This window comes from Brassica napus, chromosome C2 (genome assembly GCF_020379485.1).
Source record: "Brassica napus cultivar Da-Ae chromosome C2, Da-Ae, whole genome shotgun sequence".
NCBI classification, from domain to species: domain Eukaryota; kingdom Viridiplantae; phylum Streptophyta; class Magnoliopsida; order Brassicales; family Brassicaceae; genus Brassica; species Brassica napus.
The window spans coordinates 51,613,666-51,677,860 of NC_063445.1; the positions used below are offsets into that span (position 1 = coordinate 51,613,666).

The following is a 64,195-nucleotide window of genomic DNA, read 5'->3' on the forward strand; positions in this document are numbered from 1 at the left end:
TGGGTATTGGTTCTGTCAACGATGTTCCGAGAGCGACATCGTCTTATGGTCAGCGACGGGATGATGAAGTCACGGAGCTGCGTAGAGAGTCCGCTCAGCTGCGTAACGAGTTGACCGCGACAAAATCTCGTATGGGTGGAGTCGAGGGCTTCTTGGACGTTATTGCGGCCACAAATCCGGAATGGGAGTCCATGTTGAGGAACATGCGACAACAACATCCCATTCAAGGCGAGTCATCCGACGTACATAACGAGGCGGATGTTACGAGGAGGAGTGATGAATTCTACCGGGCGATGAACGACCCTTAGTTTTTTTTTTGGTTGTTGTATTATATAAATTCAAAACTTATTTATATATAAAATATTTTCATATTGATTTATTTTTATTTTGAATTTTAATTTATTATTAAATTAAATAATTTTAATTATTTTTTAATTATATTTTTAAATTCGGTAAAATAATAAAAACGAAGTAAATTCGTAGCCAATGTACGACCTCTTTACGTGGAAACCTTACGAGGAAATGACGAGAAACATTTAACGAGTATTTTACGAGGAACCATTTACGAGGAAATAACGAGGAAAAGTTTACGACCATTTTACGAGGAAATCATTTCGTGGTTGTTACGTGTATTTTGCGAGGAAACTCTTTCAAGGTATTTACGTGTAGATTACGAGGAACTATTTTCGAGGTATTTACGAGGAATTATAGCGACGTCCTTACATGGAATATTGACGTGGTCTTTACGACGAATCGCCCTACTTCGTCTTTACGACGAAATATATTCCTCGCTAAGTTACGACGAATTAGCGAGGAAATATGTGTTACGACAGACGTGTAACGAGCAAACGTGTTTCCTCGCTAATTCGTCGTAAAGCCTCTTTTACGACGAAATAACGAGGAAAACCGCCCTCGTTAAGATTATGTTTTCTTGTAGTGTCGACAGCTTTTCGGGCAGCTTCTTGACGTTGCGCAAATAAAACAGCTTTCGGCCCTTGTGGAATCAAAATAGATTGGATAAAAGTTGTCCATTTTGGATAAATACCATCAGTGAGATAGTAAGCCAAATGGTACTCTCTTCCGTTGACCGAGAAATTCACTTGCGGGGCTTGACCATTTATTATGTCATCAAAAACATGTGAGCGATCAAGTACATTAATATCATTTAAGGTACCTGGAGGTCCAAAAAACGCATGTCATATCCAAAGATCATATGAAGCAACCGCCTCTAAAACGATTGTAGGTTTTCTCGAACCACGAGAATATTGGCCTTTCCAAGCGGTGGGACAATTCTTCCACTCCCAATACATACAATCGATGCTTCCTATCATCCTGGGAAATCCACGAAGCTCTCCAATTTAAAGTAGACGTTGAAGATCAGCCGGTGTTGGTCTTCTTAGGTACTCGTCGCCAAACACATTTATTATGGTGTCGACAAAATTTTCCACATATAATCGAGCAGTGGTTGCACCGAGCCTGAGGTACTCGTCGACCACATCAAGCGCAGAAACATAGGCCAACACACGAATAGCTGTTGTACACTTTTGAAGTGGAGAGAGACCAAGCCTTCCGAGACCGTCTCTCTTTTGTCGAAAGAATGGAACTTCATTGGAGAGTCGATCAACAATTTTCATGAACAATTGCTTGTTCATTCTAAACCGTCGTCGGAAAACATTTTCAGAATATGTTGGACTATCACTGAAATAATCATTCCATAAACGCATATCGCCTTCTTCGCGATTTCTTTCGATAAACACTCGTTTTTTTCTTGTCCTCCTTTCATCTTCTTCATTGATAACCATATTCTCGAATGTAAATATTGATTGAATGTTTTATCGAACGAATCTTCTAAATTATTATCTGAAGAAGATGCCATAAAATAGAATTGTTTTAGAAAATATGGCGAGAATAGAAAATGGGATTGTTTTAGAAAATATGGAGATGAGAGGAAATGAGATTGTTTTATAAATAAGGAGATGAGAGGAAACGGAATTGTTTTAGAAATAAGGAGAGAGGACCGTGAGATTGAGAGACATGAAAGGAGAGAGATGAGATAGCTAGAGATGAGAGGAGCGAGATGAGATTGAGAGAGATGAAAGGAGAGAGATGAGATTAATATGGTGAGATATGAGAGTAGAATATGAGACTATATACACTTGGATGCATTGCTGTTCAGTCAAAATTAAAAATCATGACTTGAAGACAAAACATTAACACTTTGACACAACTAGAGGACAGTACCTCACCACTCTCGTAACAACTACAAGACAAGCTACATCAACGCTCGTGACATCTACAACAACTAGAAGACAAAGAAACAACAACTAAAGTCGTGACATCTCTCAACGCTCGTGACATCTCCACTCTCTCATGTTCTGAACTTGGCTCCGCCGTAGGTTCTTTGCGTACTCTCTCACCTGCAATAACAAGAACATGTTAAACTCTTGAACATAACCGCATTAATAAGCACAAGAACAATAGCAAGAACAAGTCACATAACTACATTTAGATGCCCATTTTAAGAAAAATAACAAGAAACATAACCATAAACAGAACAAGAATCATAACAAGAAACATAACGATAAACACAGGAAGAGGCATAACAAGAAACATAAGCAGAGTTTTAGCCGACTAACTAGCTAGACATCAAGTAGACATCAAGTCAGTGATGAGTTTCTTCTTGAGGGCCTCTTCATACTCAGCTAGAGGTTCATGCTTCCCAATAAGACTGTCAAGCAAACTCATCTTAGACAACCGCTCCTTCATCAACAAATCATGCTGTTTGATTGTCCACATACTCTGAAACGCATTCAGAGAATTCACCTATACCACCTTCTTCTTAGAACTCGCCTTTGCGGCCTTAACACCCGCGGGGCGTTTGTTCTCAGTTGCTTGAGAGGCTGATGAGTCTCCACCGTCATCACACTTCCTCTTCTTCGAACTTGGACGTTTAGCAGTGGCAATGGCGCACCACTTCTGGTCGTTGCACAGCTCCTTCCATGCGTGGTCAAGCATGAATCTCTTCTGGTGATTGTTGTAGAAGATTTGATGTGCTAGCTTGAGAACATCATTCTCGTTTTGGCCACTACTTTTCTCCCTAGTAGCAGCCTTATACGCTCCACAGAATTTAGACACAAGGTCGTTGATCTTGTGCCAACGCTGCTTGCAGTGGGTCGGCTCTCTCTGTTCGCAGCCAGCATCAGTCCCTTGGCTCTCTCTGCTTTCCTCAAAGTAGGCAGCAATTCTTGACCAAAAGGCGCCTGATCTTTGCTCGTTCCCAACCACTGGGTCTTTGCTCGTGTTTAACCACGAGCTGATGAGCAAAATATCATCCTTTGGAGTTCATTTCCGTCGCTCTCTTCGCTCTGTAGCCGTCTCTCCATCAAAGTTAGAGGCTTCGGTACCAAATAAACATTGAAATGGAAGTTGTGATGAAGATAGTTCAACACTATCTTCATTGTTTCCAAAGGAAAGAGTTTGTTGACTATTTAATAGTTCAACAAACTTTGAGCTTGAAGCAGATGGATAGGAATCCATACGAAGGAAGAGAGATAGAAAAGAAGGAGCTGAGATTATTATAGAATGAATAGGAAGAGAAGAGAAGAACACGGTTTTGGAATGAATTGAACAAAGAAGAGAAGCCAAGATTTTTATAGAATGAATAGAAGAAGAAACGCATTGATAGCCAACCATAACCGAGTTGACATATTTCTAACACCAACAAACACAAGACCATTCATTTCTATCTAACCACAAACCAATAAACAGCTATTTATTACCTAACCTAACACATGATTACCATTCAATTCATTTCACAGAAGTGATAGCAATCAAGGACAATCGCAACATATTTCTAATACCACAAACCGCTATAGCAAGCAAGAGATTGCAATGCTTTATCCAATTCAAACAGAGCAAAGACAATGGTATTATCATACTCTCCAATTCAAACAGAGCAAAGACGTTTTTAAAAAGCAACAATAATGAAGAAATTAAACAGAGAACAATGGTATTATCCAACTCTCTAATTCAGTTCAAGCCACAATTAAATCCTACTCTACAATTCAAACAGAGCAAAGACGTTTTTAAAAAGCAACTATAATGAAGAAATTAAACAGAGCACAATGGTATTATCCAACTCTCTAATTCAGTTCAAGACACAACTAAATCCAACAGCGAGCGCAACCAAACTCACAAACAACCATCGAATATAAACAATGGTTTATCCTATTCAACAGACCAAATAGATTGATTTTATCTGATTCAAAAGATCAAAGACAAAGGTTTTACCTTTTACAAACGATCATGGGGGTGAAGTCTGAGAGATAGGACGGCTCTCTCTGGATCGTGCCTCTTGATCAAACCATCTGAAGACACAAAGACAGAAAAAATTACAACAAGTCAGTCGATTGAGCTTCTCTAGATTCAGGATGAAATACAACAATCTAAAGACATGCATGAATGAAATATTAAAACAGAGAGACATATGAACTCATTTTTGCCTTTCGATTCGCCGACGGTCACCGTTTGGCGACGCCTCCGACCGCAACCACGAGAGACATCTCGCTGTTTTCCTGGGTCGACGATAGCAACTGTTCGAGGGGACACCATTTTCCGTCGTCGACATGAGCCACTGAGAAACCCGCCGTTGGTTGAGTCGGGCCACTGAGAAGAAGAGATATCGCATTTTCGTCTCCGGAGAGGAGAGAATGAAAACCGAAAGAAAAAAATGAAAAAAGAACGTGATGTCTCGTGAGACAACCCACCCTCTCTCCAGTAATATTAAACCACGTGGCTCAAGGGACGGTGCCTTCGCTTCCTTAATTAAGGGACGCCTCTTCCTAATAAATGGATTTTCCATTTAATTAAAATTATATTAATGCTAAAATCCCTCGTTAAGGGATTGCAATAAACATGGTCTTAGTGGATAGAAAGCCTAGAATCGGGTAAGTATGATAGACACACAATAATGGTGGCATTTAACCCTGTGAAAGGTTGTTCTCTATTTGTTCTTATGTTTTCAACGTCATTTTCCATTATCTAATAAAAAGAGTTTCATATTCTTTTAAGAAATTACTTGTGGGGCAAAAACTCTTATCACTAAGTGTTATCTTACGCCGTAGTTTTCAATCAAGTTGGTTTACACAAACACAAGCGCATCACGACTACTGTATTGATTCTTTTTAGTCTTGTTATTTTCTTGTGTAGGCGCTGAAGTAAAGTCATACCCAAATGTTCTTGTATATATTGGTATACATTAAATAAACTACATCACTATATATAAAACTAGAGTTGAGCGTATCATTTTTAATATACAGACAAAATATTCTAAATATAAATATAGTACACTTTTTTGAACACATAAATATAGTACACATAATCTCTGAAAACAAAACGTTATAAGAAATCATTATTAATTATTATTATTCTTATTTTCTCGTCTCATGTCATGTGTTTCTTTTTGATGATTTTTAGTTTCAAATTTTCAAATAGGACACTATTTTATTAGACTAGATTAATTGTAAATGAGGTAAGTAGATTTTATATTATGACTTGTGGAAGATGCATGCGTCCATCGTAGACCAACGGCCTAAAACCATGTCATTTGGTATTTGATGAATCAGAACATAAACAATTAGTTTTGCTGCTTTGCGTGATAATGATATACTCATATACCTTATATTATTATAAACCACCCTTTACCACAAGTCCACATCTGTAAGCTAGGAAAGCGATAAATTTTTAATAACATGAGAGAGGTAAAGAGTAAACAACGATTTATTGACTAATCAGGCTGATCAATGAACTTCAACTTCTTGACATTTCTTGACAAAATTCAATTTGGGCCAGGGTAAAATTCATGTACGTATGTGTCAGAAATTCAGAATGTTATTGTTACATGTCTGCTTCACATCATTCACAAGTGCGCTTAAGTACACACATTTGCCTGAAAATCTAACTTTCACCCACTCACACTATTAGCACTTTCTTCCTTTTCTTCCCAAAAGAAAAAAAACAAAACAACTCTGTTTCTCATCTTTACATCTCTCGTTTCCAAAAAAAAACTTCTTCGAATCTCCAAATAGAAAATAAATAACAGAGTGAGGAAGAGAGAAGAGACGAGAGAGTAGAGATGACGCGAAAATATTTTCAGAGAGAGGTGTTGCCGGTGACGGCGCTGGTAACAATGGAATGTGCCAACGTGGCCTTAAACACTCTGTTCAAGGCAGCCACTTTACAAGGCATGGGGTTCCATGTCTTCATCGTTTACTCTTATGGTCTCGCTGCTCTTCTTCTCCTTCCTTCTCTTTTCTTCTCCTACAGGTTAGATTACAGTTTCTTTCTCTCCTTACTCGTTTGATCCGATCTTTACCAGTTTGAGCTGAAGTTTTCATGTTTTTTTTTAAATAGATTGATGGGTTCTTGTTAATTTGTCAGATCAAGAACGCTTCCACCGATGAATTTCTCAATTCTCTACAAAGTCGTGCTTCTTGGGTTAATTGGGTAAAGTATCATTTTTGCTATATTTTTCTTTATTAAAAGCAATTAGAAATTATTTGCATGAGAGTTCCTCAAATTCTCAGATTTTTCTTTATGCTAAGAGAGGACACTTGGCTAAAAGTTGCTCCCAAAAGCTGCAACTGTTCTGCAAAAATCTAACCCTATTTTTTTAATATTTATTTTCCTTTATTATGAATTATTTTTTTTATTTTTGAGGTGTTATTTTCATGATCATAACTTCGTAATAACCGGATTCTTTTTGTTATGACTGGATAGTTATTATAAGAGTAAATATTTAGTCCAAACTTTAAAGTATTCTAGATTTTTCTAAATTTTTACCAATCCAGTGAAACATAATTTTCTCATGTTTACTCCACTTACTATTCTAAAAAGGAAATTGCACACTCATGTTTACTCTTGAGTTTTGTTAATACATTTGCTCCATTTTACTTTTCTCTTACTTCTTTTTAATCAATTTATTTTCCATCACTTTTCACCTAAATATGTTACTCTATTTTACTCTAAAATCGAACCCTTTATTACATAGTTATATAGATAAATTAAATATTCTTAATTAATATAGATGCTGTTAGAACATAATGGGGAAATACAAGGACATGTACTAATTTTAGCAAACTGTACTGCAAAATCTACCCCATTTTCTTTTGTTTTTCCTTTTTTAATAATTTATTTTTATCTATTTTTTAAAAAGGGGATGCTTTCATCTTCGTTATAATCGAAATCTAATAGTACTATTTTGTTATATAAATAAGTTAATAAAAATGGTGTTAAAATAATATAGATGCTGCTCAAACATAATGGGCTACACAGGCATTAACTATAGCTCTCCAACACTTGCTTCTGCAATCAGCAACCTCACTCCTGCGTTTACCTTCTTGCTGGCCATCCTTTTCAGGTTTATTATCCTCTTATATATTCTTTTTACACTGTGTTCAAAAAAAAAAAAAAAAAAAAAAAAAAAAAAAAAAAAAAAAAAAAAAAAAAAAAAAAAATATTCTTTTTACACTATCAATTCCCTAAAATACCCTCGGCCCATGAAGCATATTTGGGCATTGAGTTCAGCCCATGAGGCATCATTTGTTGAATTATTTGGAGTTTGGTATTAGGATGGAGAGTGTATCTTTCAAGAGAACAAGTAGTGTGGCTAAAATGTTAGGAACCATAGTCTCCATTGGAGGAGCATTTATTGTGACTCTTTACAATGGTCCTGTGGTGATCAATATGTCACCACCGTCCATTTCTCTGAGATCGCAATCTCCAAACCACGATTGGATCATTGGTGCGGCTTTTCTTGCCGTCGAGTATTTCATGGTTCCGTTGTGGTATATTGTTCAGGTCTGACTTTAATCAAACTATATTTTCATATATATATATATATATATATAATTTCACCTCTCTATATATGGTAATTGTTTTATGCATGTTATGATCCTAATATTTCTCTTTGTAGACTCAAATCATGAGAGAGTATCCATCCGAGTTCACCGTTGTTTGCTATTATAGCTTTGGAGTGAGCTTTTGGACCGGGCTGGTCACGTTGTTCACTGAAGGGAGTGACTTGAGTGCATGGAAGATAAAACCAAATATAGCTTTAGTATCAATCGTTTGCTCGGTGAGAATATAACTATGGGTTGATGTGTGTTCCTCGACACTATGAGTATACAATAAATTTTTGTTTATGTTTATATGTTTAGGGATTGTTTGGATCTTGCATAAACAATACAATCCACACGTGGGCGTTGCGGATCAAGGGACCTTTATTCGTTGCAATGTTCAAGCCTCTGTCCATTGCCATTGCCGTCGCAATGGGCGTGATATTCCTCCGGGATTCTCTTTACATCGGCAGGTGAATAAAACTCACACTTGAAAACAATGTACATATAAATCCAGTCTAGTAGTTAGATTGTGCTCACTTGGCTATTGAGGAATATATACATAGTAACTAGTGAATCGAATAGTTTGATAAGCCTAACCACTTAAGTTCAGACCAATCTTTTCTGCTTTAGTTAACTATTTTGTTTCCATTTGCGGACTGTCTGGTGAATGTTTTTGATCTCAGCTTGATAGGGGCAACGGTAATAACGATCGGGTTTTACACGGTGATGTGGGGCAAAGCTAAGGAAATGGCCTTAGTCGAAGATAACAACAAGGCTAACAACGAGGATGCTAACGAAGCTGACCTTGATTCTCCATCAGGTTCACGGAAGGCTCCTCTCTTGGAAAGTTACAAGAACGATGAGCATGTATAAGTATCATCAACCAGTTAATACAGCTCTCTATATTTGTGTGTGTATGAAAATTTGATATGTAAAAGTCTTTTAATTTATTTGACGATACAAATGTGATCTTTAATTTTAGGAATCAAGTTTCTTCTAATCACAATTATATAATCTAGTGTACGCATAACAAATCAATGAATTTTAGATGACAAACAAAATAATTATGTACAATTCAATAGTGTATGTTTGGCAGAAGAATGACTTTTGTTCAATTTAGCTGGAAATTGTTAAAAATGATTTGGATTCGCGTAATCATTGTCCTTTCAGATACCTTTTTAATATTGAAATTGACTTTTAAATGTTTTAATGTAAAAGAATAATTCTCCATTTTAAAATGAGATTAAACCTAAAGCATAAACGAAACTCCTACACCACCATTTTCTTGGTACGTTTCAAATATCTAGTCACTACAAGAAAGCACGCCTGTTGCAAGAGAAATTTGCGGAGGAAATATTTCCTCGCAAATTCGCAAGGGAATTGCGACGAAAAAAATTTTCCTCGCAAAACGCTCGCAAATTTACGTCAAAATATTTTCCTCGCAAAATTGCAACCAATTTGCGAGATTTTTCCGCAAACTCACGCAAAACCGTCGCAAATTTGCGATAGAATCTGTAGTCGCAAATCCGTTACAAATTTGCAAGGAATTTGCGTGTGAATTGCAATACCATATACGTTCGTTGCAATTCCGTCGCAAAAAAAAACAGATAGGTTGGTGATACACGTTTTTAATTTTGTGTAACTAATTTATGAAAGACATTTAATATCGCAAAAAACGGATAGGTTGGTGATACACGTTTTTTCTAAGTGTAACTAATATTTGCAAGGGAAAAATCTCTCTCGCTAATCCCTTGCAAAGGGGAATGGCATCGCAATTCCGTTGCAATTCCGTTGCAATATCCGTCGCAATTCCCTTGCAAGTGTCTTGCAAATATTTTTCATATGTCTATATATAGCAGCTGTGAGAAGTGAGCGACCATTGGAAAAAAAAAACGAAAGAAAAAAGAAAAATAAAAGAAAAATAAAATAACAAAAAGTTGAGATAAATATATTGCCGTGAGTTGTGAGTAAGAAAAAAATAGAAAGTTGAGAGAAAAATGGCGTCCGGACATGAAATATACGCGCTACGGGCTTGGATGTACAATCATAAAGATCCGGAGACTGGTGAAGTAACGAAAGAGTATCGTGCTGGACTACGAGGATTCTTACAACAGGCAACCAACCAACCATTCGCAAGGGAACATGGTAAAATCTTTTGTCCCTGTAGAAAATGCAAGAACGAGCCATATTTAGAAATAGATACTGTGAAGAGGCATTTATATAATAGAGAATTTAGACCAAACTACTACATATGGTTTTTGCATGGGGAAGGTGCATCAAGTAGTAGTACGGGTCAGGGATTTGAACTGCCAAATTATAATGCGAGTGATGGATATGAGCAAAATATGTTTGGAAATAATGCGGAGGATGGGTATGAGCAAAATATGTTTGGAAACAATGCGGGGGATGGGTATGAGCAACAGGGAAATAGGTATCATGATATGGTTACAGATGCATTGCATGAAGCTGCTATTCCTGATAGTAGTAGGGAAGAACCTAACATTGACGCACAACGATTTTATAATATGTTAGACGCTGCCAATGAACCCATCTACGAAGGATGTAGAGAAGGGCTTTCTAGATTATCACTAGCATCTAGGATGATGACCATTAAAAGTGATCATAATCTAAATGAGAAGTGCATGGATTCGTGGGCTCAACTCATTAATGAGTATTTACCAGAAGGTAATTTTGCTGCGGATAATTTCTATGAAATTCAGAAGCTAGTTGCCGGTCTTGGTCTACCGTCTGAAATGATTGATTTATGCGTTGACAACTGCATGATTTACTGGAAAGATGATGAAAAACTGACGGAGTGTCGATTTTGTCAAAAGCCAAGATATCAAGAAACCCAAGGAAGGAATCCTGTGCCGTACAAACGTATGTGGTACTTACCGATCACAGATAGATTGAAGCGTTTATACCACTCAGAAAGGACAGCCGCGTCGATGAGATGGCATGCCCAACATTCGGTGAAAGATGGCGAGATTACACATCCCTCAGATGCAAAGGCATGGAAACGCTTTCAGACCGTATATTCCGACTTTGCGAGTGAGTTTAGAAACGTTTATCTTGGCTTATGCACGGATGGATTTAGTCCATTTGGTATGTCTGGAAGGCAATACTCTTTATGGCATGTCATCTTGACGCCATACAATCTCCCTCCGGAGATGTGCATGCAAAGAGAATTTTTGTTCTTGAGTATTCTAGTGCCTGGTCCAAAACATCCAAAGCGAGCACTTGATGTATTTTTGCAACCTTTGATCCATGAGCTGAAGATGTTGTGGCATTATAGCATGCAGACATGGGATCACTCGCAGCAACAGAACTTTAATATGCGTGCAGTGCTTATGTGGACCATTAGTGACTTCCCCGCATATGGAATGTTATCGGGTTGGACCACACATGGAAGATTATCATGTCCATATTGTATGGATAGGACAGATGCTTTTCAGCTGAAAAATGGGAGGAAGTCATGTTGGTTTGATTGTCACCGTAGGTTTCTTCCGCCGCAACATACATATCGTAAGAACAAGAAATTGTTTAGGAAAAACAAGGTAGTGCATGTTCCTCCCCCAGTAATGCAATCAGGAGCATCTTTGTTAGAGCAGATTGATTATTACGGTGCTAAGGAAACATGTAAAGTTGGAGGAAATTGGCACACTCCACCTAACATGCCAGACGGGTATACGGCATCTCATAATTGGCATAAGAAGAGCATATTTTGGGAACTTCCATATTGGAAGGATCATCTCTTAAGGCACAACCTTGATGTGATGCACATAGAGAAGAATGTTTTTGAGAATATCATGAACACTCTTTTGGATGTGAAGGGAAAGAGTAAAGATAATTTGAAATCGAGGTTGGATTTGCCAGAGTTATGTGCAAGACCAGAGCTGCATGTGACAAGAGAAGGAAAATTACCAGTTCCAAATTTTAGATTGCCTGGGGTGGCGAAGCAAAAGTTGTTTGACTGGGTAAATTCTGATGTAAAGTTTCCAGATGGATATGTGTCAAAATTCTCAAGATGCATCGAGCAAGGAAAAAAATTTTCTGGTATGAAGAGTCACGACTGTCACGTTTTCATGCAGCGGCTCCTACCGTTCGCAATGACAGAGCTATTAGCAAAACATGTCCATGAAGCAATAGCCGGTAATAAAAGTGACTTTTAAAATTATATATAAATTTATTGTCTTTGTTAATTGTAATAATATTTTTGTTTGATGATGAATTTGTAGGAGTTGGAGCATTTTTTAGGGATTTATGCACTCGGACATTGACTGAGGATGGGATCGAGTTGTTAGCCAAGAATATTCCGGTTTTGCTTTGCAATCTGGAAAAAGTCTTCCCCCCATCTTTTTTTGACGTAATGGAACATCTCATGATTCATCTACCTTTTGAAGCAGCTCTTGGGGGCCCTGTGCAATTTCGATGGATGTATGTATTTGAGAGATTCATGGGATATCTCAAAAAGTTTGCCAAAAATCTGGCCAAAGTCGAGGGCTCGATAGTTGCAGGAAGTTTGACGGTGGAAACTTCGCACTTTACATCCTACTACTTTAGCCCAACCGTTAGAACGAAGAAGACCGCTCCTAGACGATATGACGACGGAGGAGTTGCGCCTTCATATCTTGTTACAGACGTTCCTGACATATTTTGTCAAATTGGAAGACTTGCTGGCAAAGTGAGAGAAGTTTGGTGGGAAGATCATGCACATGCTCATGCGGCTCACATTTATATTATTTCGAAACATTGACTACTTGCAGGAATTTGAAAGGTACTCATACAAATTGAACATATATAAATTTTATTGATTACTTTGGTTTTATATTTACATATATTCCTAACAAATAACATTTCTTATATGCAGCATATTCAACTTACAAATTCGAGAACACTATCCTAATTTAGAAGAAAAGGATTATGAGCAGTTGAACGAACGAGATTATCCTGGGTGGTTAGAATACTATGTACGTACAATCTTTAGACTTTTAAAAATTAAAATGACTTATTTTAATGTTTATATATTTTGAGCAGGTGAAAAATGGATGTCATGACAAACCAATTCCGCGATGGTTGTATGAATTTGTTGACAAACCGGTTTCTAAGATCACTACTGCTCCAATGTACTTCACTCGTGGATACACTTTTCATACGTACACACACGGTTCGAAGAGATCAACCACAAATTTTGGAATCCAACTCCAAGGTGAAACTGACTTCTACGGTGTATTGCAACAGATCATAGAAGTCACTTACCCGGGAACCATCAACTTAAAATGCGTAAATTTAAGTGTGATTGGTATGATCTAACGAGTGGCCGAGGGGTCCAAAAAAATAACCTTGGGGTCACTGATGTCAATGCAAATAGACGTTATACAAAATTCGAACCATATTGCCTTGCATCACAAGCAGATCAAGTGTGTTTTCTTTCATATCCAAGGATTAGAGAAAGGCGTGAAAGGTGGTTATCAGTGATTAAAGTGAATCCGCGAGGGCGTATAATCGTCGGAGAAATTGCCGATGTCGCTATGCAAGCCGAAAGAGTTGCTGAAATGTCCGTCCCAACCGAATCGACTGAGAATATCGTACACATCGATCCAGATAACCAAGAAGCAGAAGTCATTGTTGATGATTCCACCGAAGGGTCTGTTTCAGAAGAAGACGAGTTTAATGCTGAAACTGACGAAGATGAAATCACAAATGATGAGGCTGAAAATAGAGACAATGAAAAATGTATCTGAAAACGAGTCTTATTAGACAAAATTTCACATTTATGCTGTATTGTCTTGTATTTGAATTTTTTTTTTTTTTTAAATATAACAAAATGCGACGGAATTGCGACGGATTTGCATGATTCGCTCGCAACTCCCTCACAAATTTGCGACGGATTTGCAAGGCGATCCTCGCAATTCCGTCGCAACTCTTCGACACTAGCCAAAACCCTAAACGAATCCTTAAAACACATTCGTTGCAATTCGCTCGCAAATTTGCAAGGGATTTGCAAGGGATTTGCGTCGGAGATTAGGTTAATATATAAGGACAGTTAACCCTTCTTCTCAATTAATCTCTGTCGTCAAAGGAAAAAAAAGAATCGAAAGCTCTCCGATCCCTCCTCTCTGCGTCTCCTCTCCGTGCTCTCTCTCCCCGCAGCCTGACGTCTCCTGTCAAGTCTCGCCGGATTCTCCCGCCTCTCCTCTCCGCCGTATCTCTCTCTCTGTGCCTCTCATTTCGCAGCCGACGTCTCAGTCTTGCCGGACTCTCCCGCCTCTCCTCTCTGCCGTATCTCCCTCTCTGTGCCTGTCCTCTCCGATGTCTCAGTCTCGCCGGATTTCATTCTCTCCACTCTCTCCTCGCCGATCCACTTCGATCTAGGTCTCCTCGCCGGATCTCCTTCTCTCAACCCGTCCCTCGTCGGATCTCTCTCCTCACGGCCGCCCTCATCTGCCGTCATACTCGCCGGACTTCCACCCTCATTATCTCGAACCGGCTCTGTTTCTTTGAAAGGTTACAAATTTTGGTTTATGTTTAAATTTAATTATCAGTTTAGGTTTTGATTATCAGTTTAGGTTTTGATTATCAGTTTAGGTTATCGATTTGTGATGATTCCGTGTTTGGTTAGGGTTTTAACTATTTAGGTTTGGTTAATTTCTTTGCAGATGTCAGGAAATGATTATAGCCGCTATCTATCTGCTGGTAGTAAGAAGAGTTCTGGTAGTACGAAGAGTTCATCCCGTCATACCAATCCGGGTAGTTCTTCTAATTCCCAGATGGCCGAGAGTTTGGTTGTTCCTAATAGCCAGACGCAAGCTTCCCCTCCAGCTCCCACCCCAGCTCCTGCAGCTCCCGCCCCAGCTCCTGCAGCTCCCGCCCCAGCTCCTGCAGCTCCCGCCCCAGACCCGGCGGCAGATTTAATGTCAATCAATTTGATTTTGGCTAGTCCGGGACATGATCGTCTTCCTCACCTCCATCCAGATCGCCCTTTAAATACGCTTTGGTAAGATTTTTAATTTTAATTCATTGCAACTAATTATAATATTTTCATATTTTTATAATATAATTCTCTCAATTGCCTTGAATTTCATGTGATAGGTTTGATGACGATGTAAGCGTTGCTGCATCGGTCCGTCAAATCTTTGAAAAAGATTTCAAAGAACCACATGCTAATTGGAAGCAAACCCCCGGGGATGTTGTGAGACGTTGGTTTGAATCCTTTGCGGTAATTCATTTAATTTTCTTGAATTTTAAAATTTGTAAAAAATTAATTTTATGTTCATGAATGTCTATTAATTTGCCTTTTTGTTGTGTCAGCAAATGTATCATTGAGATTCCGGTATAACAATCCTCGTTCGCAACTCTTTCGAGGCTAAATTGAAACTCCAATTGACTCGCCAAGTTAGTCGGTGGAAGAGTAAATGGCGGAAAAAAGGCGATGCAGCTATGCCTTTGTGGTTTGACCCAAATGTTTGGGGTGGTCTTGTTGCTTATTGGTTAGATCCAGAATCTGAAGTCCGGAGTTGTAACAGTCGGGCAGCTCGTTACTCTGACCCTGATGGACATGGACCATCTAAGCATCGTTCAGGTCAGACTTCCTTCAGGGCCCGTGCACGAGTGATTGTAAGTTCTTGTTTTTCTTATCTTAGTTAATTCAAGTTGTGATCTGAAATTGCCTATTTTATCTAAGTTGTGATCTCATTTTTATTGTTTAACTTAATCTTTTAAATTGTAGGCTGAGCAAACTGGGTGTTCTATTCCAGACTTGCTTTGGGTTCTCGAGATCACTAAACGAAACCCGGATGGTTCTTTTGTTGACGGCAAATCTCAGCAGCTCTACAATGATGTGACATCTAAACTTCAGGAGTTATCTCAGGCTGCTAGTAATGATCCCGAGAGCACTGGTTCTAGTGGCCTCTCTCCAGCGGAAAAGAACAAGATCTATTGTGAGGTAAATTATTACGGCTCTCAATCTCAATTTTTTTTAAGTCTTCTTTGATATTGATCCTTTTCTGATTTTTTATGCAGATCGCTCCCCGCAAAAAGGGACGACTGTATGGAGTGGGTTCTCTAAATAAATCTTTAGGATCTGTTCCTGCTTCGTTTGCTTCTAGCAGTACTGAAGACCCATCTTTGAAGAAGATCATCTATGAGCAAGCTCAAAAGATTGAGAGCCAGGGAAATGAAATTTCGAAGCTTTACAAGATTGTTCGTCATCTCGCTTGCAAAGACCCTACCGTGGCCGACATTCTCCAGTCTGAAGCGTCTTCTGGTTCTGGTGATGATGATGAATCTGATGCTATTTAGTTTGTTTTCTATCTCTTTCAAATGACTTGAAACTTATATGTATGTGTTTGTGTAATGACTCTTGAATTTCTTTCTATTTCAATAATATTTTCGTTAACTATTTAATTTTCTTCAGAATTTTATAAATATATAACAATTTATAAAATTTCAAATTCTGCAAGAAAAAACAAGTACTCGCAAATGACTTGCAAACTTGCAACGGAACGAGCCTCGCAATTTTGCAACGAAATAACACCCTTACAAAATTGCGACGGAACTCTTAATTGCAAATTTGCGAGGAAAACAATCCTTGCAAAATTGCGACGAAATAGTTAATTGCAAATTTGCGAGGAACAACAAAACCGTTGCAAATTTTTGCGAGGAAATCAGTTCCGTCGCAATTTTGCAAGAAACACGTTTCCGTCGCAAATTTGCAAGGAATTTATCTCCGTCGCAAATTTACAAGCGTTTTGCGAGTGATTTTCATTTGCAACGAGCGGTTTGTGAGGGAACGTGGTTTCTCGCAAAACCCTCGCAATAAGCGATTTGCAACGGAATTGCGATGCAATTTTCCCTTGCAACTGACGTGTTTTCTTGTAGTGAGTGTTTGAATGAGAAGTGGTTCTTCAAGTGGTTCTCACGTTTGGTGGAGGGACAGCAGCACAATCTCTATTCAAGAAAACAACAAATCAATTGGAGTTCCATAAAGTTGTAATAATAAAAAAATGAACCGTTTGTGTTTCATTTTTACAAAGAAAATGTAAGAACCGCCGGCGAAGCATGGAATGTCTTCTTCGGTTTGAAGTGTTCAAGAAGCAGTTCCTCTTATTTATTGTGCTTTCATTAATACTAGTATATCACCCCGTCCCTCACACGGACAGTTTTAACTGGCATTTAAATTTATCTCTAATTTTTTAAATATATTCTATTTTTAATTTTTATCAAACCTAAACATCGGATAAAATGAACACCTAAAATTAAAACAAACATCTAAAATTAGAAGTTCTGCGTTAAAACAAAACGGTTAGAAGCAATTTTTGTGCTGGTGTTTTTTCTATAGTTTATGTGTTTTAGTTTTTAAATGTAGCACTTCCAATTTTTTAGAAGTGTTAGTTTTAGTGTTATTGTATGTGTTTAAATGCATCACTTCTAGTGTTTAAATGCATCACTTTCTTTTTTTTTTGTCACGAAAATGCATCACTTTCTAATATGTATTTTTCAAATAGTTAACCTATAAGAAACAGATTTGTAAATATCCAATTTGTGTATATTAGATTCATGTATACTTACTGTTACCTCTGTCGATTAAAATTCTTTGCATATTTTCTTGTTAAAGAGCTAAACTTTGAAACATGAATATACTTGAGTATATCTTCAACCTGAATCATGCAAAAGAAGTTAGAAATTATCAAAATGAGTCCATTTCAAAAAAAATTATCAAAATGAGAAGAAAGCATGAATCCGAATAAATGCAAGTTTAGAAAAAATTACTGTATGCATTTTTTCCTTCACTCACAACAAAAAATAGATTGAAAAAAAAGAAGCGATAGGAGATAGAAGAGAGATGAAGTAGTTGCTTGCAAGTTATATAAAAGCTGAAACTGATTGAAATCATGGCATGAAAAATTTAGGGATTTAAGTTTTTGCTCAATTTTTTTAATTTTTTTAATTTTTTGCAAAATATAGAAATATGTGTTAATTTTTATTCGTTAAATAAATTGTGATTTAGTATACAGAGGATTTATAAATACTGTATTTGGAATAATTTATATTCTTAAGAATAACAGTTCTCACTTGGGTGGAGGGATAGCAACACAATCTTCCATTCAAGAAAACAACAAATCAATTGGAGTTCCATAAAGTTATAATAATTTAAAAAAATGAAGCGCTTGTATTTCATTTTTACAAAGAAAATGACGAAGCATGGAATGTCTTCGGTTTGAAGTGTTCCAAAAGCAGTTCCCCTTATTTATTGTGCTTTATTAATATTTATAAAATACTGTATTTGGAATGGATAATTTGTATTTTTAAGAATTTTATTATATTTTTAAGAATATTAATTTATTTACAGTTTTTATTTAGACACAACCAACTTTACTATTTAAAGTTTTATGATAATGAAAGTTTTAATTTATAAATTTTATATCTCGTTATTTAATACTCCTATAATTTTAAATTCATATGATATTTAGCATATAATATTATAAAATATTAAAATATGCAAATAATATACATGTTAAAATAAAATATATTAATATACATGTTTAAATCGCTTGATTCACTAGTGCTTCATTTGATCCGTCTGACTCGTTTTATTTTCACTTTTTCTAATATTTAATTTTAAAATTTAAAATAATAATAAATATGTTTAAAATAGTTTTCTATTATATTTTGAATAAAATTTTATATATTTCATTTCTAAAGTATATTTAAAATAGCTTTTAAATTATGAAAATAAATAGTATATTAAATTTTATATAAATTAAATTTTTGCAGTACTTACTATTTAAATATATGTTTTGAACAGATAGATCCGCTTGATCCATACTTGGACAGCTCTATATATTTGAACCACTTTTGTTCCGTTCAATCTGTTTGATCCGTTCGATCCGGAACGTCTAATCTGCTTTCTCCATTCGGAGCTTAGAAATAACATTTAAAAGTATAAAACCGACACTTATGGACCACAAAACGACATTTCGTTTTTTCAATCATAGCATAAAGAGAAAAATAGAGGAATAATAAATCACAGCTCTCATTCAACCACTAAGAATTTATCATTTCCAATAATGGCCGGAGCCGTAAGTCTTTGGAGGAGAGAGGCCGTGTTCTTGACGGCCATGCTTGCGTCCGAAACTGGTATCGTAGGAATGAATACTCTGTTCAAAGCTGCGACTTCAAAGGGACTCAACTCTTACGCTTTCCTAGGCTATTCTTATCTTCTTGGTTCCCTTCTACTTCTTCCTTCACATATCTTCTCCAACAGGTTTCTAATAATCCAATCTATTTGGTAGTTCGTAACCATTTATTTGTTGGTTTCATTTGATTCTGTACGTATTTCTAACAGGTCAAGATCACTTCCTCCATTAAGTTTCTCAATACTTTCTAAGATGGGACTTCTTGGACTATTAGGGTAAATCCATCTATATAATTCTTCATACAATTATGAATATGGAACTATCTTCCACTTAAGTGTTGCTAATATAATTTTTTTTTTTTCATAGTTCAATGTATGTGATCACAGGGTATATAGGCGTTAAATACAGCAACCCAACCTTAGCTTCAGCTATTAGCAATATCACTCCTGCTCTTACCTTTATCCTAGCCATTATCTTCAGGTTTTTCTTTCTCTTTTCCCTAATCATAGAGTTTTTTTGTCAGCTAATCATGGAGTTTTGCAGTTGATTTCTGATTATTTTTAAGAATAAAAATATATTTCATCATCATATCGTGTTAATGAGTCAAAAATAGTAATGATTGTTTTAGGCTAATTGGTGTAAACTGTGATAAGCAACTTAAAACTGATTTTTAATTCAAATCAACTAAATGTAATTTTCCTTAATGATTTTTTCAGTTCGACAACTTCATATTCTTAAAGTCAACTCATGGTGGTTAAGCTTACTTTACTATCAATACACTTAACTGTTACAAAAAGAAATGAAATTTTATTGTATCGCGGGAATTTAAATAAAGCAAAATTTTATACCCGTATGAAGAAGATAACACTGATATAGAAAGAGATTTTATTATAATGGAGAAGTGAGAAGGGATTGTGTTTTTGATATATTACAATCGATCGAAATGATCGATTTATATAGAAGTGAAAAAGTTGAAGTTACTGTGCGTGCATAGTGATGTTGGCTCCACATAATAAACATATACACGTAAATTTCAATATTCGGTGCGTTGTTTATTGACATTTACTTATCCACGTTTATAACACTCCCCCTTGGAGACCAATGTCACTATCGCTTCTTGCTTAACGTCTATGTTACCTCGTTAAAAACCTTTCTAGGAAAACCCAATGGGAAAAACCATAGTAAGGTAAAAAGAGTACAACTACGTAAGCTCCCCCTCGAATGAGTAGTCATAGATCCTTCTGATGACGCATTCCAATGTTACGAACATGTTTTCTGAATACCGAAGTCGGAAGTGATTTTGTGAAGAGGTCAGCTGCATTGTCGCATGATTGGACATATCTTACTTCAATCTCTTTCTTCTTCACGAGCTCTTGAGTGTATGAGAAGAACTTCGGATGAATATGCTTCGTTCTATCGCTTTTAATATATCCGTCCTTTGTTTGAGCAACACATGCTGCATTATCTTCATATAGAATAGTTGGCTCCGTATTTTTGCCAATCCCACTGCTTGAACAGATGTGTCGGCTTATTGATCTTAGTCATACACATTCTCTACTTGCTTCATGGAGTGCAATGATCTCAGCATGATTTGAAGAAGTAGCCACGAGCGTTTGTTTCTGAGAACGCCAAGATATAGCAGTGCCTCCGACCGTGAAAACGTATCCTGTTTGCGATCGGGCTTTGTGTGGATCTGAAAGATATCTTGCATCTGCAAAACCAATCATTTGACCTTTTGAACTTGTAGGATAAAACAAGCCTAAATCAATGGTCCCTTGGAGGTAACGAAAAACATGTTTAATCCCGTTCCAATGTCTTCGAGTTGGAGATGAGCTGAATCTTGCCAAAAGATTCACAGCAAATGATATATCAGGCCGTGTACAATTTACAAGGTACATCAGCGCTCCAATTGCACTTAGATATGGTACTTCCGGACCAAGTATCTCTTCTTTCTCCTCAGGTGGTCGAAATGGATCACTTTCAATATTAAGTGACCTAACGACCATTGGGGTGCTAAGAGGAGTTGATTTATCCATGTTAAATCGTTTCAACACTCTTTTAGTGTATGTGGATTGATGCACAAATATACCATTTTGTGAATGTTCTATTTGTAGGCCAAGACAATACTGTGTCTGTCCAAGATCTTTCATCTCAAATTCTCCTTTGAGATAGTCTGATGCCTTTTGTATTTCCTTTTGAGTTCCGATAATGTTAAGATCATCAACATATACCGCGATTATTACAAATCCGGATATTTTTTTCTTGATGAAAACACATGGGCATATACGGTCATTCACATATCCTTCTTTTATTAAATGATCACTGAGACGGTTATACCACATACGTCCAGATTGCTTTAACCCATATAATGATCTTTGCAAATTTATTGCACATAACTCTTTAGGTATGGAACTTAATGCTTCTGGCATTTTAAATCCATCAGGGACTTTCATGTAGATATCAGTATCTAATGATCCATATAGATAAGCTGTAACAACATCCATGAGACGCATTTCTAGATTTTTATCAGCTGCTAGACTCATCAGGAATCTAAACGTAATGGCATCCATAACTGGAGAATACGTTTCTTCATAATCGATTCCAGGTCTTTGAGAAAAACCTTGAGCCACTAGACGAGCTTTGTATCTCGTAACCTCATTTTTCTCATTTTGTTTTCGAACGAAAACCCATTTGTACCCAACTGGTCTCACATCTGCAGGTGTAAGCACAATAGATCCAAATACTTCTTGTTTATTAAGCGAATCAAGTTCGGCTTGTATTGCATCTTTCCATTGTTCCCAATCATGTCTCTTTTGACATTCATAGACAGATTTTGGTTCTGGATCATCGACTTCTTCATTTATTTCACTTGACACAATATATGAGAAAGCATCATTAAGATCATTTTGTTCATTTCTATTCCATATCCTTTTATTATGGATGTAGTTGATAGAAATTTCATGATTACTTTCCGACTCATGATGCTCAACTTTCTCCGTATCCTCATTATTTGTTTCTTCCAAAATACTTTCTGCTATTTTGGATGTGTTATTTATCTTGACATCCTTTTGTTTTCTAGGATTTTTATTCTTAGAACCAGCAGGTCTACTACGCTGCAGGCGTGTTTTAGACTCTCGTGTATCGTCCGCTTTTCCTTGCTCATTTGATATTTTAATACAAGCAGGAGCATTCACGACTGGTATATGAGATTTAGTTACCGTCTTGGTATCCGCAAATGCTTCAGGTAGCTGATTAGCTATACTCTGTAAATGCATGATTCGTCGAACTTCTAGTTCAGACTCTTTAGTAGGAGGGTCAAGATATAGTAATGAAGGTACACTCCATTTGATGTCATTTTCTACATTTTTGTTTTCTCCCCCTAGAACTGGGAATACTTTCTCATCAAAATAACAATCGGCGAAACATGCTGTAAAAACGTCAACAGTCTGTGGTTCTAGATATCGTATAATTGATGGAGAATCACAACCAATATATATTCCCAATCTTCTTTGTGGTCCCATCTTTGTACGTTGTGGTGGTGCTACAGGCACATATACCGCACAACCAAAGATTCTAAAGTGGGAAATGTTTGGTTCTCGACCAAACGCTAACTGTAGTGGGGAATACTTATGGTATGCACTCGGTCTGATCCGAATGAGTGCTTATGCATGCAAAATGGCATGACCCCATACAGAGGTTGGAAGTTTTGATCTCATGATCAATGGTCTTGCAATCAATTGCAGACGCCTAATTAAAGATTCAGCCAAACCATTTTGCGTATGAACATGAGCAACCGAATGTTCAACTTCAATTCCCATTACCATACAATAGTCATTGAATGCTTGGGATGTGAATTCACCAGCGTTGTTTAGTCTAACTCTTTTAATAGTATAATCAGGAAACTGTGCTCGCAGTTTGATTATCTGAGTTAGAAATCTCGCAAATGCCACATTTCGAGATGATAATAGACAAACGTGTGACCATCTACTGGATGCGTCAATTAATACCATAAAATAGTGGAATGGTCCACATATATCGCCTTCAATTCTTTCAAGGAACTTTGGTGATTCTTTATCGATTTTGGTTGGCGATGGCCTTACGATCAATTTTCCTAGAGAACATGCAACGCATGTCATTTTATTCCCTTGAGAAATCTCCTGGATTTTCAGTGAATGACCATGTGAACTTTCTATGATTTTACGCATCATTGTAGTGTCTGGATGGCCAAGGCGATCATGCCATAATGTGAACTCTTCTGGGTTCCGTTTTACTACAAGATTTGATTCGATTTTATCGATATAAGTATGGTGTAGCCCCGAAGGAAGTTCTGGAAACTTTTCCAATATGTGTTTTCTGCCACATTTCTCAGAGGTTACATACATGTATTTCTTTCCATCCTCAGTTGAAGACTGAGTATCATATCCGTGAAAATATATGTCTTTAAAACTCAACAAATTCCTTTTAGAACTTGGAGAATATAGAGCATTATTTATGGAAAATTTTGTTCCATTCGGCAACGTAAAGTTTGCTTTACCAGTCCCTTCAATCACGTCTGTAGGACCTGATATTGTATTGACGACAATTCTTGTCGGTTTTATATCGGAGAAATATCTCTTTTGTCTCAGAATAGTGTGCGTTGTTCCACTATCTGGTATGCATATTTCACGAATCAGTTTCTTGGATTTTGCTTCATTAGCATTCTGATCCATTTATGAAATTGTCATAAATATTAATAAAAGAAAAACATAAAATTCATTCATATAATAATCATATAAGGAAACACACAATAATTATACATTAAGGTGATGTTAAAACATCATTATTTGCTTAAAACAGGAAATGTAAATAATTATACATGACAACATTGAAAACTATTCAATAGTTTTATTATACGCATTTTGGCTCTCTTCAGGAGTAATCTAGTCCAGCTCATTTGCGAAGTCGGAGGCATCGAGGTACGATGTCCCTTCAAAGTTTTCAGTGAGGTTCACTTCTTTAGCTTTGCCTTTCATGGATTCTTGATATAACTTACAGAGATGTGGAGGAGTACGACAGGTACAGGACCAATGTCCTTTACCTCCACATCTGTAAAACACTGTCCCACGCTTCTGGGTGGTATCCTCTTGAGTTTCTTTTCCCTTAGAAACTTGTTCGGATCTAACCCATTGTTAGATCCCTTCCATTTGGGATTGTAAGCTTTTCCACGTTTATTATTGAAGCGGCGACCATAACCTCGGTTGGTCTCGTTCCTTCTTTCTGAATTTTCTACCGCCGTAGCATTCACTTCAGGGAATGCTTTGGCTCCCGTAGGTCGGGAATTGTGGTTTTTGATTAAGAGCTCATTGTTCTTTTCAGCCAACTTGAGCGCAACCATCAATTCTGAAAATCTTGTGTACCCGCATTTTCTGTAAATTCCGGGCAAGAAGTGAAGCTGTTTGTGGAAAGTGTTATATGTTTTATTCATCATTTCTGCCTCAGAGACAGGATTACCACAATACTTCAGAAGTGCAACTATCCTCAGGACAGCGGAATTGTAATCCTCAACCTTTTGAAAATCTTGGAACCTCAGATTTTTCCACTCTTCTAGAGCGTGAGGGAGGTTGATTTGTCTCTGGTTATAGAACCTTTCTTTTAAAGTTTGCCACAGTTCAGCTGGGTCCTCAACGTTTGCATAGTCGTGCGTTAGATTTTCATCTAAATGCTTCTTCATGAAGATTATCGCTTCGGCTATATGCTCGGGTGGTGATTTGTTACCGATTACAATTGTTTCGGTTATCTTTTTCATCACCAGATATGGTTTCACGTTTGTGACCCACCCGACGTAATTTTTGCCAGTTATTTTCAGGGCCAGGAACTAGAGTTTCTCGATGTTTACCATTTGTATTTCTAAAAACACAAAATAAAATATTTTATTAGAATTTCGTAATTTTAAAACGAACCATTTATATTGATAATACATGCAATTACAAGGAGAAGCAACGCATAGAAAAGTAAACCGACATTAAGCGCAAATTCTCCAGGAGCAAATTCTCCAATAAAAAGACCATACATAGAAGCAAAAATTAAAATTGCACATAAGGCCAAAAATATGCGAATCATCTTTCTTGAAATGAAAAAAAAATCAGAGGAAAGCGATTTGATATTTTTTTTTTTTTTGAGAGAAGATGAAATGTTTTGGATGATGAAATGAAGTGAAAATGAGTTGTATTTATAGATGAAAATCACTGTTTATGATCGTTTGAGAAAGGGAAAATTTTTGAGAAATTTTCTTTGTGACCGTTGGTGTTAAATCGAGTGCACCAAAAATCAGTCTGAAAATATCGTATTAAACAGCCATATCTCAGCTACAAAATTAAAATCTATTTGATAGGAGTATGTATAAATTATTTGATTTACCAGCTTTTATACTATCTTTTGTAATTTTAACAGAAGAAAAAACGGAGAATATCTGAAGGAAATTTGTTTTTAATGCATATATTATTTAGTTTTCCTTCTTTCTTTCGATGGATACATTTATTCAGGTTCGGTAAATAATAAAATAAGTTTATATATCAGTATCGCACAATCACAATCCTACTTTGTGGTGAACAACACGCTGCTGTTCATTGGTCCCATGTACTTATTATATCTAACAAGACTGCTTGCATTATTAGACAAGATGCGTATATATCGGATTTTCTTTGGCAGCCAGCCTTTTGTTTTTTGTCCATTTGACGAAAAATACTATATGGTTTAAAATCAATTAGAATAATAAAACGTGACAGAATCATTAATTTTTAATTTATGAAAAAGAATGGAGAAAGTAAATTTCAAAGAAAGGAGCAGTGTAGCCAAAGTGATGGGGACAGTATTGTCGTTAGTAGGCGCACCTGTGGTAGTTCTCTACCACGGTCCACGTGTCTTCGTTGCATCTTCTCCGCCGTATCTACACTTCCGTCAGCTTTCTCCGTCGTTATTTTCTTCAAACTCCGACTGGATCATCGGTGGATGTCTTCTTACCATTAAAGACATCTTCGTTTCTATTTCTTTCATACTTCAGGTTCTTTTATGACTCCTTCAGTGATTGCTACATTTAAAAATGCTTTTAAGCTATAATCTAAACATATATCAACTAATGATCGGTTTAACCTATACGAAATTAATTGATTTTTTCCTATATATCAAACATCAATTCATTGCAATATTTATTATACATATATTGGGCAGGCACATATAATGACTGAATACCCAGCAGCATTTACAGTCTCCTTTTTCTATTCGATGTGTGTTTCAATCTTGACCTCGTTGACTGGACTCGTGGTCGAGAAGGACAATCCAAGCATTTGGATCATTAGATTCGACATTACATTGATAAGCATTGTAACTATGGTACGATCTATATATAGTTTCAAATGTTAAATCAAACGTCCTTTGTTTTTGTCTTAACATAGTATTGACTTGTAAAACATTTCAGGGAATATTCACTCCAGTATACTACGTGATTCATTCATGGACAGTGCGTTACAAAGGACCTCTTTACTTAGCGATATTTAAGCCATTGTCCATTTTAATAGCGGTTGTTATGAGTGCTATTTTTCTCGGCGATTCTCTCTATCTCGGATGGTATATATATATGCATCAGTGGTCTTGATCTTCTTATTTTGGAAATAAAAAAAACAAATCTAATCATATTGTGCTTTATGTTGCAGTTTGATAGGAGGAGTTTTGATAACGTTAGGGTTTTACGCTGTAATGTGGGGGAAAGCAAACGAAGACAAGACTCGGTTGTTGACACTTTTAGAAAACGAGAAAACGCCTCTTCTGTTGAATCACAACGACGACCAAATTTAATTATTTGAAAAAAAAATTGCAAGGGAAAAAAAACATACGTAGAACTTGAAAATGGTAGTGTTAAAACTAACGGTAGGGGAAATTCTAACTTTGGCTTGTTAAGATTTTTTTTGATTGAATGTATTTTTGATAAGTGAAATTCGACTTATGTATTTTACAAAATTATTTTCTAATTATTTTAATATTATTTTCAATGTTTTATTATTATTTTCGATATTTAAAGATAAACTCTACAAAATTATATTCAGCTATGCAATGCGATGAAGAAATAAAGTGTCGAGGATGGGGAAGAGTATCATCTTGATTCGTGGGTTCCTTTATATATGTACTGTGGTGCTTGAAGTTCCTAAGCCCCGTATTGCCGATGCTTTCTCTGTTTTGAGAGATTTGAAGCTTCCGGTGAATGGTTACGCCATGGATATTGGTCTTGTTGAGTTCTCTCCCGTTCGTGAAGTCTTCTCTTTTGTTCTTGGTGATAACAATGTAGAGGCTTGATTATCATTTGTCTCGCTGTATCTGCCTCACTAAGGTTTGATGACTGTAGTTTATTCCTTTGGATTAGATATATGAATATTGACTACTGAAACAATTCATATCTGAGTACAAAAGCTTTCGAGCTTGTTCTGTCTCAGATCGATCTTAAGGACATCGTGGTTGCTGGTGGAACACTACATAAGCTTTGTAGTTCAATGGTTGCTGAAAAACTTAGCTGTTATGTTTCTGTTTCAAGTTACGTTGGATCATGGTTTTGATAGAGTTTGAGCTATCGATTCAATCACAAACGCTCTCTCAAACTCAATCACAAACTCTCCAAACACTTTATTGAATCAGTGGAACAATGCACTACACTTTGTATCAAGAACCAACTTGAGCTACGATGGCTTAACCCACTCGTAATCTCCTCAGGACTCTCGTCTCAATCCAAAATACAAAGCTGCCTTCTCCAACAGACTCTCAACTCTATTTATATGTGATCTTCATCTCAACGGCGAAGCCTCCAAATGGAAGAGCGTCTTTCTTCTTTGACTTCTCAGTCAACACTTCTCTTCTCATTTTGTGGAAATACAGCTAGACAAGCTTATCAGTTTTCTGTAAGGATAGCTCACTGGCTCCGGGGATAGATCTGAGATTTTGGGGAGGAGGATATAAACATTTCTTTTAAAAGTTTTTTTTTATATAAAGTTTCCCTAATTTGGAGGTCTACTTCTATATATATAAAAGTATATTTTTGTATGTTTATCCACAAATGGATCATCTTAATTGTCTAATTACGGCCATTAGAAACTCGTTCCACGCATCAATAGGCCCTGGCAAGCACCAGTGGACGCAGTCATTATAACCTTTCATCCATTTATTTCCCCAATGACCATTAGGATGACCATCAGGTCTCATCAGCATAACCTTAGTCACATCCAAAACCGCAAACTTCTTTCCTTTATAGTCTCCTTTTGTTACACCTTCAAGCTGTTGAATCTGAGATGTCCTGATCTTCATCTCGTTACTCTGGAGATCGATCTGGTTCTCACCAAAAGGACTGGTTCTGCTGCACGCTCCTCCAGTATCCCAAGTCCCGTTCTCGAAATGGGAAGGGGAAATAGTCCTCAGGACTGTAACTAAGTCTTCCTTGCAGTTCTTACACTCACTGATGTGCTTAAATACCGCTGAGTAAACAAGCTTAAACCCTTCGTCTGGGCTTATGTGAGTCATGTTTGGTAAGTTACAGTAGATGCAACCAAGCGTCTCGTCTCCTCTATGGATGATTATTGGTCTGAAGAACCAGTGAGCAGCCGAGACAATAGAAATGTCTGTATTTGGCAGACCCTTGGACCACCCTTCATCCATCTTGGCAAGATCTAAATCAAACAATCCAGTTCCGGTCTTGTTACTGTCTACCCTCTCTTGTCCCGCCACAAGAAACTTAGTCCAAGATGTAGATAGTGTAAAATCATGACTAGGAAAGTACCAAATCCTGTTTCTGTCTTCTCCATCCTTGTAGATATCTCTAGGAGTTTCTTCCTGCAGAAGCAAACGCTATTTTCTAACTTTCTTGTAAACCAAGCAACAGATACATCTTTAAAAAAAAAAAAGATTGAACTTCACCATTGACAACAAGCAAAGAAGAGATTCCATGTGGTTTCTTGCTACAGAATCACCAATAAAACTCATCTTCTTGCCTCTAACCATACTGAGAAACGCCTTAGGGTTAAATCTAGGAAGATCGCAGCCATCGGGTTTCCATCTCCAAAACAAGAAATATCTGTCTGATCGCCCATGTTTTATGCAGTTCTTGGAAGCAGGAATAGTGGAACAGCTTGAGTTTGTGTACAAAGATCCTCTTTTGTCTGGAACCCAATGTCCCTTGAACAAATCACAATCAGGATCTAACCAAGCCACACCAACAACAAAAACAAAAATAAAATAAGTCAATAGAATTTTCCAAAAATAGCCCAAGAACAAAAGAAAAAAATGAATATAATGTTACAAATAATATAGGAATGGTTACAAATAAAATCATGTATTCATAAGTCTAAAAGTACAAATAATCCTTGTTCCCATAACCTAAGCTCGTGGAGAAACCAAACCTCACAAAACCATATTATATATTCTCTTTTATGTGACCTTACCGATTTGAGGTTGGGTAGTGGGAACATTTTGATCGGAGATGGACCTGAAAGGACTTTGATGGTAAACCAAGAAAACGGTGAAGAAGAGACTTATACAAAGAAAAGGCAAGAGGAATGGCGATGATCTTCCCATGTTTGAAGCTATCCATCTCTGTGTTTTCTCTGAGCTTTCCCAGAAAACCGATGATGATTTCATCGTTGCATGTCGATCATCCCACGCATATGTTATCTATTTATACACATCCCACGCATATGTCATCCTCTATTCTGCTTCCTTGAACTTTAGTTTTTGGCAGTAAAAATGAAAAAGGGTTGAAAATGGCGATTTTTTAATGAAATTATGAGTATCTTTTGGTTCAAAATTATTTTGTTTTTATGTATTTGTTTGTTTTCATTATGTAATAGTAGCCGTCCGATGAAGACGTGTGGCGTGCGAGGAGGTGCTTGCTGTTGGTTTTGCATGTGAATTTGTGGTGTGGTGAGTCTTTTTCCATTTACAATTAAACCATATTTCACGGTGAGATCCTTTTTCGTCTTAGTAGAATTTTTTTAGCGCGCCTAGGTATTGTTTATGTATCTTCTTCCCCTTTGTCGACTTTTGAACTTTTTTTTTTCTTTTTTGAACACATCGTATTTTGAACTTTAATAGTATTTAAAGTTTCTTTGGGGGTAAAATGTCTAAGTCAAATGTTGCGATAAATTATTAACTTAAAACCGAGACGAATATATAATTTGAAAACATAAAACTACATATGTAAATTGTTATAATTCTCATGATATACAATATCAATAAAACATGATTTAATATATTCAAATCAAAGGGGAATTATTGAGAGATTGATTTGTGTAAAATTTGAAATTTTATAAGTTGATAGATTTCTTAAGAATTCTTTTCCCAATAACCTCTCTAAATAACTTTTGCAATATCTTGCCAAAACCTGATATTTTAATTACTGTTTGATATTAGAATCAAAATCTAAAGTTAAATTCCACATTTGGAGTATAATCTAGTTAATAGTACCAAATGTTATATAATTAACCAATATTAGAACAAGATCATGATGATAGGTAAGTCAGTATATGTATACAAACATCTAGTGATGAGATCCAGTTGAAATTTTAACGCAATTTTGTTTGTTTTTTTGGTTTTAAAATATGTAAATTTATTATTTTATACTCATATTAAAAGAAGCTAAAATTACGGTGTTACCCAATGAATTATATTTAAAATATGTAAATTTATTATTTTATACTCATATTAAAAGCAATTTAACTATCGACAGAAAAATTGAAATTAGTTTAACTGATAAAATACTATGCTATACAATTTATTCATTCAATATTAAAATAATGTCATAATGAATAAGTATACATGTTTTTAAAAAAATAAAATAAAGCGAAACAAAAAAAATGCCAAAATATTTCATATAAAGAAACATGAAAATAATATATTTAATTATGCAATTGATATTTTAACGTTTCAATAGTTAAAACTAAGAAAATGGTATTTCGTATATAAAACCTAATTATAAAAATCCATGTGTCACGTCCATTGAATTTTAACGTATTTTTTTTGGCTTTTGATTATTTTTTAACTGATTTTACGCTAGTCAACTTCTTCTTTTCTACAGCATGTGTTTCTATTAATGACATACAATTAATACAATATATGGAGGTATTTTAAATATAAAAATGCAAACAACTTACTGGACACTCAATTAATAAACTAAAACCATAGTTCATAACTTAAAACATAGTAAGTAACATGCTAAATGAGTGATATATATCCACATTAGCAAGAAAACTCATAGTGATATTTACCGGCGCTTAACCACACGCATGGATGGTCGAGTAGTACGACAAAATTAAAAAGATGTTAAACATTTCGGGTTTGGAATCCACCAAATCCAAATTTATTCTTTTGTGTGGCTAAGATATATGGATATCTGATTGCTTTACGAGCAACCGAGTTTGTTTGGCACCGTCGTAAGCAAACTTCAGAAGACTATCGATTCGGTTGTTGAGATAAGCTTGAACGAGAAGAAAGTTTGAGAAACAAGAAAGAGTCCTAATCCTACCGAGTCATAGAAAATAAGAAGTATAATATATTTAGGAGTTATCTAAATATGTTACCTATTAGGATTAGGATATATCAAGCTCTAATAAGTTGATGTCAATGTGTGACATACCTTAATAGAGTTTGGAGATTGAAAACTTGTGTTTTGAGTTATTTTCACAAGTTAATAATAAAAGAGTCATTCTTATTTACATCTTTGATCTCTATATTTTGTATCCGAGCTTAGGGTTTTTGGATTTTTCTTTCACAAAGAAAAGATTCACGAGCCATGGGAGACATTACAGTGGTAACAAGTACAAAATCGAAGGATGAGCTATACTCGGTCAAGTGTCCGATGTTGAACTCCACAAACTACACTGTATGAACAATTAGAATGAAGAATCTGCTCAAAGTTCAGAAAGTCTGGAGTATTATTGAAGAGGAGACGGATGACGATGAGAAAAATAATAGGGCGTTAGCTCTGTTATTTCAAGCAATACCCGAAGCTTTAATACTACAGGTTGGCGAGATGGACACAACGAAGAAGGTTTGGGATGCGATCAAGACGAAACACGTTGGTGCATAACGGATTAAAGAAGCTAGGTTGCAAACTTTAATGGCTGATTTTGATAGACTCAAAATGAAGGAGACAGAGAAAATAGATGACTTCGTCGGCAAGTTAACTGAGATATCATCAAAAGCTGCTTCCCTAGGAGAGGAAATCGAAGAAACTAAGCTTGTCAAGAAGTTTCTTAAGTGCCTTCCACGGAAAAAGTATAAACACATCGTCGCCTCCTTTGAACAGGTACTTGACCTAAAAAACATGAGTTTTGAGGACATCATAGGCTGCCTAAAGGCTTACGAAGAGAGAGTGGCCGAGGAAGATGAAGCACAAGAGGATCAGGGTAAGCTCATGTATTCATACGCAGAATCACAACCAGCATATAATGAAGACTACAGAGGATACATAGGACAAGGCGGACGTGGTTATCGTGGAAGAGGTTGAGGGAGATCTAATGGAGGACGAGTCCTATCTAGAATTACTTGTTTCAGGTGCGATAAGATGGGTCCTTATGCGATGTCGTGTCCAGATCGATTGTTAAAGTTACAAGAAGCTCAAAAGAATGACAAAGACGATACACAAGACGCTGACGAGCTCATGATGCACGGGGTTGTGTACCTAAACGAAGAGAAGGTTATGCCAAACAAGTACAATGAGCAGTTTGGTGACATATGGTATAAAGATAATGGAGCTAGCAACCATATGACTGGAGATCGACGTTACTTTTCAAAGATCAATGAGGCTATTACGGGCAAGGTAAAATTTGGTGATGATTCTCGCATAAATATCAAAGGGAAAGGATCCATCGAGTTCATTGATACGAACAGAGAGGCAAGGACTATGACCAAAGTTTCTTTTATTCCTGAATTGAAATCAAACATCATCAGTCTTGGACGGGCAACAGAATCAGGCTGCGATGTAAAACTAAGGGGAGAACATCTAACTATGCATGATTGATACACTAGAAATAAATCCTTGCTACTGTCAAGTTAACAGTGGTAATTGTAATATTTGAGATTCAATCCAGAGGACCAGTTTACTCTTTACTCTTATGAGTTCAATATTAAGCTGGGAAAAAGTGGGGTTTTAAAATCAATGGTGACGCAAGTAACTAAAATACCTAGAGATTCAAATTCGATTTAAATGAAAGCCGGCTTAGGGTTGTTCATCGAGTGTCAATGCAGAACCAAACCACTATTCAAGTGCAATGAGGTGCAGTCTAGAACTCGGATCACTCGGCTAAAATAATCCACTATCGTGGACTTGTTCCCTTTGCTGATCGGTCTTGAGTCCTAGGGTCTCACTTGGAACAAGACGCGATAGCAAGCCTTAGAAATCAGGTCCGATTAGTTTACTTAATACCCTAATATCTACTCTCGCTGATTAGGGATATGAAGCTCATTCAATATATGTCAATTTATCTCCTAAGCGGTTAGCTAGGTGATTAAACTAGAGATCGAACATTAAGGGATCAATTCAATGCAAGCAGTAAGAACAATATGAATGAAGAACAGTTAAAATCACTTATTTGCGTTTAGCTCATCCGATTGACACCCTAAAACCCTAAGCAAGCTTAGCCGACTACTCAATCATAAAGCAAGATGACACAGACATGATTTCTGAATAATACTGCATATAAAATAAAGTAGAAAGACAAGGGTTCAGGATGATCTTCTCGTGAAAATGAGAGATGAAGCCTTCTCCCTTACAAGTTGCTAAATCCAAAATAGTTCTCGGTCTCTTGTAAAACTAGTGTCAGAAATTAGAAATGATAGCATAGGCTTTTTATATGGAGGCGCCAGTGGTAAAGAGAAAGGAGAGAAAATCTAGGGCAAATCCCTGAAATCTTGGAGGTTTCCTTAATAGTCGGGCACCGTCAGTCGCTTGCTCTCTTTGGGAACAACCTTCGGATTGATCCGACTGGCTGTTCTGCGTTAGATATTCTAAAATGACTTCTTCCTTCATGGCACTCTCTTCTTTACTCTTTCACATACTCTAAACCTGGAATGACATAAAATAAGCACGAATTAGGACTGAGAATTAACTCAAAGAACACATATAATGGTATTAAAAACACCATATATCAATGATCGAGACGACAAGCTACTTGTGAAAGAAGTAAGGTCGAAGAATCGACTCTACAAGGTCCGTATGGGAATAAAAGAATCTATGTGCCTCATCTCTACAACGGCCAGTGAATCTAACAGATGGCATGCTCGTTTGGGTCACGTTAACTTTGGGACGATGAAATCAATGGTGCAGCGAGAGCTCGTGCTTGGAATGCCTCATATAGACGTCGAAAGAGAGATATGTAGCTCGTGTCTCCTAGGAAAGCAAAATCGACAGGTATTCCCACAAACCACTACTTATCGATCCAGCAAGAAGCTTGAGTTAATTCACGGAGACCTTTGTGGTCCTATAACACCAAGCACGATCGGTGGAAATAGATACATCTTTGTGTTCATTGGTGACTACTCAAGGTACATGTGGACTATTTTGTTGAAAGAGAAGAGTGAGGTTTTTGAAAAATTCAAGAGATTTAAGAAACTTGTGGAGCAAGACACGATGACAAGCATAAATACGTTCAGAATAGATAGGGGAGGAGAGTTTGTGTCACGTGAGTTCAACAGCTACTGCGAGGAATCAGGTATCAAACGACATCTCACAGCTCCATACAGCCCTCAACAGAATGGAGTTGTGGAACGAAGAAACAGAACCCTAATGGAGATGACACAAAGTATTCTGAAGCACATGATGGTACCTAACTACCTCTGGGGAGAAGCAGTAAGACACTCCACCTACATTCTCAATAGAGTAGCTACGAGAAGTCTCAAGGAACGCACCCCTTATGAAGTATTTAGAGACAAGAGACCTAACATCAGTCATCTTCGAACGTTCGGCTGCATAGGATATGCTAAGACAGTAAAACCTCACCTGAAGAAGTTGGAAGACAGATTGAGCATATTAGTGCATCTCGGTATGGAACCAGTCTCTAAGGCCTACCGAATGTATGATCCGAGCTCTCAGAAGATTGTAGTTAGTCGCGATGTGGTGTTCGATGAGAGCAAGAGTTGGAACTGGAGCCAAAGCAACTCAGCACAAGATAGATCGAGTAGCTTTACGATAGCACACTCTGACTTTGGTAATCACGGCATCACTGAGTTCGAAGTCGATGAGAACGAGACCACAGCGAGAGAGCTCAAAAACAGCGAGAACAGAGAAAACAGAGAAGAGATGGCTGAAGTTGAAGACAAACACGAGAATGATAAAGAACAAGAAGAGATTGACGAGGTCTTTCTTAGAAGATCAACGAGACAGAGCAACAAACCGTCATATCTGGAGGATTACGTTTTGTATCTTGCTGAAGAAGAAGGAGAGTATCTACTCATGAGCATAAACAACGAGCCAAAGGACTATGAAGAAGCTCGAGAGTCGAAAGAATGGACACTTGCCTGCGAAGACGAGATCCATTCGATCACTAAGAATCAAACATGGACACTCGTGGAGCTTCCTCAAAGAGCCAAAGCCATAGGACTCAAGTGGGTATTTAAAGTAAAGAGAAACTCCGATGGAACAACTAACAAATACAAAGTTCATCTCGTCGCGAAAGGATATGTTCAGAGATATGGGATCGACTACGACGAAGTCTTCGCTCCTGTAGCAAGAATCGAGACAATCCGACTCCTAATCAACATTGCAGCATCAAAAGGTTGGGAAATACATCATCTCGACGTCAAGACGGCGTTTCTCCATGGAGATTTGAAGGAAACTGTCTATGTTACACAGCTAGACGGTTTCGTAGTGGAAGGATCCGAGAGCAAAGTCTATAAGCTCCACAAAGCATTATATGGTCTACGACAAGCACCTCGTGCTTGGAATGATAAATTGAATGGGATACTGAAGAAGCTTTGTTTCAAACGATGTGCGAAGGAACCGTCGGTCTCTCACAAGAAGATGGACGAGAATATGTTACGTGTTGCGGTTTATGTTGATGATTTGTTCGTTACAGAAACAAATGTGAAGATCATAAACGAGTTTAAGCGGGAGATAGCAAAAAATTTCGAGATGAGTGATCTTGGGAGGCTAACCTACTATCTTGGGATAGAAGTTATTCAACATCAAGACGGAATAACTCTAAACCAACGAAACTATGCTTTGAAGATATTGGAAGGAGCATGTATGAAAGATTGCAATTCAGTTCAAACTCCGATGGACTCCGGTATAAAGCTATCACGAGCAGAGGATGAGGAAGATATTGATGCAATGGCTTATAGGAGGAATGTTGGATGTCTTTGGTATCTCCTTCACACCAGGCCAGATTTATCTTATTGCGTGGGCGTCTTAAGTCGTTATATGCAGCGGCCAAAAGAGTCTCATGGGGCGGCAGTGAAGCAGTGTTTGAGATACCTTCAGAGCACTACGACGTACGGTCTCTCTTTCTCTTGTTTACGACCAAGCTCAACGAGATTGATAGGGTATAGCGACAGCAGCCACAACGTAGATCCTGATGGTGGTAAGAGCACTACAGGTCACGTTTTCTATCTAGGAGAGAGTCCTATAACCTGGTGTTCGCAGAAACAAGAAACGGAGTTCATGGCGGGTACTGTGGCTGCACGACAGGCCATCTGGTTGCGAGACTTACTCGGTGAGATTGATCCACTGTTGCGTGAGAAGGTCATCATCAAGATAGATAACCAGTCGACTATAGCTTTAACGAAGAATCCGATATTTCATGGTCACAGTAAGCATATTCATATGAGATACCATTTCATTAGAGAGTGTGTCGAAGACGGTCTGATTGAAGTTGAGCACGTCCCGGGTGATAGACAGAAAGCGGATATACTAACTAAAGCTCTTGGAAGAATCAAATTCAAGGACATGAGAGAGCTTATTGGAGTTCAAGAGTTGACAAAGTTTCAGTTCAAGCTTAAGGGGGAGATTGTTGAGATAAGCTTGAACAAGAAGAAAGCTTGAGAAGCAAGAAAGAGTCCTAATCCTACCGAGTCATGGAAAATAGGAAGTCGAATATATTTACGAGTTATCTAAATGTGTTATCTATTAGGATTAGGATATATCAAGCTCTATATAAGTAGATGTCAATGTGTGACATACCTTAATAGAGTTTGGAGATTGAGAACTTGTGTTTTGTTATTTTCACAAGCTAATAATAAGAGTCATTCTTATATACTAGGGGTGGGCACTTCGGTTATTTTATCGGTTCGGTTTGGGTTCGGTTCGGTTTGGGTTCGGTTCGGTTTGGCTAGTTCGGTTCTAGTATTTTTCCAACTGAAATAAACCATAGTTATTTTGGTTTGTGTTCGGTTCGGTTTATATTCTGTTCGGTTTGTATTCGGTTCGGTTGGGTTTGTTTTTTGGATCAGTTTAGTTAGGTTCTTCATAGTTAGGTTCTTCTTAATTTAATTTTTTTAAGAGAAATTATGTTTTAAAACATAAATTATGTAAACATAAACGATGTGAAGTAAATTCAATTTAAAGCGGAAACAAAAACCTTTAAAAAGTCACAAAAGTATATAAAAATTAAAATAAATGAAAGTTAACTAAAAAGAAAAAAAAACAATATCATTAGTAATGTCTTTTATATCATTATTAAAAATCTTGCAATAAATCATCTTCTATGTGACGCCGTGGAGAAGAACTTTTGTTTTTAATAAAACTTTCTTTAGGTTTTAGGTTTAGATTTAACATCCACGTTTACATATATAAGATATAAAAATATAGACTTTTCTATTTTTTAAATTCAAATATGTTAATGATTACATATTCTGTTAGAAGAATATATGTTGATGAATGAAAAATGGAAAATACGTGGTTTGGTATTAGAATTTTAGTATATTGGTGTTACTGATATTTTTAATTTAAATAATTACAAAAACACATCGGTTTTTCGGTTCGGTTCGGTTTAAAACCGAACCATTCGGGTTGGAAAAATCTTGAACCAAATGGTTTGAAATAGACTTTGGTTCGGTTTGAATCGGTTTCGGTTGGTTCGGTTGGTTCGGTTTGACTCGACACAGTTCGGTTTTTTTCTCCACCCATATTATTTACATCTTTGATCTCTATATGGGTTTGGACCCATCGAATACTCCTAAATTATCAATATATATATTTTTACCAGCTTACGCGCATTTTATACTAACTGCTAGTTTAATCTTGCACTATTTAGCTACCACACGAGACGATAAAATTAAGAATAGTAATAGTGGTAATCACGTTGGTTTTATAGCATCTAGTACAGCTGTATTGCATATATATATATATATATATGTATATATTTTAATCAAAAAATATAAATGTGTATAATTATTCCCTTTCTAAGTCAAACACGTGTTCCAAATTCAATTTTTATATTATAATTAATATTATATGATCGTTAATATTTTTGTCAATTACACTTATTATTAAATATATTTTTTTTATTCAAAATTCTATAAATCTAACGAAATTCTAACAAAATTCTATAATTTATTATAGGCGATTAATTTTGTTAACTAAATAATACTATCATGCCAAAAATTAGTTTGTTAAATGAGTTTTCTGGCAACATTATTTCACATGATAAACTTTGTAAAAAACATTAATGCATTGAATTTGTTACATAGTTTGATGTTCTAATATACATATATATGTTCGTTAATAGCTGACAAAAAATGTTCGTTAATATAACCGACACGTATTTATTTATTTTTCAAAAGAGAATCATTTAAAAAGAAAATAATTTGGATAATTATTTTATCGCAAACTATGAGAGACAATTAAATATACCATATTACAACCGATAATTCTATCGAGGATTTATGTTAAACTACATCACCATAAGCGGTCCTACAAGATGATACTCCTTACGCGATGCTGAATATTTTTTGTAAATCTTTTTTTCTAATATTCTGCCAATCCTTCTTCGGAAATTGAAAACCATACCTCCTGATATAAAAACGTTAATGAACTATTGGTTAAACCACACTAATGAAGCCTTCACAAATAAAATCACTTTTAAGTTTTATAACAAAAAATTACATATTCATTCCTTTTGCATATTTATTTCTATCCATTGAATTTAGACTTAAAATTAGGGTTGTTCAATATGGCAAAACCGAACCGTACCGAACCGAACCGAACCGAAATAGATAATATGGTTTGGATTTGGTATATACCATACAAACCGAATGGATATGATTTTTAAAAAACCGTAGGATTTGGATATGGTTCGGTATATAACCGATAAAATCGAATAAAACCGATCAAAAAATAGAAACATGTAAATATGTATATATTTTATAACAACGTATGAAAATCATAAGTTAATTTTTTTGCTAATAACTATTACCATATTTTTTACAGTAATAAAATAGTCCTGATTTGTAAAACACTTGAACTATAATTAAATAACAATTCATCGCAAACATGCTTCTTATTTTCATAGTCTTCTTTTGATATTTTTGCTTTAATTTAGCATTGACTAAATTGAAATAAAGATTATAAATTTGATGATAACAATTAGTGGAAATTCTTCACAATTTTTTTTTATCTATAAACGAATAGAGTTTCGTGTTTAATAGAAGAAACATGACTTTGATGAACGCTAAATATGAAAGAATATAATAACTTATTTTTTGTGCTTCGTGCTTCTATTTTATTTTTTGTTTTTAATTTTTATTATCAAAATTTTGCTTTGAATTTAATTATAGATTTGATTATTTTATTAGATGATAGAAACATTTTTTTATTTTTGTTCTTTTATTTAAACTTATAATAATTTTTTAATAAATGAATGTGTTGACAACAAGACTCTAAAATTCATATAATATGACCCTAAAATAAAGAATTATGTTTTTTGGTATAAAACCGAATAAACCAAAAACCGACGGTATATAAACCGAACCGAACCGAAGTAAATATGGATTTAGAATGGTAGTTATATTTTACTAACCGAAATACCGAAAAACCGAAAAAAACCGAACCGAAACCGAACCGATATCCGGATTGAACACCCCTACTTAAAATGATTCAAAAATTTTAACTAGAAATACTGGTTATAAAAATTGACAATAGGTGAAAGACATGTATAATTTACGATATTTGGTATCTATACTATTAAAAAAGAAGGAATTTTAAAAAAACTATTTATGAAAGGTTTTTGACTCTTTCATTAACTAGCAATATATTCGGTCTTACCGTAATATTTGACTAACAAGATGTAAGCTAAAATTTCTCTAACAATAATTTATTACATCACATCTTTTTGAACATGACAAAGTTATACAACAAAAAAACTTTTATTTATTAGACCATATCACACGACAATGATATACACAATATATTTTTTATACTTTATTATACTCTTTTCTAAACATACAGTATAATTTATATACTTTATTACACTCTTTTCTAACAATCTATATAGTTCCAAATATTTACAAAATTAAATTTAATACAAACACTTTAACAAACCATATGTTAAAAAATGAAACTATATATTTTACGTTAAATTATTTTTTATAGTTTAAAATAAAATTTGTTATTTAATATAAGATTAAAAATTATTAAAAAAATTTACAAATCTATACTACTAAATTTGCCAAAATCAACCAAGTAAATCTTAAGCTTCGCAAGATCAACAAATGTAACTCTTATAAAATGCACACAAAATATAATGTGAGATAGTAGATATGGGCATCGGGTCTTCGGGTTGGGTACGGATCGGTTCCTTTCGGTCTAAGTTTTTCGGATCCTAAACATTTAGGTATATAAAACTTTCTGGTTCGGATTCGGGTCGATTTCTTTGGGATCAAGGTCCATAATTCAAATACCTACAAAATACCTATAACTTTTGGGTACGTAACGGTCCAAATTGGTTTGGGGTTTTTAGGACTCGAAAAATATTCGAAGTACCCCAAAATTAAAAAAAATACTGAAACCCAAAAAATATCCGAAAACAAATAAATACCTGAAAAATATTTAAATTCTCAAAAAAACCCAAAGTTTATGATAAATATGACATGAGGAACCTAAAATACCTAAAAACATTTCTTCATACCCAAAATATTTTTTAAAATTTGAATTTTACCCGAAACTATAATCAGAAATCTGGATCCGAAACTTAAAAAAATATTCATAAAACTGAAAACACATTCGAAATACCAAATACATATCTAAAAAACTCAAATATACCTAATATACATAAAATATTTAATACTTCGAATACCCAATTGGGTCTCGGATAGAACACGGAATCGAACAGAGACCGCAAGTCGACGAAAAAATCAAATATCTACTTTGCCCTAGATCCAAACTCAAACCACAACTATATTTCTTGGTTGATTTTGGTTTGGTTTTTCGGATCCAGTAAAATATCTAAGAATATAAAGAGTTATATAATAGTGTACATACAAAATCTTATATAAACAATTTCACAAATTATATAATTTTAAACGAGTGCCCTTCTTCGATATAATGATTTTGTAACAGAATAATGTACGTCAATTCTAAAATATTGATCCACAAATTTTGTTTATAATCCAAAGAAAAATCTACGCTTTCGAACTGTGGATCAAAATGTTGTTAGTTTAATTATTTTTGTGTTGTTTAGGCGTAGGAGTCGCCTTTGTTTACGTCTGGTAAAGCGGCAATTATATGTTGTGAAATGTGAATGAAACCGAAATTTCGGTTTCACGGGCCTTGGAATATTAAATCGAACTTTCAAAATGTATCTAGTGGGGTTCATAATGCCTCTTTATTTGGCCCTACAAAGAAATCGATTGGTTCGGATCCAGCCCCAAGTTTTGAAATAAATCTATATGCATAGTGTTCTCTTATAAATTCCCTATAAATTATAACATCTCAAAGCTTCATCATAAATTATAACATCTCAAAGCTTCATCAGTTTTGATCGTTCAAGTGAAGAAAGCCACTGAAGAAACTTGTCTTTGGTTTGAGCTGAATGAATCGCAATCCAACTCTGCAGTGAGGGAGGGTTTGTGTGAGGAGAACAAAAAATGGGAACCTCCACTGCGAGACTTTGCTAAATGTACTATTTATGCAAACTGGAGGAACGCTAAGCTTCATTCGAGATCATTCGAGATCACAGTGGTAATGTTTTACACCATGCTAGGGATGCTCTCACCTTTTCCCCTAAATAGGCTGACAGCGGAACTAAGGTGCTTGGAGTGGGCGTTGCAGAGCATGAAGGATCTCGGGTATCACGAAGTAATAGTGGGCTCTGATCTTCGTGATTTGATTGAGGCCATGATGAAACCGCTGAACTGGCCAAGATATCGGATTATACTTCATCGGATCAATGCGTTATGTCCGTCCTTTGCATCAGTAGCTTTCGAAACAGAGTCTATGCAATCGAACAGAATAGCTCGAGAAATTGGAAAAAGTGTACTGCGGGATGGACGGTTTCACTCCTACCTGGCTTTGGGAGGTCCTGCTTGGTTACACCATCAGATTCTTAGAGAAGTGACGTAACGGAAGCTTTATAAGATAGAACTAGAGATCCGGTTTATTCTGAGAATAAACGGAAAACTGGGATAATCACAAAGATCTTATTTAGTCTAAGAATGCCTAAGATCAATGTTTTTTATATTCGAGAGAACTCTCAGTTTTATTAATAAATCATCAACTGAATACAAACTTAATCCTAGACGATTATATATAAGAAAACCATAAAACTCTAAAATAATAAAGATAATTATCTAAATTTAATAAAATAAACAATAAGATATTTGGAAATATTCTAAATTCTTATCTGCATCATTCTCTCCGTCACTCTCTCTGGGTTGGAGAAAATTCGTCCTCGGATCTTGTGCTTTTGGAGATATGCCTTTTCCATTATTTTCTTTGATTGGTCACCCCAAACTTGAAACACTGCGGAACAAATTTTAATATTCATCTTGATATTCATCTTGATGAATATTTCTTCAATAATAACATTCATGGCATTCTCCCACTCCCCCGTAAAGTCACACGTCTCTGTACCCATTAATCCATTGATAGAAGAGTAGCCACATGATTTCAAATATGCTTGTGATCCACGTGTTGTCCAATCATCTTCTTCACGGTTAGAATTTGATGTCTCACGTTTGATAACATCAATGAAATCTCTCGAGGCTTTTGTTGTCTTGAACGCATCTTTCGGGAACGTGAAATCAATTGGCTCGACCATCATCATGTCCTCACCATAACGATCATAAATGGCAGGACCAATAATTTCTTTGTAAGCAATTACTTCACTTTCCACGAACAAATTCTCCATGATCCAGAATCGAGTTTGATTAAGAAGCCAAAACACTAGCTCTGATATCACCTGATGAAACAATAAAATAAACAATAAGATATTTGGAAATATTCCAAATACTTATCTGCATCATTCTCTCCGTCATTAAGCATCTCTTACGTGCTCATAGATCTTTTTTAGATAGAGTGTATAAGTGTTTCTCATATGTCTCTTTGTCCTTCGAACCAGTTATGGTTGATTATTTATCAATGCAGTCGTTAAAAAAAAAAGCTTCATCAGTGGGAGTTAGATACACTAGGCATGGGCGTTCAGTGGTCCATTCGGTTTCGGTCCGGGTGATTCGGATTTTTGGTCTTATGCTCATAAGTACCATTCGGTTTTTACTAATTATCGGATCGGGTTCGGTTCGGTTCCTTCCGGGTTCGGTTCGGTTCCTTTCGGGTTCGGTTCGGATCGGATTTAACCAATGTTTAAAATCGTACAAAAATATTTTTTTTAAAAACCTCGAAAAATTGACCAAAAAATTTCAAAATATAGAAATTATTTACAAATCTAATTAAAATTAGTTAAACTATCTAAATTAACTAAAAAATATTCAAAATAACAAATAAAATAAACTACAAAAATATTTTGAATACTCTAAAATATCTAAATCACCTTAATATATATAAAAACATTAACATATTTAACTAATTTCGGATATCTTCGGATCCTAATTCGGATTTCGGTTCGGTTCGGGTTATAACCAAAGTCCAAAGTAGTAAGCTCATAAGTCCCATTCGGATATTTTTGTAAAACAGTTTGGATTCGGTTTCGGTTTTTCTGGTTCGGGTTAAAGTCGGTACTTCGGGTTGAGTTAAAAACGCTCAGGCCTAAGATACACAATGCTGTGATTGGGAAACAAATTGCTTCTACTGTGGCTACCAATCAGCGAGGCGATTGGTTGATTGAGTTTTCATACCGGTTAGAGAAGCTGGAGGATATAAGCGTTTGGTAGATGATCGTTAATTAGGGTGTCAATTCGGGCCGGTCCGGTCCAGCCTGGCCCAAACCTGCCAAGCCCGTAAATATTTGAGCCCGGCCCGGCCCGAAAATATTTTAGGCCTAGAATTCAAAGCTCACTCTGATCCTTATAGGATTATAGGACTTTTCGGACATTTTCGGACATTGTCACTTCCATGGTTTTAATACATGTGAATTTTTATTAAAAAAAATAGTTTCATTTTAAAATATAAAATGAGTTTAAACTATTATTTTTTATCAAAAATGTTTTACTTTTTCGTATGCTTTAAAAATATACTTTGTATAGTGAAAAAAACTGTGTTGTATATGAAAAAAAGAAGCTATATTTGCAAAATTTAAAATGCGACACTATAATGATCAAACAATAAAATCATTAACAACTTTTATATTTGTTTTATTAGAGTTTGGATAACAATATCAAAATAATATGTCAATATTAATAAACGTTTGGATTGCAATAACGATAATATTTAAACTAAAATATAAAATTTAGGGGTTTTCGGACCGGCCCTAACCCAAACGAGCGTAGGTCCAAAATACCCAAATCCCAAATGGGCTTAGCCTGAAATGTCCAATTTTTTTGGGCTTATAAAACTAAGCCCAAGCTCCATAATTTTTAAGGCTGGGCGGGCTTGGGCTGCGGGCTTGGGCTGCGGGCTTCGGCTGCGGGCTTCGGCGCTAATTAACATATCTATTGTTAATACAAACCTTTTTTATCTACAAGAAATTTAAGTTCACAAGAAACTTCCGTGTAAGTCGTATAGAAAAAAATAATTTTTTTGTTTTATTTTTTAATTGCAAAATTAACCTGGGACGACTTACATGGAAGTCGTCTAGGTATAACAAAATATTGATTTTTTAATTTTCTATTGGATGACATACGTGTAAGTCGTCCAGGAAAAGTCAAATTTCTGATACAATCCGGTCAAATGCAAAACTAACATGTTTTCCCTAGACGACTTACATGTAGGTCGTCTCAAGTTTTTTTTTTAACAAACAAAGATGGACGACTTCCACGTAAGTCGTCTAGGTTAAAAATCAATTGCAAAACTAACCTAAATGGACGACTTCCTAGAAGTCTGCCAGACGGCCTCCGTGGAAGTCGTCTGCGTCAATGTTTAATAAACTTTTATTTTCTCTAAAACTATAAAGAATTTTTGACATTTTCTTGTTAATCCATGTCTATTAATCAATATTTTAGCTATTGAATGAAATTTATAACTTAATTCATGATATTTATGAGGTTACCAACATTCATGTTTATTAAAATTTCTAATTGTTCTGAGAAGACTTCCGTGGAAGTCTTCTACGCTAGTTTTTGAATAACTTGTATTTTTAAGAGTATTAAGTAACTTCAAGATATGTAAAACTCATATTTTCAAAATATGTTTTCTGTCTTAGTTTTACTAAATTTGACTAAGTTTTTCTACACAAACTTGTAAAAATTGTGATATGTTTTCACTAGTTACTATTGTTTGTTTCCATCTCTTAAGTATGCACCAATGATGATTATTGCTATGAGTGGGTAAAATACTTGTTTCTTAAAATGTTGTATCAATGACTCAAGTATCATTATTGTTATATGCATCAATGATGTTTTTATCTATGAGTGAGTAGAATGGTTAAAATGATTCTTAATATGTTGTATCAATGACTTAAGTATCATTATTGTTATACGCATCAATGATGTTTTTTGCTAGAAGACTTCCCATAAGACTTCTAATGAAGGTGTTATATCTTCGAACTTATGTAATAGTTTATCTTTTGTGAATTTGACTAAGTTTTCTTGAGAATTCTTCTCCCTTAGTTGTAATAAATTTGATTAATTTTTTTGTTATTGTGTTGTGCTATTGAAGTTGTATCAATAACTTCAATTTTGCCAAGTAATTTTGGCAAGATAATATTGTGGAATGTGAACATATTTACCAAATTTTTTAGTAATATCTCTTTCAAATTTACAAAAAAAAAAATCACAACTAAAGGAGTACACATGCAAATCAAAAAACAGACCAGAAACAAAACTATTATAGATCATTCATCTACAAAGACAAGCTTAGACTCCACTTGATATGGAAGAAGACTCTCCCAGAAGACTTCTGAGAAGTCTTTTAGCGAATTAAATTTTAGAAGACTTCCGAGAAGACTTTCCATAAATCTTCCAAAGTCTGTTCTAGATCTGAAAAACCTGCATATCAAAAAATGATAAAATTGCTTAAAAACAGAGAAAATAAGTGGAAGATTATATAGATCTACTTTTATAGAACACACAAAGTACACATCCAAGTGAAAGATGAGTACCATCTTGTTAAAAACATGCAATAAAAAGATAGAATAGTGAGAAAGATATGAGACAAAAATGAAAAATTCATATAAAGTTTGGTGTTTTCAAGTCAAAGAGATTAGAATGAGTTTGGAGAGTTTTAGTTTGGGAAAACGGTAAGAACTTTACGCAATATGAAGTTACCAAATGAAGAAAAATCAGACATAAAAACTTACCAAAACGCTCAGATCTGTTATGAAAGGGAGACATGTGAGAAGACTTCGTCAGAATACTTCCAGGTAAGTCGTCCTGGAAGTCTTCTAGCGCATTCTATTTTAGACGACTAACAGGTAAGTCGTTCAAGAAGTCTTCCAGATCTGAAAAACCTGCATATCCAAATCCAGATCTGAAAAATCTGCATATCAAAAAACGTTCAAATGGCTTAAAAACAGAGAAAATGAGTGGAAGATTAGATAGATCTATCTTTATAGAACACACAAAAATACATATCTAAAATTAATAGATCTACCTTTAAATGAATGGAAGATAAGAACCATGTGATAAAAAAACCTGCAAAACAAGATAAACTAGTGAGAAAGACATGAGACAAAAATAATAAATTGATATAAAGTTTGGTGTTTATAAGTTCGAAGAGATTAGAGAGAGGTTGGAGAGTTTTAGAATGAGGAACATACCATTTTTGTTGCAGCCATTTGAGAGGAAGAGAGAGAATGTGTAAACTTTTCTCTATATATGGGGACAAAAATTTCAATAAAGTTAAATATTTTCGATTCAGAAGACTTTCAAGTAAGTCTTCACAACTTACTTGTAAGTCGCACCGAAGATTTCAATATTTTTAGCCGGCCTAAAATATTTTTAGCGGAAAACTAAAATATTTTTAGCGGGAGTTAAAAGACTTTCAGAGAAGTCTTGTAATTGCCATACGACTTACATGTTAGTCGTCTAGACCCTAAACATAACCCTTAAACTAAATTAACTAACTAAACACTTCATAAAATCAAATTAAGCTTAAAAAGTGTTTATTATACACAGAAATAAACACATATAGGTAAAATTGGTAAAATTTTAATTTTTCAAAAAAACATTTAAGCTTTCCAAAATCTAACCCTAAGAATACATACAATACTAGAACATATGTTCTCAAACCCTAAAGCCAAAGAATATCATGATTAACTACTTTCACTCATCTATGTTCAAAACTATTCAATTTTATTATATCTTAATTTATATTACTTAAAACTATTTATAATTACATGATTTTAAATTTTCACTTATCAAAATATTTTTTTAAAAATTAAAAAATTATTTTTAAGATCAACTACACCATAAGACTTCCGTGGAAGACGACTTCCAGTATTTCAGAAAACTCAGACGACTTTCCGGAGCTATATTCGTAAAAATGAGTTCTGTTTTTTTTTGTTTGGTCACAAGGGGATGACTGTAATTTCACAAGACTTTTAGGTTAGTTTTGCATTTGATCCAAGTTTAGGTATAATTTTGTATTTAAAATCAAGCTTTGAGTCATATTTGGTAAATTCCCTTTCTATTTTTACATGTCCTACTCATTTCTATTTTTGCTGGTTTTTATTTTCTACTTACCGTGACAAATAATACCAAAGAGCTGGTGGTAACTCCAAAATAAATACAAACGAGTCTCCGTATCCATTATTAGACTATTTCAACGTCCACTGAAAGTATATTATGCAAAAGTTTAGTTTTCGATATGATCATACCATTTTTGTTTTTTGGTAAAGGATATTATTATAACCATATAATTCAGCTATCTACAAGATTTGTAGATTTATTTGGCGTTTGATATATTCGCGATTTACTTCATGTCTCAACTGACACTAGAAGGAACATATTCACTCTAAGTTACTTAATTTTGGACCACACTACTACGTTAGAAACTTTGTTAATATTTCACAAAACATTTACTCAAACGAAAGTGTAACTGAAACTAATGAATCATTTAATAAATCGAGATCTGGTGCATGAGGGTCTGGGATAGAGATCATACGGGACTTTGTACATGAGAAAAATAACCATCAAAAAATAACCATTGTTATAAACCAAATGATGATCGACCATGGACCAGTCCGTACTGCAGGCCCAATCCGGGACATGATAAAGACAACCAGAGACTATGTGTTTATCTAGTATATATTCCATGTATATCTGTAACATAGTGTTTATCCTTATCCTTATCTTGTTAGGATAAACATGACCTTATGACGGTCTAATACCTTGTATATATATGGACCTTCTGGTCGACAGTAATGATAACAGAAGTATTTCTCCAACACTTCATTTACAACATGTTATCAGCACGACGTTGCTCTCATAAACCCTAACCCTAAAAACCAGAAATAAATCCGAGCAGTAAAAACCCTAATTCCCGACAAACTTCAAACAGCTCTATCCCTCAACTCCGGTGGATCCAGACGACGAGCCAGATACCAAATTAAAGCTCTTGACGAGACGAAGACAACGCCGCTAACCCCGCATCAATAGGAGTTCGAACGCCCCCCACGTTCAGCTACAATACAGGCAGAAAATTTGTTCTAGAAACCAAAATCTCTCTCAACCATATACCAGTCTCCTATTCCAACAAGCAGCAACAAAAACAATAATTCCGAGCAATCCATCACCTAACCAGGAAGATCTCTAACTGATAGATCAATCAGCCCATCAAAAGTTTTCAGGTATCATCGAAAACTCATCTAAAACCCATAAAGTATTAAATACTCCAATCCGCAGCCATGTAGCTATATTTAGCAACATGTCTCTGCAAATAAAATAAAACCAGAAACCATAAAATCTTTAAAATCTCGAACCTGAACTTGTTTTGAACCTGTTCTTAATCTGAAACTGATTTTAAAATTGTTTAAAACTTTTCCTGATGATAGTTTCACATTAGAACTGTTTAGGATTGAAAGTTAAACAATTTTTTTAAAAAAAATCTGACTGCTATATGTTGAAAGAAACCGACTGTTACTTGCTTAAACTTATCATTATTGTCATGTTTAAAGTTTTTATCTGATCTGAATCAACTAGAACTGTTAAGGACTGCATGTTACATAATTTTTTGTTTGAAAATCTGATCATGGTTTCATAAATTAATCCGAGGTTTTACCTCCTGTTCTTGTCTGAGAAATTTGTTTTCCTGATGATTGATAACGACTAGAACTTGATTAGGATTGAAAAAAATATTTTTTTAATATTTAAAATCGAAATATCAGAGATATATCTGAGAAAATATATTTATTTTTAAATCGAAAAGTATATAATAAATTGCTTGAATAAATCAAATCTTCCTGATTTATTTTTTTTAAGTCACAATAATTTCTGATTTGATTATTTTTCGAAAAAATAATAATAAATATATGGTATATTTTTCGAAAACCCTAACCTGATTTCATGATTGAATTGGTTTGCTTGATTGCATATTGTTTGCATACTAATATTGCATACTGAACATGAAATCTCGACTGTTAGGGATATAGATCATTCATAGTTTTCAAGCAATCTGATCTGAACTGAAAAAAATAATCATTATACTAAATGATCCGATCCAATGGGATGAAGAAAATATGGAACATTTTCCTGATCTTCTAAGATAGAATCCCTAAAGGCCTTGAAACCTTGTGTTTGAAATAAGAGGACCTTAAATCTGAAAAATACATTGATCTACACCTTAAACCGTATGGTTTTAAGAAAATGCATCATTTAGAAATTTTTTTTCTGGTCCGTGTGTGGCATTGATATGAAGCATGAAAATTTTCAAAAAGATTACTTGATTAAGACCTGTTTTGAATAATGATTTCAGATGTCGAGTTTCATACCCTCAGATTACAAAGCCATTGATCTCTCTTGAGATAATGATCTTGATTGGGCTATAAACACTTCAGGCGTCTTGAAGTCTAGAGGACTTGGGAAGTGCATCAAGTATGGCAATGACACCCTTGCGTGTGAAAGACACATAGCCATAATGATTATGCGACACCATCTCTGTGAGGACCTAAGAGACGAGTTTGGATATGTTAATGATCCTCATAATCTCTGGTCATTTTTGAATTCTAGATTCTGTGAGCCATTGTTGCACGAATCCAAGAAAAAATGGGAAGCTCTAAGGTTCCAGGATTATGAATCCGTGGACAATTATCACTCTGATCTTATGAGAATCACCTATAGTCTTAGACTATGTGGTGAATTGGTAACAAACGAGGATTTGTTAAACAAAACTCGTGACACATTCCATTCAGAGGAAGTGTTGTTATCACATCAGGCCAAAGGTTTCACCACCTATTATGACTTGTTCTCATATTTATTAGACATTGAGCAAAAGAAGCAGAAAAGGATGGATAACATCAGACGGTTTAATGACATCATGGAGATATATTATGAAGTACTAGACAGTGAGATGAAAATCCCTGAAGCTAATAAAGCCACATTTGATAAGAAGAGATCTGAGGAGGATTCCGAGTGGACACTCATGGACCATGAGGTCGGATTATACATTGAATAATTTTCCGACATTCTGATTTTATGTTTTCATATCTGATTTGATTTATTTGTTATTCATTTATGTTATTGAAATAATAAAAACGATTTTGTTTTTATATATTATCTTGCTTGGTCTTGCTTGATGATTCTTGATTAAATAACAAATAAAACCTTAATAAAAGGATAATCAGTCCACTGATAGTTGATTTCATGCATGGTTTAACTTTACCTTGATTGTATAGGTTTAACTTTACCTTCCTGCAATCACATAAAATCAATTGTTGGGTGTAGACTAATGAGTCAGTTCACTGATAGATTGATTTCTCGCATAGATTTAACTTCATCTTGATTGTATAGGTTCAACTTTACCTTCCTACAATCACTTGAAATCAATTAATTGGTACTGACAATGGCAAAAGACATGACATTATTCAGACCCATTGAGTTATAAAGATTTATAACATTCTATATTGAACCAGTGAGCAAAAAAAATACGATTCCTTTCAGATTTTTGAAAAATCGCCTAAAAGCATTAAGAATGCTTATACCCATATTTTCTACTGATTTATTCTATGCTAAGGATCAGTATGAAAGAGGCATAAAGCCATGGTAACCAGTATGGTTCACCACGAAATAAACACTTATGGCATGACGAGATTAGCCATCTTGATCCAAACATGATGAAAAATTAATTAAGGCACAAAAGTGATCCCATAAAATCTCACAATGTGTTATAAGTACACAAAAGGGAAAATCACTAAAATAATTAAGGCTCCACTGTCCTAAGCACTACGAAATTATGAGTATGTTCATGAGGGGGAGAGAGGACTAAAACCCACAGTCCATGATCATATCATAAATTCGGATTCCATGGTTTACAACCATAATATACACGGCTGGAAAGCTTTAAAGCTCTCACTAATGGTACATCACCCACGTCCAGCCTAAAGCTTAAGGACATTATGTATATAAATATTGATTTACATCAGGCCATACATGTAAGCATAGACATTCCCACCTCTGAATGATTAAGGGTCATAAACCAGACATATACACAAACCATCTTAAAAAAAATACGAATATTCCACCACATATATGTGTGCCATTTAAGATGGAACCTCAGATGAGGATTGGGAATATATATTAGATAAATAAGACTTCCTCCACGAAACTATAATGTATCTTGTGCCAAACATGGATGATTTAATCAAGTGGCCAAGAACACAGATTACAAAAGATAGTAATCTGATTATCCAACTTTGAAAGGAGAAAGTTATCAGGCTGATAAAGAGTAAAGAGTAAAGAGAAATATAATGGTATCAACCATAGTTGTCTTGGCAAGATCCTCAGACCAAAGATTATGATCTAGACGTTCTAAAAGAATATGATCAAAAGATATAAAAGCTAGCAGAAATATATGCCAGACACACTGACCCGAAAAGAAAAAATGACTGTCATACCAGCTTAAGCACCACGAATTAGATGTCTAAGAGACACAATCAAGTTGCTACAATGTCTATTAGAGATAGACAAATAAGTTCCAAATAATAAGGAACCTCGGAAAGTAATGAAAGGTGCTCAGAATCGTACAAATCCGAGTTCATAAGAGAAACCAGTTCAGACAGAGAAATAAGGTTGCGCAACCACACATCTAAGGTACCAGACCATGTAGTTTGGGACGCCAAACTGCAAGGTATAAAGGTCTTGGATAATAAGATCTCAAAATCTTATTAGATCATGTCTGGAACAGTATGAAACTAAAGATAAAGAGTGTTAACACCAAAGATGTATTTACATACATAAGAGCTCATAAAAGATTGTAGTACTTGGGATTTGAAGGATATAACCTGAGGATCATGAACCCACGTAGAGTACTCATAAAACCTATATAGGGACGTGGGGTGTTCAAAGAATTCAAAGTAATTATAAGACAGATGGGCGTAGTAACCATGTACATACAGAAAAGCCATCTAAGAAAGAAACCAGTGAATGGATCTTGTGAGATAAGAAATTCCGTGAGATTAAAGGACATGACCACATGGTATAGTGTGTCCATGTTCCTTCTAAATAACGTTCAAGTATAGCTTGATTACACAAGGATACTCACAAGGACCAATGAACAATTTATAAAGAGATATGCTCCTATATGGTGGATGCTACTACAGAAAATCAAGTTTGATTTTGTCTGGATATTTACTAAAGAAATAATGGTGTAGTAAGCAGCAAATGGATCACTGGATAAAGGTATCAACGTACCATAGAAATATGAGAAAGAAATTCTCATAGAACAAGCTTTGTTCCTAAGTTGTTTATGGATTGTAATATACAGCAGCTGTAAGTAATATGAAAGACTAAGTATTTACTTAGTGCAGTCAGTCCATACAGAAAATATTATAATTCCTTGTGATCATAATAAAGACCAACTGAGAGAAAAAGGTTTAATGGTTCAAAGGTTCAATAATACAAGTTATCGATTGATTAAACAGGCTATGTTTTACATATGGAAAGTCTGTAGAAAAATCATAGCCGTGTGTGTGTATGATTAAGTCAGCACGTCTAAGTGAGAACCATAAACCAGGATAGTGACCAGAAGGATGTCTGGTCGTGGCTTAATGATTATAAGCATTGCTAAAGCAAGAAAAGATCGATAACCATGTACAAAGGACATGAGTGTATGACTGCGAATTCATTGTGTGATGAGTTTCATTGCAGCAAATAATTATTGATGGTATGACCTTAGACACTCATGATTATGAACGAATATAGACAAGGTCTATAGCTCAACATGGATCGACAAAAGAAAATAAAGAATGATTGGTTACAATGGATAAAGCCATTGGCACATACGAAGAGATATAAGTCCGAATGAACGAAAGATATGAAGTAAAGTTGTTCGTATGTGTTCTGGGTCTATGACTCAATATATATTGAATGTCCACGTTTTGGGAAAGCCATATAACCAAAGAGAATCCGTGGGACATGAAAAAGGACCTGCAAGTAAAGTTTTATTGCAGATTATAAAGTCCATCCGAGCACCGTTTGAAGCACCATCAGTTCAACCAAGACATGGAGTGATCAGCAGCAAAGATGTACATCCTGACCACATCTTAATGGAGTTCCAAAAGACATACCAACGTCCAAGACTTACAAGTTCATTCAAGGAGAATCCAGCTGATCATCTTCACCAAGTCATAGGCAACTTCAACGTTCAAGAAGACTCGGATACCAGATGGGAATGCGTCTACTACAGTGATGCATTCATCTGGAGGAGTTCATGTGTTGTACTCTTTTTCCTGTCCTTGGTTTCCTATTTTGCCACATTGGTTTTGGGGTTTTTCAGGAGAGGTTTTAATGAGGCAACATTAAGCATGCAACGAACCTGTACCGGATGTGTCGATCAAGGGGGAGTGTTATAAACCAAATGATGATCTACCATGGACTAGCCCGTATTGCAGGCCCAATCCGGGACATGATAAAGACAACCAGAGACTATGTGTTTATCTAGTATATATTCCATGTATATCTGTAACATAGTGTTTATCTTTATCCTTATCTTGTTAGGATAAACATGACCTTATGACGGTCTAGTATCTTGTATATATGTATATATATGGACCTTCTGGTCGACAGTAATGATAACAGATGTATTTCCCCAACACTTCATTTACAACAACCATCAAAATCTTATTGATTAATGATCAAAAATTTAATTGAAATTTAATATATAAAATTAATATCACAAATTTAATTACATGAGATTAGTTATAATTACATTATTAATTAGATATTTAAAAAATCTGTTTTAGTTAAAATGAAATATGCATTTAGTTTTAAAATAAACGCAAAATTAATTAAATATTTAAAAGTATTGTTAAAGTGAAAAACTAAATATACATTTATTTTAAATAAATACGAAATTAATTAAATATTTATAAGAATTATTTTAATGAAAAAATGAAATATATATTATATTGTAGAAAAAGATATGGAAAGATTTTTATTCATATAAAATTTCAGAAAAAATATAGGATATCTATTTGATTTGTTTGTTTTATAATAATTCAAATATTTATACAAAAAATAATTTAAACAACTTTCTAAGAGTGGTCCAAATTAAAAAATCATACATGAATTAAGTCATGACTTTTTTTTAATATTACAGATTAGGATATAACCCGCACTGAAACGTGGATTAAAAATATATTTTAATTTTACACTGGATATGTTTTTTTGTAAAAAGTTAGAGAAATAAATTATTTAAGTTTATAAAATTAGAAAACTATCTTTATTTGTAATATTTTTACATTAAATTTTAATTATGTTGAATATGAATTTACAATTATTTTTTTCTACTATTTTACTTCAAATATTTTTGTTGACAGTTATATACTAAATATATGAATGAAATATAGAACATATGAAATCATAGTTTTGAATTTTTATGTTTTTAATCCGGATATGAATTGGTTTTTATCATACTGGGACTATTAAATTGTTTTTGGATCCGGATCTATTTTGGAATGGTTATTTTCGGTTTTAGATTTTTCAGATAGAGCAATTTTGGACCTAATTAAATACTTATAAATTTTAGGTTTGGTTTTGAATCAGATATTTCCAAATCAATTCTAGTTCAGATTTTTAGATCCTAATAAAATATGCAGACCTAATCGAATATAATTATAATTTATTACCAGCTCATGCGCGTTTTAAACCAGCTGGTAATTAAATCTGGTCAACATAGAACTATCACATAAGCATCATAAAGCAAAGAATAATATTTAGTGTATAAACACAAGTGGTAAACACGTGGGTTTTATAACTTGTATAATCCTGCCGGATGATTTGGAACTCTCGCAACCTCCTAATCTTCCAAAATCGTCGGGTATCGCCACAGGAAATCCTCCTCAAAGCAATCCTGGCAGTCAAAGAATGGGAACGTGCTCAACTTCCGCCTCATAAGACCGATAAAGCCCCATCAAACCTCCGACCTTCTTACGAGTCCCCAATCACAGCAACCCTCTGTAACACCGACGCCTCTTAGAGAGCATCTACAAAAACAGCGGGACTAGGTTGGATCTTTACCGACGAATCAGCCGTGGAAATCGAGCGAGGATCTCTCCTACAAAAGCATGTCTCTTCTCCTATCATGGCAGAAGCACTCGCCATCAGAGAAGCCCTAACACACGCAATCTCACTCAATCTCACTCACATCTGGCTCCGATCAGATTCCCAAGAGCTCGTCAGAGCAATCACAGCAAGACGTCGACCGGTGGAACTCCATGGAGTACTTTCGGACATCGATCTTCTGGTTAACGCTGTTAAAACACGTTTACAAAATGATGGTCGGTGATCACGGCTTGGACGGTGATCACGGCTTGGACGGTGGCCTTAAATGGAATTGAGTTTTGTCAACTCTTGTAGGCACCTACCAATCCTCGTAATCTCTATAAATACCAAGTCATGCCATTACCTCACATTCATCCCAAAATCAAAATCACAGAGAAAAGTGAAGAAGAAGAACTTGAGAGAGAGGAAAAAAAAGAAAAAAAAATTTCTTACGGGTATTTGGGATCGGGTTGAGAGAAAATTATTTAGAGAGTTCGGGTATTTTCTCCTATTATAACGAGAAAATTATTAATCGATTTCTCCGTTATAATTGAGAGGTTGTAACTCCTATTATTTTTCTCGTAATAAATTCTTCTACCTTGTCTGTGGTTTTTACCCTTTGGGGTTTTCCACGTTAAATCTGATGTTCCATTTACTACACTATTTCTCAAATTATTAGCTGCGACCCTGCTCTATCCGGTCCAGTTTGACAACAAGTGGTATCAGAGCATAGGTTCTGGAAGAAGCAATGGCGGCAAAAATTGAGATCGGAAAATTCAACGGCAGTAACTTTGCGCTGTGGAAGTTGAAGATGAAGGCTATCTTGAGAAAAGATGGTTGTTTAGCGGCCATTAGTGCAAGACCGGCTAAATACACAGATGATGATAAATGGAACGAGATGGATGGGAATGTTATGGCAAATCTTCATCTTTCCCTTGCAGATGGAGTGTTGTCAAGCATAGAGGAGAAGAAGACTGCAAAGGAGATATGGGATCACCTTGCAAAATTGTACGAAGCCAAATCGCTGCACAATAAAATTTTCCTCAAGAGGAAGCTTTATACCCTTCGAATGGGAGAATCTACTTCAGTGACGGAGCACATCAACACCTTGAATACTTTATTTTCTCAACTCACTTCGTTGAGTTATAAAGTAGACTCACAAGAACGTGCTGAGCTTCTACTTCAAAGTCTACCAGATTCATATGATCAACTCATCATCAACTTAACAAATAATGTCTCCACCGACAGTCTAGTCTTTGACGATGTTGCAGCTGCGGTTCTAGAAGAAGAAAGTCGGCACAAAAGTAAGGAAGACAGACGAGAAAATTTTCAAATAGAGGCATTGACGGTGATGAGAGGGAGATCAATGGAACATGGCTCAAGTGGGAGTCACAAACATGGTAGATCAAAGTCAAGAAGTAAGAAGACTTTTAAATGCTACCACTGTGGCAAGAAGGGTCACTTGAAGAAGGATTGTTGGGAATTGAAGAATTCCAACCCTCAAGGAAATGTCGCAAACACTTCAGATAATGGAATCGCGCTATGTTGTGAAGCAGCAATTTCAAGCGAAAATAGAAGAAGGTTCGCTGATATATGGTTGTTCGATTCAGGAGCTACATATCACATGACCTCGAGAAGAGAATGGTTCCATCATTATGAACCCATCTCAGGAGGATCTGTGTACAGTTGCAATGATCATGAACTTAAGATTGTTGGCACTGGATCCATTCAACTGAAGATGTATGATGGTACAGTTTGTACTATTCATGAGGTGCGACACGTGGAAGGCCTGAAAAAGAATTTACTATCTGTGGGGCAACTTGATGATCTTGGTTGCAAAGTTGAAGTTCAAAATGGTACTCTAAAAGTAATTAGAGGAGCACTTGTGCTTATGAAAGGAGAGAAGATAGCTGCGAAGTTATACATGTTAAGAGGAGAAACTCTGTCAGAATCAGAAGCATCTGTTGCTTCAAGCAGTTCCAGTGAGAAAGCTACTACGGTGTGGCATCAGAAACTTGGGCATATGTCTGAACAAGGCATGAAAATTCTTGCAGAGAAGAAGTTACTTCCGGGTCTCACAAAGGTATCACTATCCTTTTGTGAGCATTGTGTGACAAGCAAGCAGCATCGGTTGAAGTTTAGCACGTCAAATTCTAGAAGTAAAGTTATTCTAGAATTGGTTCACTCTGATGTGTGGCAAGCACCAGTTATATCACTAGGAGGAGCGAAGTACTTTGTGTCCTTCATCGATGACTACTCCAGGAGATGTTGGGTGTATCCTATCAAGAGTAAGGCAGATGTGTTTTCAGTTTTCAAAATTTTCAAAGCACGGGTGGAACTTGAATCTGAGAAGAAGATCAAGTGTTTGAGGACAGATAATGGAGGTGAATACACTGTTGATGTATTTAGCCAATTCTGTAAAGTAGAGGGCATCAAAAGGCAATTCACTACATCATACACTCCTCAAAAAAATGGAGTGGCAGAGCGAATGAACATGACTCTACTAGAAAGAACAAGAGAAATGTTGTGAGCTGCAAGCTTAGAGAAGAAATTCTGGGCAGAAGCAGTCAACACCGCCTGTTATGTGATAAATCGGTCGCCATCAACTGCAATTGAGCTGAAAACACCGATGGAGATGTGGACAGGAAAGCCCGTCGACTATTCAGACCTCCATATATTTGGGAGTCCAGTGTATGTAATGTACAATAACCAAGAAACTACAAAGCTAGATCCAAAGTCTAGAAAGTGTGTGTTCTTGGGATATGCTGATGGAGTAAAGGGGAATCGCCTGTGGGATCCCACTGCCCACAAGGTTATAATCAGCAGAGATGTTATCTTCACAGAAGATAAGAAGATCAAAGAAGAAAGAAGCAGTTCAAAAGAAAGGTCAGAGACTGTAGCAGTACAAGTGGAAAAGGAGAATTCTTCTGGAGCAACACCAGAACACGAGGAAGCCGAACCTGCCGAGTTGGAAGAAGAACTTGGTAAAGGAAAACGTGTAAGAACTACACCAGCTTGGCACGAGATTATGATCTGAACTGCAACGTTGCATATTGTCTTTTAACTGAGGACGGAGAGCCATCAAATCTCCAAGAAGCAATGAGCAGTCCAGATGTTTCTCAGTGGATGTAAGCAATGCAAGAAGAAATTGAAGCTCTACATAAAAATAAAACTTGGGAGCTCGTACCATTACCGCAAGGAAGAAAAGCCATTGGAAACAAATGGGTCTATAAGATCAAGAGAAAAGGTGATGACCAAGTGGAGCGGTATCGTGCTAGATTGGTGGTGAAAGGATATGCTCAGAAAGAAGGCATTGACTTCAATGAAATTTTTTCACCTGTGGTTCGACATACAACAGTTCGGATACTGTTGGCAATGTGCGCTACATTTGACTTACATCTAGAGCAACTAGATGTGAAAACAGCGTTTCTTCATGGAGATCTTGAGGAAGAAATTTATATGCTCCAACTAGAAGGTTTTGAAGAAAAAGAAAAGGAGAACTTGGTTTGCAGGTTAAACAAATCTCTGTACGGTCTAAAGCAGGCGCCAAGATGTTGGTACAAGAGATTTGATTCCTTCATCATGAGCCTTGGATATAACAGACTTCATGCAGACCCTTGTGCATATTTCAAGAGGTTTAGTGAAACAGAGTTCATTACTCTGATGTTATATGTAGACGACATGTTGATAGCAGGCCCCAACAATGATCGTATCAATGAATTGAAGGCACAGTTGGCTAGGGAGTTCGAGATGAAGGACTTGGGACCAGCAAACAAGATTCTAGGGATGCAAATTCACCGAGACAGAAATAATAGGAAGATTTGGCTGTCACAGAAGAATTATTTGAAGAAAATCTTACGGAGGTTCAACATGCAAGATTGTAAGCCAATCTTTACCCCACTTCCTATTAATTTCAAGTTATCCTCCGGTATGAGTCCTAGCAGTGAAGAAGGAAGGATGGAAATGTCTCGAGTACCGTATGCATCAGCAGTGGGGAGCTTAATGTTTGCAATGATTTGTACACGACCAGACATTGCACAAGCAGTGGGAGTAGTAAGTCGGTACATGGCGAATCCTGGCAAAGAGCATTGGAATGCTGTAAAAAGGATTTTACGGTACATTAAAGGAACCTCGGATGTTGCATTATGTTATGGAGGATCAGACTTTGTTGTCAGAGGCTATGTTGATTCAGATTATGCAGGCGATCTAGATAAAAGAAAATCCACAACCGGTTATGTGTTTGCACTCGCTAGCGGAGCTGTAAGTTGGGTTTCAAAACTACAGTCAATTGTGGCTACATCGACAACCGAAGCAGAGTATGTAGCAGCTACACAAGCTAGTAAAGAGGCGATGTGGTTGAAGATGGTAATGGAGGAACTCGGGCACAAACAAGAGAAAATTTCTCTTTTTTGTGACAGCCAGAGTGCTGTGCATCTTGCAAGGAATCCAGCCTTTCATTCAAAAACCAAGCACATACGAGTCCAGTATCACTTCGTTCGTGAGAAAGTGGAAGAAGGCACGGTGGATATGCAGAAGATTCATACAAAAGAAAATGTAGCAGATTTTATGACGAAAGTAGTCACTACTGACAAGTTTATTTGGTGTCGATCCTCTTGTGGCCTGAAGGAGACGTAAGCAACATGGAATGACAAGGTAGAAAGAATGGTGTGAAGATCCGATTGATCCTCAATCAAATCTTCAAGTGGGAGATTGTTAAAACACGTTTACAAAATGATGGTCGGTGATCACGGCTTGGACGGTGATCACGGCTTGGACAGTGGCCGTAAATGGAAATGAGTTTTGTCAACTCTTGTAGGCACCTACCAATCCTCATAATCTCTATAAATACCAAGCCATGTCATTACCTCACATTCATCCCAAAATCAAAATCACAGAGAGAAGTGAAGAAGAAGAAGAACGTGAGAAAAAAAAAAAAAATTCTTACGGGTATTTGGGATCGGGTTGAGAGAAAATTATTTAGAGAATTCGGGTATTTTCTCCTATTATAACGAGAAAATTATTAATCGATTTCTCCGTTATAATTGAGAGGTTGTAACTCCTATTATTTTTCTCGTAATAAATTCTTCTACTTTGTCCGTGGTTTTTACCCTTTGGGATTTTCCACATTAAATCTGATGTTCCATTTATTACACTATTTCTCAAATTATTAGCTGCGACTCTGCTTTATCCGGTGCAGTTTGACAACAAACGCTTCATCTTCCTCGTTCTCCTTTTTTCATATTTCTTTTATTTCCAGAAACCTAAATGGACCAGCAAATCTTATTGCTAAGGCCTGTCTTGCCTCACGTAATGAACTTAGACCTTAAAACTCTGTTTAATTTCTAATATTATTTGTGGTTCAAAAAAAAAAAAAACATTCTCTTCCTAAGTCAAACTCGTTACCAATCAATATATATCCACCGTTTTGTCAATATATTTATCATTATTGTTATATACGTATGATATTAATTTGATATCATATAATATATCAATTAAACTCGCAAAATAGAACTTCCCATGTGCTCTTCTCCCACCAGTTACGATTACCGGCATTTCTGAAATAACATCTAACTTATTAACTATACAAATAGAATAATGTTCGACCAAAAAATAAAAACAAATAGAATAATGTTGAAATATCATGATATACGTCTGTAAATAAATGAAAATTTTCGTGAAACAGTAAAAGTAAAAAATAAGGAAAAATAAAACTATCCCAATCATTAGGCTTACAATAAACGGATACATTTAACATTGTGAACCAGGTCCAGGATAATTAGAAACTCGGATAATTAATATTTATGTTGTATTGTATAAGAGAATTAGAAGACAGTGGAGGGACAACATAGCTCCGTTCTCTTTTCTTTTTTTTTTGTCACTGAAATACTTTAATAGAAAGGGCAAAAAATGAGGTCCAGCCCATAAAGGGGTCGATTACATAATTGAGTTTCTAAGGATGACTTTTGCCAGTTCATCAGCCTCTTCGTTGTTTTCACGATGAACATGAAAGAAATCGACTGAAACAAAAACAGAAGAGAGATTGTGGATGTCTTTGATGATTCCCAGCAGTTCTTTCCTCTGTGTCTTGTTGGTGATTGCTCCAATAAGCGTTAAATTGTCGGAGCCAATCCAGAGATTTGAAATCCCCTGATTTGCAGCCGTATAGAGTCCCTCCCTGACTGCTAATGCCTCTGCTACCAGTGGCGAGTTGACAAAATTCTGTACCATGGCGTCTCTCCTTACATCTTGGCTCAAAGGTCCCTTCAGGTCTCTATTAGTGTGCTTTGAATCAAAAGCAATGCTATAATTAGTTGATCTAGTTGCAATTTAATAAGTTTGATGTGGTCTTCGCCGGACCAAGTTGTCATCCTCCAATTCCTTACCAATCATACAAATTTATCATTTGGGATTTTTTGGAAGCATCTCATTTTCAGGCGTTTTCATTCAGATTTTTTTCTTCATATGCATAATATGCATGTATCACACGGTTTTATGATTGCATATTCTACAAAAGGTATTTTGAATTACTCAAAAAAAACAAAACCATATTTTCGATATTTTATGAAAAAGAGATCTACACTTTTTTAAAGTACTTAGTAGACGCGTCTTTGAAAACAAAATAGCTTTCAAATTTTAAATAAAATGGAAATGAAGAGTTTCAAACTTTGGTAACCTAAAACTTCATAAAAATATCGAAAAGAGACGTAATAAAATGGAAGAAATTTTTTTTAAGTAATAATTATACTATTAATATATAGACAACTTGGATTTTGTAGAAAAAGGATCAATAATTTCCAAATACACCACAAAAATCCAAAAATACCAACACGGTTTTATGACTCCTACCAATACAAGAAGATATCTTCTTCTTTTACAAAAAAAAAAAGAAGAACTATCTTGCCAAATAAAATAATCAAATGATTTATGAACATTCCTTTAACGTTATCAGAAACCGTTTTCAAAAAAAAAAAGGGAAATCTGTTTTTTTAGAGCAAAAAATGGTAACTATGTCCTTTTAGACTAATTTATACTATTTTATGTCCTATTAGACTAATTTTTTCCAAAATGGCAGTAATGCCCTTAAAATTGTAATTTTTTAAAAAAGATATATATTGAGTTCGACAAGGGGGATCGATCGATCCCACTTTACAAGTTATAGTGGATCGATCGATCCCAATCATTATTCAGAACAAAAAAAACGCAAAATATATACTGATCGACTTGGTCCATTTCACTCGATCGGTGAAGGTCGATTTACACAGATCTGTAAGAATAGATCGATCGATCTCGTGCCGAGGAAAGAATCTCAAATCGATTTTTTTGGTTTTGTATGATTATATCCGGATTGATTCCCACTTGATTTGAACCGACCAAGCATTAAAACTCCAACCTGAAGATACAACCAATTCCCAAACACCACATGAAGCATAGACATGAATCATGGTAGAAATAATGTGAAAATTTTGTGAAAATTTTGTGAACAATCAATGGAATATAGAAGACGGCGAAGAAGGTTGCCAAGGTTTTTTTTGTCGCTTTTTTTTGTTCCTTTTTCGTTTTTTTTTTAAATTGATTTTTTTCAAAAATATAAAAGTGAATATTCTCAAATATTTTGTTTCCATATTTTTAGGAACTGATTTCTTATCCGTAGAATACAACTAATATGTAGAAATCAGTTTCTACAGTTTTTTAGAATTATAGTAATGTTTAGAATTTGATTTCTACATGTTTTAGATTTATAGTAAATCAGTAGAAGTCGGTTTCTACATGTTTTAGAATTAGATTAATGTGTAGATTTCGATTTCTAAGAATTTTAGAATGGTAGGTTAAGCGCGGAATGTGTATTCTACATATTTGTAGAATACTCCTATTTACGTAGATCACGTATTCTAAACATTGTAGATTCAATGAAAA

The 64,195-nt window shown here is 35.4% G+C and overlaps 5 protein-coding genes and 1 long non-coding RNA gene across 6 annotated transcripts; 4 read left to right on the top strand and 2 right to left on the bottom strand.

Moving 5' to 3' along the window:
• Positions 1 to 2,088: 2,088 nt before the first annotated feature.
• On the bottom strand, positions 2,089 to 4,370 carry LOC125581473. The gene is made up of 2 exons (XR_007319089.1): positions 4,291 to 4,370; positions 2,089 to 2,417 (listed from the first exon to the last, which is right to left on the bottom strand). It is a non-coding gene; the product is annotated as an uncharacterized LOC125581473 (long non-coding RNA).
• Positions 4,371 to 5,949: 1,579 nt separating this feature from the next.
• Positions 5,950 to 8,907, top strand: LOC111207102 (WAT1-related protein At3g28050-like). The gene is made up of 7 exons (XM_048746983.1): positions 5,950 to 6,324; positions 6,439 to 6,504; positions 7,304 to 7,417; positions 7,629 to 7,857; positions 7,973 to 8,134; positions 8,217 to 8,368; positions 8,582 to 8,907. Exons 1-7 carry the CDS (start codon positions 6,134 to 6,136, stop codon positions 8,769 to 8,771), a joined length of 1,104 nt encoding a protein of 367 aa, XP_048602940.1. The 5' UTR covers positions 5,950 to 6,133; the 3' UTR covers positions 8,772 to 8,907.
• A 988-nt stretch (positions 8,908 to 9,895) lies between these two features.
• Positions 9,896 to 13,642, top strand: LOC106378693. Its single transcript, XM_048749211.1, has 6 exons — positions 9,896 to 12,050; positions 12,137 to 12,582; positions 12,665 to 12,675; positions 12,769 to 12,868; positions 12,936 to 13,200; positions 13,314 to 13,642. Exons 1-6 carry the CDS (start codon positions 9,896 to 9,898, stop codon positions 13,640 to 13,642), a joined length of 3,306 nt encoding a protein of 1,101 aa, XP_048605168.1.
• Positions 13,643 to 18,879: 5,237 nt separating this feature from the next.
• LOC106382148 (WAT1-related protein At3g28100) lies at positions 18,880 to 27,060 on the top strand. The gene is made up of 7 exons (XM_013822112.3): positions 18,880 to 19,164; positions 19,246 to 19,311; positions 19,403 to 19,516; positions 25,829 to 26,075; positions 26,243 to 26,404; positions 26,490 to 26,638; positions 26,725 to 27,060. The coding sequence occupies exons 1-7, from the start codon at positions 18,968 to 18,970 to the stop codon at positions 26,864 to 26,866; spliced, it is 1,077 nt and encodes a 358-aa protein (XP_013677566.2). The 5' UTR covers positions 18,880 to 18,967; the 3' UTR covers positions 26,867 to 27,060.
• Positions 27,061 to 27,665: 605 nt separating this feature from the next.
• Positions 27,666 to 29,744, bottom strand: LOC106382147 (xyloglucan O-acetyltransferase 2). Its single transcript, XM_048746984.1, has 3 exons — positions 29,491 to 29,744; positions 28,967 to 29,247; positions 27,666 to 28,882 (listed from the first exon to the last, which is right to left on the bottom strand). The coding sequence occupies exons 1-3, from the start codon at positions 29,684 to 29,686 to the stop codon at positions 28,118 to 28,120; spliced, it is 1,242 nt and encodes a 413-aa protein (XP_048602941.1). The 5' UTR covers positions 29,687 to 29,744; the 3' UTR covers positions 27,666 to 28,117.
• Positions 29,745 to 50,660: 20,916 nt separating this feature from the next.
• Positions 50,661 to 51,197, top strand: LOC125582472. The gene has a single exon (XM_048749212.1). It carries the CDS (start codon positions 50,661 to 50,663, stop codon positions 51,195 to 51,197), a length of 537 nt encoding a protein of 178 aa, XP_048605169.1.
• Positions 51,198 to 64,195: the final 12,998 nt, after the last annotated feature.

Bases quoted from the DNA above. Each gene is read 5' to 3' on its own strand.
- LOC125582472 (XM_048749212.1), top strand. From the start codon at position 50,661: ATGATTATGCGACACCATCTCTGTGAGGACCTAAGAGACGAGTTTGGA.
- LOC111207102 (XM_048746983.1), top strand. From the start codon at position 6,134: ATGACGCGAAAATATTTTCAGAGAGAGGTGTTGCCGGTGACGGCGCTG. The intron at 6,325-6,438 runs GTTAGATTACAG...TTAATTTGTCAG, and splicing joins TCTCTTTTCTTCTCCTACAG to ATCAAGAACGCTTCCACCGA. The intron at 7,858-7,972 runs GTCTGACTTTAA...TTCTCTTTGTAG, and splicing joins CGTTGTGGTATATTGTTCAG to ACTCAAATCATGAGAGAGTA.
- LOC106378693 (XM_048749211.1), top strand. From the start codon at position 9,896: ATGGCGTCCGGACATGAAATATACGCGCTACGGGCTTGGATGTACAAT. The intron at 12,051-12,136 runs GTAATAAAAGTG...ATGAATTTGTAG, and splicing joins TGTCCATGAAGCAATAGCCG to GAGTTGGAGCATTTTTTAGG. The intron at 13,201-13,313 runs GTATGATCTAAC...CATCACAAGCAG, and splicing joins CGTAAATTTAAGTGTGATTG to ATCAAGTGTGTTTTCTTTCA.
- LOC106382148 (XM_013822112.3), top strand. From the start codon at position 18,968: ATGGCCGGAGCCGTAAGTCTTTGGAGGAGAGAGGCCGTGTTCTTGACG. The intron at 19,165-19,245 runs GTTTCTAATAAT...TATTTCTAACAG, and splicing joins TCACATATCTTCTCCAACAG to GTCAAGATCACTTCCTCCAT. The intron at 26,405-26,489 runs GTACGATCTATA...AAAACATTTCAG, and splicing joins TGATAAGCATTGTAACTATG to GGAATATTCACTCCAGTATA.
- LOC106382147 (XM_048746984.1), bottom strand. From the start codon at position 29,686: ATGAAATCATCATCGGTTTTCTGGGAAAGCTCAGAGAAAACACAGAGA. The intron at 29,248-29,490 runs GTAAGGTCACAT...TGGCTTGGTTAG, and splicing joins CACTACCCAACCTCAAATCG to ATCCTGATTGTGATTTGTTC. The intron at 28,883-28,966 runs GTGAAGTTCAAT...TTGCTTCTGCAG, and splicing joins TTCTTTGCTTGTTGTCAATG to GAAGAAACTCCTAGAGATAT.